The sequence below is a fragment of the Numenius arquata genome, chromosome 22 (genome assembly GCF_964106895.1).
Source record: "Numenius arquata chromosome 22, bNumArq3.hap1.1, whole genome shotgun sequence".
Lineage (NCBI taxonomy): Eukaryota > Metazoa > Chordata > Aves > Charadriiformes > Scolopacidae > Numenius > Numenius arquata.
The window spans coordinates 1489049-1560339 of NC_133597.1; the positions used below are offsets into that span (position 1 = coordinate 1489049).

The following is a 71291-nucleotide window of genomic DNA, read 5'->3' on the forward strand; positions in this document are numbered from 1 at the left end:
CGATAGGGAGGGCAGTAACCCGCTCTGTTCCCACACAGCCCTTTCTGCCTATACCGTAGGAGTCCCGGGAAACATTTTGCTCCATCAGCACTGTACCCAGGGATAATGGACAAGCGCTCTGGGAAAAAGAAAAACTTCTTCCCTTTCCTCCCTGCAATGCGATTTCAAACTCAGGCAAAAATTTGTGGCATCACAGGGAAAGAGGGATGATTAATGCACTAATACCACATATGGAGAAGTGAGAAATCAAGTGATTTCTTGAGGTCAAAAGCCTCAGAGCATCTGCATTAAAACCTAGAGTCAGCCTTGCAGTTCTTGACTTACAAGGCCATTATAAGAAGATCGTCCTGCACCAAGTCCCACAGGAAGGAAAACTCTCTCTGCGCTGCAGAGAAGGGAGCTCAGGCTGCTGTGCTGCTCCTCACCCTCTGTCCCTGTGCTGCTGTTAGGGAGGCGGTGATTCACATTACAGAATTAGTGCAGAGAGCTCTGAACAATGCAATTATTGAGAAGTAAAGCACTGTGAATAGAAAATATTGTGGCACCACGGTGGAGATACTGCGGTGACTCAAAGGCCTATGTGGCAGGAGCGTATTATATCCAAACCCCATGCTAATAGCACTTCTGAGCACTTACAGGAGGAAGTGCTTAGATTAGGTGCTTTACAACACACTCCAGGGGGACACAGGCACGCTTTCTAGTATGAAGATCCAATTAGATATTACGCAAGACCAAGTGAAATGCAGAAATGTTTCCGAATCGGAAGTGAGCAATAACTGTGGTTAAAATGCCTTGCACTTGTATTTCGAATAACAAAGGATCTGAAGAACGGGGAGCCGTGTAGAAAGGCAGGAGAGGAGGAAGCTTTAAAAGAGGCTTTTGCCAGGAGCTGAGGGGAAGAACTGCTGTACTGGATAGATACGAAGTTTGCACAGTGCTGGGGTTAGAATTCAGCCCCCCCAAAAAACCCCAGCCTTGTCCTGATCTCTAACTTCTGTACCTCTAGGTGCAGGGGTAGCTAGGCCCACTGCTTGTGTAATCTACTTATTACTAGAGACTTACCCCTAAGAAAACACAGGGAGTGTAGAAAGCTACGTTTGCCCAGTACTGCCTTCTGAAGAGATACAGTCAGTGCTCAAAACTGCTCCAAATGTAATTACTGCCAGGACCTCGTCAGTCATGACTGTCAAATCCCTGCTGCATTTGCATGTACTGCTCAGTGCCTGGGAGACTCAAGTTCATTTAAAGCCACTAAGGCTTCACTCGTTGTGTTCAGTGCCTCGGCTGATCCTGGAGTGTCAGATGCCAAGGCAGGTGGCTGGGGTTTTTCATCAGCTCTAGCAGTGGCAGTAGGTACTACGGTTCTCAGGTCAAGATGGAATTTACAATCTTTTTCAAATTCCTGGACTTTCCTCCTCCTTCTCAGTGTCTGCAGACACTGTCCCCTGAGCGGAACTGGATGGGAAGAGGTTCTTACTGCTAGCTGTTACACACCTTCCTTGCTCCCCAGCGAACCGTGACCAGGAATTCACAGCACGGATTATAAATTCTGGGTTTACAAGCAAAAACTAGTGAAACTCCTCCAGAAGCTGCTTTTCTTTGCACAGCGCTCCTGAACAGGGAAACTCCTCAAACACACTTTCCTCTTCTCTTTCTCTTCCACCCCCTCCGTATCCCCAAAGAATATGTTATTTCCCTTGATTGGAATGGCTCAGTTGCATTCTCAGTGGAGCCGGTAAACAACATCAAGCAGCATCTTCAGGACAGAAAGGATGTCAGTTTGACAGCTTTCCTGTGGCCCATTGGTTCCAACATTTCAGAGGAAAACGACAACATTCAGGGAAGCAGTGTACTGTGCAAATTTCACCTCGACATTGATTTCTGTGAAACAGAAAAGCCTTTGGAGCAAATCTGTCTCTGAACACCTCTTTCACAGCCCAGGCTAGACTTTCAGTAACCCGATGGGTACGTCTGGGTAGAAGCAATTAGAAGGAAATAGGCGATCTGGCAAGAATTGCACTCAAGAAATACCTTGGGAAAGGGAGGGAGAGACTGTTCCGAGGCTGCTGTGGAAACTGTGGATCTGCCATCCGAATATTGTCGCTGGTGGCTTCTGCTGTTGTTTTCCCGTTAGGCCTACGGAGAGTTCAGTCGCTGAGGTGTTCTGGCAATCAGCAGTCCCAAGATTAGCAGCCCAGGTTAGCTCTGAAGGCCACAGATCTCTACCAAACAGAAACCAGACGCTGCAATGACATGCATCAGAGGCTCTGCTAGACACCGACGCTAGCTCAGCATCAGGCCTGTGAATATTTTGTCCCTGAGGGTGTTTCTAAGCAGAGGAAAAACCAAAAAGAGTGTTACACCTTTGTTATTTCTGAGAGAAAAAAAGGCTTTCGCACCGAATCAGGGCATCTCTGACCTAGCACAGGACTAAGAGCAGAGGGCAGCCCCAGGATACTATTCAAATGCAGACGAGCCGTGGGTATGAGTTTCTGCCGGAGCCTTTCTCCCACTGCTTCCCGGTGAGCTGTCTGGTACATCTATCGCTGCTTAATACACACTTCATGTTTCAGATCTTGCCAGAAAGACAAACAGTTTTGCTGCTGCCAGTTGTGAACATTACACATTTGCCAAGGAGGTGTCATGCTTGTTTGCCACAAGTGTAATTAGATGATCAATCATGAGGAGCCAAGGAGAAATACCGGCGTTGCAAACAAACATATTTTTCAGTTTGCTCTCTGAAAAGAACAGGGAGTTCACTACAAAGGAGAGAAAATCTCTGGCTCTGCGTTCGCAGCCTCTATCCTGGCTCCCTTTTCCCATCGTTTCCAGCAGGGGAAAGACAACAGATTTCCTCCAGCTGCTGAAAGACATCTGGAAAGCATGGGGACCTGTTGGGAGAGGCTATTTTCCTCTGGATGCAGACTGCTTCCCGGTCAGGCCATGCTTGACCAGGGGCGCTCAAGCAAGTTAACGTAAAGGGGATGAGCAGAGACCCGGGTGTTAAGCGGATTCGAGGGAAGGGCAGAGCAGCAGAGATGCTCTGTGAGATGCAGGCATGTTGCTGCCCTGCTGGCATCAAACACGGGGCTGTGACCTTGCTGCTCTGCCCTGCCCTTCACCTTTCACTAAATCCGTATCTGGATTAACTCAGCCATACGAAAAATCTGAGTGACCTCTGTATGGGAATTAAAGTGGCTTTGCTGCAGTTAATTCACAAAGGAATTTGTTCCATTTCAGGACTCTACCCACATCTGCATCCAAAGTCTCAGCTAAAACTGAGACTGTTTCGCCTCTGGCCATCGTGTACAGGGATAGTGAAACAGCAAGATCCCACAAGGACAGGGCACGGCGAGGTGCTATGTGTACTACCTTTTCTCTGTATTTATGAACCCTTCCCTCTGCCTTCCCTATGAAAATGCAGGTGCCTGGAAAACACAGTAAAAAGCACTTTCTTTTCTAGTCAGCTTTTTAAAGTGGTTCTTTCTTCTTTACTGAGAAACTGTCAGCAGTAAAATATAAAGTGCTCCTTAAAGCAGTACTGAAAGACTCACAAGACACCCTAATGGCCACCATAATGCTTCCAAATGATGCCAGTTCTATGTCTGGAGAAATTAAGATTATTTTTAGGACTGAAACTCAAACTCTCAAAAGTTAGGAATTAACAGAGTTGTCCATGTAGTTGTAGTTTTGTACCATATGGATATGTACTAGATACAGCCTTTAATTGCATGATCACAAATTACACTGTGTTTTCATTTCCCTATTCGATGCAAAATATTTGGAACTTTTTTGTTTTTCATTTTCCCAAATTAAAACTTTTTTTTTCTTTCAACAGAAACACCAAACCTTTTCATTTGTACAATGTTCATACATAATCTTTTAACTTTCCTCATGATGATCACCTACAGAAAAAGACAAAAATTATTGCTGTAAAAGCAGGTCTACTGAAAAAAAAAAAAAATCTTGCAGAAACTGCAGAAGGAAACAGAAGACAATTTTCACTCACTTTATCCAGGGCCTTCTATATCCTGCCTAACCCCCATCAAGTAAATGCCCAATAAGTGGACAGGAGAGGTGAGCTGTGTATGCTTCCTCCAGCTCCACCAGTGAGTCACGATGGCCTGTACAATGAGCAGGGCTGGAATTCCTGTGTACGTCACTCACCCCGGTCTCTGGCCTTCTCTCCAGGAAGCACAATTCTGTTTTGTGAACTGCAGTCAGAGCTCGGAAGGAGCCAGAACAGGACCAAAGGGCTCATCCTGCACATATCAAATCATTCCACTCCTTTTATTCGTTTAAGATATTTTTCCATGTTCCTGCTTTTTTTTTTCCATCCTGCATTTTATGCATGTTTCTGCCTTCTTTAGAGAGTTTTGCATTAGCAAAGGGCAACAGAAGAAAAGAAAAAACCGGTGCTGCATTTAGCATTGATTTTTCCCCTTCACTCTGAGTCACATAAGCTAACATTTAATTAATTTCTGACACTTTGACAGTTTCTAAGAAGACATTTGTAGAGCTATCAAGTGCCGCTGATAGCTCTGTCAGACAGACACTTTTTGAATTATCAGCTATTAAGGACCCATATGCAACAAATTTCCAAGGATTATTATACAAATTGTTCTTTGAATGAGAAAAGCACACAAAAGCTCAGTGAAACATAAAGAAACCATTGTTCCCAGGTGAATTTGATATTTGCAAATGTTTTGCTATTTTGATCACTTACATGGTTTAATAAATTGAATTAGCTTTGTCTTTTATTAAGAAAATTAAATGGCCTCTTTCAGGGTGTCTGAGAACATGACCAGATTTTCAAATCACAGTGGTCTTTATAGAGATACAACTTGAGAAACACGGAATACTTGATTTTAGGAAGTGCTGAGCAGTGAATGAGGTCCTTTCAAGATCTCTCAAACCAGAAACCCCAAGGCCAAAGTAGCCAAAATATCCAGTTGCTTTTAAAGAGCCCTTGCCTTTACTCTTTCTGACACGTCACCATTTCTTGATGTAGAGTTCTTCAGGCCCAGGTACAGATCAGTGCAGATTATGCCATTTCAGAGACCCTCTGCAGCTGTGGGTGGCAGTTCGGGTATGACAGCTCTGGTTTTGCTGGCCTCACTACGCTAATTCACCAATCGACCAAGAAGCTGTGTTTCAACAAACGGGACAGAACTGCACTTCGCCTTGCTCGGTGGCACAGCTATGACTTGAAGTTAGCCCTTGTCTGCCTCTGCTGTATGCCCGAGCCGTGGTGTTATGATCAGACTGCTCCATTTGCTTCTCCTCAGAGCATCTGGCAATAACAGTTCTGGTGAGCTCAGGGAACCTATTAGCTCATACAGCGAAAATCAGCTCAGCGCTCCTCTCCCCGTGGCCTTTGTGGCTCTCTGAAAGGCAGAATCAGGTGCACGCCAGTCAGATCTGAGCACATCCAGTTCTGCCTGTACAACCGAATCAGTTATGCAGAGGACAGGGATGATTCCCAGACTGAGGCAATACTCATATTTTAGCCCCTACTGCTTCAGCAAACACACATCGTGTGGCAATCCTTTCTTTTTCTAAGTGTGTAGAAGAGCCAGCAGGACCCAGACCACCACAAGCACCCACTGCACAAAGCCTGCCCTGGGAGCTCTTCAGTGAGCCCACCTAAATGAGAGCCAAAAAAGCCTTGCCACACAGCCAGGAAAAAGTCTTCCAGCATGCCAGAGCCTGTGGCCAAATAAACTACAGTCTCATTGCAAATGTAAAATTTGTTTTTCATATGCTGGCACCAAAGACCCCAATACAGACACCTGCTGACAAGGCCTGCGTGATGTAGCTTAACTTTTAGCCAGTTTCTTACAGGGTGGACGTATGTGCAGTTGGATCCCAGTGATCTAGGGGTATGCAGAGTCCCGATATCACTGCTTTGCATCACCTGCTGGCATAAAATCCGTAGAACCTATGGACATTCACGCACCTTCACTAGCCTGCACCATACAGAAATATCACCTAAGAGATATCAGTTCTACTGAAGTCTTACCATCAGAGCAGAAACCGTGGCCTTCCCGTCACGCACCACATCCCACACTTTAGCTTTGTTTATACATCTCTCTCGGCAGAGAGTAGCTTTTTGCTGCCTCCATTTGCAGCTGATAACTCACAATCCTCTACGTCCAGACAGCAACAGTTCTTTAGAATATTGTTTCCTCGTCTTTGGTCAGTTCACTTTCATTCTCCTTCCTCCTCATCCATAAAAAATGCCTGTAAGCTTAGGACCCGATCCGTAGCCAGTGGAAACCAAGGATTTCCAAGGAGACCTGTCTTCCCAGTTCCAGGAGCTGCAGAGGCTGGGCTGTGGGACGGCACCCAGTCATGCCCCCACCATTTCCCCCTTTGCACAGCAACCTCACTCTCAATGAGGAATGGCAGAAGGCAGGCACCGTCCGGCCCTGACATCAGAACTGCTACTGTCAAGTTTCATTATCATCACATTCCGTTCATAGTTTTATTTTTTTAAAGTATTTCCCTGCTGGAGGAAAAAAAAAATAAGGAAAAGCAAAGGAAAAAAAAAACCAAACCCACAAACAAAAAAAACACAGCCAAAAGCCCCATGAAGCACGTGGAAAATAAACAAAGTGGGTCATGGCACAACTGCCCTGAACTGTGCACCCCTAACACGGAGCAGTTAGTGGTTAGGGACTGTCAGGGGAGCAGACACAAACGTCCCAGGCACTCTGCCTGAATCTGCTGTAACGCAGAGTAGCTAGTATCTGCGGCTAAAGAAATCTGGGGGATGAAATAGAAATAGAAACTAACTTCTTGAATCCTTGCCTAGGTATCTGACCATCGGCTCAGCCTCCCATCTAGGTCTTCATCGCATTTCCAGTCAGTCAACCATTTGCACACAGGAATTCAGGGTAGGGGGAACAGGCTTGAGAGAATCCCAAGAGCGAGGTAGCACACGTGTAATTGTTTTATTTTTATTTTACATGTTGGCCTTTGACTGTCTTTTCGACATCTTTGTGTCAGAGTGGAGCTGGAACCTGGCACCTCCATGGATCCCCTAAACCTCTCTTGGTACAACGGTGACATCGGTGACAGGAACTGGAGCAAGCCACTCAACGAGTCCGATGCAGACCAGAAGCCTCAGTATAACTACTATGCCATGCTGCTCACCCTCCTCATCTTTGTCATCGTTTTTGGCAATGTGCTGGTGTGTATGGCTGTGTCCAGGGAAAAGGCCCTTCAGACTACCACTAATTACCTGATCGTGAGTTTGGCAGTGGCAGACCTCTTGGTAGCAACCCTGGTCATGCCTTGGGTGGTCTATCTGGAGGTAGGTGACCCAGTTTTCTTTTTCCGTACTGAATGTTTCTGGTGAATGGGGAGAGAGGGAAAAGGTTTAGCAGCCTAGACATCAGCTATTTCAAGGCCTCCTGAATTTCCCAAAACAAAAGTGTTTTTAATTTCCTAACAGTCGGTCAGATTTCTCTGGGAAATCAACATGAAAGCAGATGAAAAGCTGACTTGAAAATGCACTGTTGTTCAGAGGACTAAACTGCAATCCAATCACACTGAAAATCTGGCCTTTAAATAGAGGGATCAAGAGCGAAAGGACCCCAATTTTGTTTTCAAAACTACACAGATGAACTGGTCATTGCCAAGCGTAAGAATGAGTCTGCAACATCACGGGTGTCACGCTAATAAACTACACCAAAGAGTAATCAAAATCCTATTTCTGAAGGACGACAGCAGTAAGAAGAGCAGGGAATTGTAGAAGTAGGATGTAAATCCAGAGCTTTTGTGTCACAATGTATGAGAGAAACAGAATAGCAGGTGAGCTACTTTTCACATCGCTGCCATTAGTGTGTCGCTTTGGTACCAAAGAGCTGCATACTTCTGCACACAGAGCCATATTTGAGTGGCACTGTGGCTTGCGAGAGCCAAATACTCCCAAGACTGCCACCTGTTTACTTGATGGCAAATGACTCTTGCAACAGTAAATAGCCTGAAATAATGAAATGCACCTCTAGAGGAAAGAAGAGGAGAAGACACACAGCCCCTCTCCCTTGGGCCCCTTCGCTGGGGTGCCCGTGTTCTTCACTCAGCTGAGAGCTGGCATGCTGGTGGCAATCACAACCAAGAGAGAATGAATGGTGGTGAGACAGCATAAGACTGAAACTATATCGAGTGTACAATTAATTTTCAGGCACTTGTTTACAAGATAAAATGATAAAACAAAGAGGAGAGCAGGGGAAGAAGCCATAATCAATTATACCGTTAAGTATTAATGCAAAGCAAAACAAACCCACTGACATGACATAGGCTGTCAAGAAACCACAATACTAATTATCGCTCTAGTTCATTATTATTTTCATGGCACTTTAAAAACGTAAGGCATTGTGCATCTGCTAAAGCTTATTAACATGACCACAGGCTGGTTGCGATGGTAGTCAATGCCTCTGGGACCAGTTATGCTCTTCTATTATATCCCCCTTTTGCGACAACCCATTTTAAGCAGAGGCTTTTGCTCTGAGAAGCTTTTGCTCTCTTAGGCCCAGGTATAAGAGTCTCTCAGACACTTCTTATTTTAATGTGAAAGACTAAAGCACAAACCATGTAAGATACTTTCACCTCTCTGGGCTCCTGTGTACATGGAGTTGGTCAGGAACCTCAGCTTCCTTAATCTGCCAAATAGGACAATCGGGCCTCTACGTCTCAGCAATACTTTTTTTTTTTTTTTTCCCTAATTTATTTTTGCCCTTTCTGCTCTTATCCACACTCTGCTAAACACACTGCTAGCTTGAAGCAACAAAAAACATGACAAACACTTGCTGACAGAGAAGGAGTCATTGGGCTGACGCGGGCTAGGCACACTCACTGTGATCCCTCTCCGCAATCTGAAATCAAAACTGCCCAGAACCCTTTGTTCTCTACGTACCTTCATATTTATTTTTTTTTTTTTTTTTAGGATTTGTGTCACAAGCTCGGACAAAACAGAATGTCAAAAAGGAAACCCTTTTAAAAATCAGCCTCCTTGCAAACAAATCTTCTACCTCCAAGCTTCTGAGGCTTCTCCTATGTAAATGAAAGCACTAAGAGAAAGAACGGCTGCAGTTTACAGCATCGTCCATAAATTCGAAACTATGAGTTCAGGAAACTGATTTTGCAGAGGCTTATATCTGGCTGGAAACCTTTGCCTTGGGGCAAATTCTCAAAGTTACTGATGTAACTGTCTCTTAAGTGCTTTTTTAATCACTGAGTATTCATCTGTCACTCAGGCTTCAATGCAGTCATTCTTTCTTCTTTATGCTGCCTATGGTTATGTATATCAGAGCAGAAATAACTGAAGAATAGATATCTTATTCATTCTATTTTCAAATGCAGTAGGACTCTATTTTTATTAGAGGGAAATATATTTTTTTCATCACATGTCAAATACAGCAGTCCTAATAATTGCTATTAAACTTAATTGGCAAAGTTCAGTTTCAATAGCAAGATAAGCGAAGAGAAAAAGGCTACCGGTAACTGGAAGTGTTATCATTAGTTCTTTGTCTTTATCACAACATGTAGCATATCAAAGAATTTTCACTCTAAATTAAATACATTTTGTTCACACACAAAAAAAAAAAAGGGAGGAATTTCTACCCTGATTTTTTAAACTAAGAAATGAAGGAAAATCCTGCGTCTCTACTGCTGGTCTTTGCTAGGTATAATTGCAAAAAAGTGTCTAATAATATGCTCTAAGTACAATTAGAGGTGCTTGGGATATAAAATTAATGTATTTCCTTCCTAATACTTCTTTGCAATGCTTCAGAGACCTGTTTAAGCTCCTACATAGTTTACTCTGAGGAGCCTTGCACTCTCTTATGTCACTGGAATACGAGCCCAGGTTTGTGCTTGCCGTTTGGGCTGCCCAGCTCAATACAGAGTAACAGGATGGAATAGGAAGGACAAAATCACACCAGCCCTTATGGGAATGCTCTAGGGAATGGTTTGGATGGAGCAGAGTACCTCCTTTGTGGCCGTGCCATCATTTGAGACCTTTAGACTAGACAGGACAAAGTCCTTGAAGGCACTCAATGGCAAACAATCCTACTTGACACAGCGTGTGACTGATTACATGTGACCCCATTCCAGCTGAAACTTCCGTAGACAAAATTTTGATCCCTCTTGAACCAGCAGAACTCCAGCTACCAGCAAGCGTCTGTGTTTTTGTGCAAAATTCTCCCTTTAGACCCTCTCAATAGCGGTGAATTCTCAGTGAATTCTTTTACTGACCTTACTTTCTTCTCTTTGCAGGTGGTCGGTGAGTGGAGGTTTAGTCGGATCCACTGTGATATCTTTGTAACCCTTGATGTTATGATGTGTACAGCCAGTATCCTCAACCTCTGTGCCATCAGCATTGACAGGTGAGGGCTCTGTGGCAGCAAGTTGTATCAAATCCACAGTAGCACGTCACGGCCATCTTTATATGGTCTAATTTTACCTGTGACTCAGAGACTAGAAAATGCTGAGAGCCAGTGGTGTTGCCATCTTTTGGAGAGCGATTTAGAGGACCTAAACGAGGTCTGAGCAGGGATTCCATCAGAAGCAGACATAGAAACGCTGGTCTTGGGAACGTAAGTGGAACTGTGTGTATATGTCCCCGTTGGTTCGGTTCCTTCTGTTTCTATACTCGCATAGTGAAGCAGACATCAGTGGGAAGGCAGCAGCTCGGAGACCACGGAAGAAAAATGCTATGCTAAGCTGACCTCAGTGTCACACCTTCCAAAACCGGGAATGCAAACATCCTGGAGATTGGTGAAACCTGACTTGCCCTATATTCTCTCGCTGGACCAGGCTTTCAGACACAGCAACTAGGTGTAATTTCCCCCAAAGTTTGTCAGCACTGGCAGAATAACAGTAACCTGGGTTTGTATCTTCACACTGCAGGTACACAGCAGTGGCAATGCCAATGCTGTACAATACCCGCTACAGCTCGAAGCGCAGGGTCACGGTTATGATCGCTGTGGTCTGGGTGCTTTCATTTGCCATCTCCTGCCCCATCCTCTTTGGCCTCAACAACACAGGTGAGTGGTGATGTCACCTGCAAGTTGGCTATTGGCATTGTCCTGGCTTTACTGGGTCCCCAGACGGTCTTCTGTTATAAGTCAGGAATAAACGGGGATCAGGTTTTAGGTGTACTGGGATGTATCTGTCCGTGTTTCAGGTGTCCTCTCCCATTGTCATCCCAGCCTGTTTCTCTCAGCTGCTTCTGGATCCATTCCATCTCTTGCTCTTCCAGACCAGTGTTTTAGACACATCAGAACTGAGGCTGTGTAGTTTCTCAACAACGCTTCTCAATGTTACATTAACATTTGTCCACTACAAAATCAAAATCCCTCTTGTATTAAAACACATGAAAAAGAAAGTCATGGGACAAATAGCTTCACTGAGACAGGCAAGAAAAGAACTGGGTGTTCAACCGTCAGTTCCATAGGAAGACTGGATTGTATACAGCATGGGACTGGCGGGCTCCTAGTTGTAAGGCAAGCAATAGACAGGGACTTTGGGTTGCATGTGACTCCCTGTGACCCAAGGGGAGTTTGCTGTTCTGGGACCACTTCCAGCTGACATGGTGGTAACTCCCTAGAACCCAAACTCCTCACTCTCTGGATATCTCTGTGCCTTTTGAAAGAGGGAGAGAAGAGGGGGAAGCCAGTCCTTGCTCCTAGCAGCAGCAACAACAAGCCTGAAACTTTTTGTCTTCCAGACGAGAATGAGTGCATCATTGCCAATCCTGCCTTTGTCGTGTATTCCTCCATCGTCTCCTTCTACGTTCCCTTCATTGTCACCCTGCTGGTGTATGTGCAGATTTACATAGTGCTGCAGAAGCGCAGGAAGCGCGTCAACACCAAGCGCAGCAGCCACGGCCTGGACTCGGACACGCAAGCCCCGCTGAAGGTAACCAGACCTCTGCCTTGCTCTCAGCAGCCTCCGTCCTTTCCCCTTCCAGCTCCGCTTCGTTCCTCAAAGCACGTCCTCCTTTCCCCAAATGGCACTGGCTGGATCAGGTGAAATACTGGATCACAAAAGCGAATGCTGTGCCCTGTGCCATTTGGAGTCCCAGTTGCACCCTGGATTATCAGGTCACTGGCTGGTGCTTTGCAGGCCTCCCTGGGTCTCAGGGGATGTTTCATCAGCAGATCTGCATTAGGAGCTGCTTCATTAACCAGACTGTGTTTCCTTTGGCTCTAAGTTTGGGTTAGTAGCCTGACTACAGGCTATACTATTTTCTGAGTCGGTCCTGCTGTTGTGACGAAGAAGTTCAATGGAAATTGTTTGCGTGGCTGGGGTGCAAACTACATCGCTGGTAATGATGCCTCTGCAGTGAAAACAGCCTCTCAGAGCATGAGATATGTACGTAAGTGGAGTCCAGCTGAGCGTGTGAAGTGTGAGACTGCTTGTCAAAACGCTACTCTCGCAGCACATGCAAAACAAGCAGTAGGAGTGTAGAGTCCCAGAGGCGCTGCCTCCAAACTGTGTCGCCTCAGAGGCCAGTGCCATGTTGAGCAAGGAGGCAGCAAGACAGGGATAGGCAGAAACATTAGCAGATCTTTGCGGCTTCCTTCCTTTGGTGAAAAGCATAAGGAGTACTTGCCTCTGTCACTGCTTCTTCAGAGTAGTTCTCCATCATTCTTAGCGCCGTAGTCACACTGATTAATTTCTGCTTCATGCCCTGTGTCTGTATTCCCACGTGCCTCCCTTACCAGCTTCCCTTCCCGAGTAATATCTGCTTGTGTAACCTCTGAGCTGGTGCTTGCCCCTTAGGACAAATGCACTCATCCAGAAGATGTCAAGCTCTGCACAGTCATTGTGAAGTCCAATGGGAGTTTCCAAGTTAATAAGCGCAAAGTGGTGAGTGTTACAGAGAAGTGGTAGCTTTTTCAGAGCATTTAGCTTTCCCCTTTTCTCCTCTCAGGGCACAAAATGAATGTATGTAGGGTGGGAGAAAAATAAACTAAGACCAAAGGTTACCATTCAATCTCAAAATTTAAATATTCTTCCCATTCCTTAGAGTGAAGCAGGGGGTTTAAGATCATAGAGCTCAAAAAGCCAGACTAAGCTCACCTAAAGATCAGCTATAAAAGCCATGACATTTTAACATTTTGTGTCTTTGATTTTCTTCTCCTCTCTGTTATTCATTTTAAGTCTTGGACTGCATTGGCTTTGTTGGGTTTTGCTTGTTGATTTTGTTTTTATTTATTTATCTTCTGAAAACTGAATGAAACCTACGGGGAGTGGAGACAGTGTCTCTCCCATTTCTTAGCCTCTTTGTGCAATAAAGGAGAGTCACTCCTTTCACTGCAGTTCTCTCGATCCCATCTACCCAAAAGCATTCTTGCCTGTAAACGCTTTCCAGGCCATTCTCCAAGCATCTACCAAAAACGTAGGGAGGGAGAAGCGGGATTGGTTGTTCTTCAACATCATCCAGCTTCACTCTGTGAGGAATGTTCATTGCTCCTCTGTGTATATTTATCTCTCTTTATGTTGTGGACATTTGATTCTTGTCCAGGAGGCGGAGAGTCACATAGAAGATATGGAAATGGAGATGGTGTCCAGTACCAGTCCCCCTGAGAAAACCACCATCAAACCAGCGGCACCGAGTAGCCATCGGTTGGTTGTGCCAGTTGCTTCTAATCAGGGCACCAACTCAACCCTGCAGGCTTTGGACAGCTCTGGGAAAGTAGAGAAGAACGGACATGCCAAAGAAACACCCTACACAGCCAAGGTCTTTGAGATCCAGTCTATGCCCAATGGCAAGACAAGGGCCCTTCTCAAGACTGTGACCAGGAGGAAACTTGCACAACAGAAGGAAAAGAAAGCCACTCAGATGCTAGCCATTGTACTTGGTGAGAGCGCGCGTTGGCTTCCTCTTGTGTTTCTGCAGAAAACCAATAGCTACCCAGGATGAGGGTAGCCAGTCTGAATGTCCAGTGTAGACTATTTTTCCGGGCCTCCACAGAAAGACTTTCATTGGATACCTTAGAGGATACGTAGGCAAGTAGGCAAGACGCTGCCAATAGGAAGGCTACCTCCTTCCCAGCTAGAACAGTTCACAGTGCTGTACAAAACGCTCAGAAAGCTGTCCATCTCTGGGGTGTCTGGACTGACAAAAGACAGCTAGGTGCAGGGGCAAGAGAGCTCATGGGCTTTCTAGAACACAAAAGGCAGCATAGCTCAGCAAGAAACTGGCATCTCTGAAGGTCAGCTTTTTTTGATGCAACTGGCCTAATTACATCAGCAAAGAAGTTCTTTAGTACCTGGATACTCAGAATATAGCCTATGAGACCTAACAAACAAACTGAAGGCTTATTTCTCAGGGAAGCATTTTTCTTTTATACCAAAACATTCTTACTGTTCTTATAGTCTCAAAATTTGTCCAGCTTTCAGCAATCAAAATCTGTCTTTTCCTTTTCCCCCAGGTGTTTTCATCATCTGCTGGCTCCCATTCTTCATCACTCACATCCTGAACATGCACTGCGATTGCAACATCCCCCCAGCATTGTACAGCGCCTTTACGTGGCTTGGATATGTCAACAGTGCTGTCAACCCAATTATTTACACCACCTTCAACATTGAATTTCGCAAGGCTTTCATGAAGATCCTCCACTGCTAAAAGTGAAAGCAGCAGCCACATTTTTAAGAATGAGAAACGAGAAACCAATGCCATTCACGCACACAAAGGGGCAGCCATGGGGAGGTCTCGAGCTCTTGTATTGGGCATGAGGCCTACAGTGTTACACCAGTGCCATGCCCACGAGCCTCTTGGTGGGGATGGAAAGAGGACCTTCATGTGGGAGGTTCTCTCATCCCTTGAGGTGACCTTTGGACTCTGGGACACCAATCCCAAAGGCACTTTTCAGAGCTACCCTCACACTGTGTTTAAAGCGGAAGCAAAATCAAGACATGCTCGCTTGATTCTTGCCTGTGGCCATCTAACCTTGAGTGCATTAAACACAGACAGTCGCAGAGCCATGCGAAGGTAGCGATAGGTCACTGCCGCTACCGGCTTGCGTGTTACGTCTTTGATACAGTTCTCACCAAAGACAAGACCATCTTTTCCGCTTTGCAATAGGAGCCAGACAGAGCTTGCGGAAACTCCATGCAATAGCTTTGCCTTCACCTCGAGCTGACTTACCCAGTATTAAACTGCTGAATCCTTGAGAAAAAACTTTAAGAGGTCCCCAAGTGGGCTAAGGAGGTTCTGCCACTTACAGATCCAATCCCTGCAGCAACGTGGGCCTACAAGCAACAGGCAGAAGGAAGAAGGGGAGCATAAGCCTCATGTGGGCCCAGTGCATCAGTGTAAATATGAATAGATAGGATGAATTGAACAGAAGCCCAAGCCAAAAAAAAGAAGGAGAGAAACTAAAGAAGTGATACCTTGTATTGCATGGTATACATTCAGATCAAACAGGACACCAACTATCATCTGTCATCAGCCAACCCAGCAGCAATTTCTGCCCACCAGCATTTCATCTCCAGTCTCCTACAAGAAGTTAAAAAACTAGGTGAGGAGTGTTAATGTGGCAAATGTAGAAACATGAAGACAGCGTGCCAGGTGAGGCATCTACAGCCACGTCCATCTCAGACGTGAACTTGAACAAGTCAGCTAAGTTAGGTCCAGTTCTTCTCACCTAACTTCAGGGTACCATGAAGCCAAGGACCACCTCAGATATGATTTGCCTATGTCTCTCAATAGAGAGAGTACAGGATAACATCGTGCCTAGTTTAAATTAACAGTAAATGAGATAAAACTCTGTGTTTTAGAAAAAGCCAGAGTCCCTAGCTGGACCTGCTCCTGTGTCCAAGTTGGATTCTGGAAAGGTCTGGAAGTTTCCAGCATCCCTTACCCTCTGATATCTCTTTCATGGATTAAAACAATTGAAAACCCATAACAGCATAATATCACCAAGGTGACTCTGGCATTGCCAGATCCACACTGTACTTACTATTTGTCCTCAGTTCAAAATATATTTTGTAATACCTCTGTAAAGAAAATATAGTAAGATGAATAAAATGACATGGAAATAGGACTGGCTAGAAATTAATGTAGGATCTGGAGGACTAGATGATTACAATAGCCATATGCAGAGGCAGGCTCTGAAGTTCTAGTTACCAGCTGTTTTCTAAAGCTGTTAAAACGCAACCCGGAAAGCAATATAATCCCTTTTCTCTCTATGCAGTGTGTGGCATATTTGCATAGTTGCTGCTTCAGAATAGATAAAGACCCTGTCAAGGGGGCTTTCTTTTATCCTCTGGTTTTCCCATGTTGCTAACAAAGCATTTTCCTGTGGGATTGACTGTGCTGGTAGAACGTGTTCTAGCTGTGTATCAAGAAGAGATTATGCCAAGCAGCTGTAACACATTCTCTCAGCTGTTTTCTGAAACAGGAGTCCCGCCTTGATCCAAAGGCTTCCATTCTAAACTTTGCATTACTCGAAAAGGCCGATAGCCAGCGTTATTAGTGTTTAACCCACGGACTTGTATAACGTTTGAACATGGCTCTTCAAGTCTGTTCATAGCTATAAATTTAAGAGTGATCCCACAGGTGCCTAAACGTGTCCCATTTTAGGGAAGAATTTTAGCGTGTACCCTCAGCAGAAATAGGTCCTATGTACTAAGTGTGTAGGAGAGTACATGCTCACCAGGGCGACATTTTGTTGACGTACATGAAGCGGGTGTTACATGATGCTGACAGAGCAAAACGTTATGAACATGTAAGATGGGGCCAGTCACTCTCCTGTCTTAGCATTGTAATGAATGGCTAGGAAACCTTTGTATTTTGTGTGATAATAGGATTATAGGAAGGGAAAAAAATCCACTTCTTACAGAAGCACAGGAAACTTTCCAATCCTTTTTAATCAGAAAATTGGAAACACTACTCAAGAGATCTCAGGCACACGTTATCTGTTCTTTTCTTCCCCCAATTTTAACCAAGCGAGTTCACTCAGTAATGGGAACCAACTCAGACTGGTATTACTTAAAACATTCAAAGAATAATGTAAACTCAGTAGGGTTTTTTGGGTGGAAAAATAGTAACAAGCTACCACTCAATTTTCTAACATATTTACAATTGCAAAGCAGAAAGGTGCCATTTGACTTAGTGAATTAACAGATGGGGAGCTGAATCAAAATAGAAAAATAATATGCATATAGACAAAACAGCTTTAAAGCATTTTGAAGTTGCCAAAGGTGATATTTGCCCTGCACTAAAACCTGGTGTGAGCCCTTAAAATAAGCGGGATGCGAATAACGTCTTAACTTTGTGCCATGATTTTATTTTGTGTTTAGTGTTAACCCAGGACAAAATCATCACCTTCAATACTGTGTACCTTGTTCAAAAATTTTTTTTCTGAATCTAGATGCAGAACCTTATAGCTCAACCCATCTGAACAACTAGATAAATGACTCTTCCAAAACGTCGTGGAGGAAAAGAGCTGCTGAAAAAGAGCTGCTGAAAACATGTGTCCTTCACACGTTTGCTAACTTGGACCAAAACCCCCAGGTGTTTCCTAAAAGTTAAGTATTTGTTGGGATAAATTACCTGCAGCCCATCATTCATCCCAATGAAATTTTAAGCCACTCATTTCTAATTCTCCAGACTCAAAAGCGTCTTGCGGGAATATCTGTATCCCCACTGCCCTTGGAAAGGTGGTAATGTCACATCTGTTCATCTCCTCTGCAGCAGGTTTTCTTTTCCCATAAAACATCTACTCTTACAGACAACAAAGTAAAGCACTTTCCACCCGTGAATCAAGCCTTCATAACTCTCTTTGAGAGGACCAAAATATACGATCACCTCTGGCTTTACGAAGAACAAACTAATGGCAAGAGCAAGGACAGTCTTTGCAATCTGTTCGTACAGCACCTGGCACAGTGACATCCAGCCCATAGTTGTGACGGAAGGTGTTTGTGGAAACTTCTGAAATTATGAGAAGTCAGCTGCATCGTATGGGACTCTGAGGCCTCTTGCCCACAGATCCGAGCCTAGCAAATACAGTCCTCACTGTTACTTCCACTCTGGAAAAAATACTTTCCCAAGGACTTCAGATGGCAGGACATGCTGCTGATGGTAAGGGTACTGATATGTTTTTTAAAACTCCTTACTGAGAAGATTTTGTTTCTTCGTTCCTGAAGAAGAACTTCAGACCCTTGCTATAGTCCCTATTTTGTGACTCATTATTTGTAATTGAAGCTTTAGTTCTGCTTATTGAGTCTTCCTGTTCCTGCTTTTCTTCCCTGTGATTCACAGCTCGCTGAAGCCGGTGTGGCTCTCTGCACCCCCTGAACAGGTTTTAATTAAGAAGCTAGTGAATTCTGCCTGCACTGTATTTGGCGCTTGCCTGCTTGCTCCCACTACAGTCATGATACTGTTTATCTTCCTGATTGAAGAGTAAACTAATTACAGTAGGTCTAACCAGCTTATTAAATCCTGCTGAAATTAAAAGGAAAACAGAAAAAAAAAAGCCACTACCTCTGTGGTGAAAATCTCCAGTGAAAACATGACTCCCTCAAGAGTTAAGAATGTATAATACCCATCGCAAGTACATGTGACACCAACAATTGTCTTCATGCAGCACTGTAATTAAATAGAGACTTGCACAAGCTACCCTGATGTTATATGCTTATTTTGTTCTTTTTCCCAGAAGCAGCGATACTGGTGTTTAGCTGTAAGGGGTCAGACTCTAGGGACCTATGATTATGCTGTACATCGTGCAAACACCTAAGAGGAAAAGATGGCCTTCAGATGAGATCTTGTATTTTTTCTGACTTGCTTTTCAGATTAGTTGCTTTTTTTTCCTCTCCCTTATCCCAGTCTACCCTTAAGAATTCTAGCTTTTGTCTAGACTGAAGCTAGGAGAATCAGACATGGGAAAGAAAGGGTGCAGAAAGACACAGACAGAAAAGAAATTGTTCTCAAATTTCTCCGTCTCTCTTCTCTTCTAGACAGAAGCAGACTGGGGAGGATTTGGAGGAGGAAGGGATGAAAAACAGATAAGTACCTAGCAAAGAGCAGTCATGCTGGTACTTCTGGCATCACAACAGCTGCCTGTATTTACTTTTTGGCACTACTCATTCACATCTGGTCCATGGCAGTGCAGGTTCAAGACAAGGATTGAAAGCCACTGCTCTCACCGGGACACCGTTTGTCTAGCTGAGCTGTAACACTTGAGGGAAACAAATATATATGAGTCAAACATAAGCACCAACCTGTATGACTCTGGTTGGCAACAACAAACAGTTGTCTGGAATCTACAAACTCGCACTCTCTCTGCATGGAGAAAATAAATAGAAGCTATTCAGACCACTATGGCACTGCAGACAATTTTTATGATAAGTACAATATTTTAACGCTGTATTTGATGCAGAAGTTAATATGCCACAGAAAAGCAATTACGGACTTCACTTGGCTAAGCACACCTAATGTAAGAATGCACATCAGTGGGAGTATTTCGGCTGTCCACCTCTATCACTTGGTTTTGCATAAAAGGTTTTGGTGATGACCCTGCATGGGGCTGGCAGTGTCGACAGAACACTGCGGCTGAGCCCTGTGTAGTAGCTTATGCCAAGGTTAAGTAACTAGCACATGGAGGTCTTTTCCCTTCTGCATTTCACTGGGCTTTTATGCTGGAGAACGTCATTATTTCATTTAGGAATATTTATATTTATGTTGCACTCACTGTTGCTCTAGTTCCTCAAGCTACCTGCTGAAATGTTTGGCATTTATGCAAGAATTAATTCAACAGATGCATGTGTGAACCTCAGCCAGGCTTAGTCAGCACAACAGTAAAACCTCAGCTTAGACTGCCACCCAAATGGGGTTTGTGGGTAGTTCTCCCCAAGATCATTTTCTTTATGCAAAAAAGAGGAAAGAGAAAAAAGAAAAAAAATAAAAAATCCTTCCTACTGTTAGGATAGAAAACTATGTATCTCCAAGAACTAACAAACTGATGTTTCAGTTTAATGGCATTTTGGATCCTTGGCATGAACAAATGGTCTTGGTTTACTAAGTTTTGAACCAACAGAGAACAGAAAGATAATCCCTGCCCTGAAGTCTTCAGGTTAGACAGTAACCGGAATATCCAAAACTACAAAGTTCAACTGATGCTTAATTCTCCTTGCTGTATGGTCCAACTCAATGCCACCATGACTGACAGAAAATTAGGTGCTCAAACGACCCTCCGCCCTAACACAGCAGAATAAATGATATTGCAAGATGAAAAAACAGGACACACACCAGTTTGTTTTTAGTGTGACTAGCCCCAGCCTGTCAGGATAAAAGGCCAGCTACTATGAGGTTCTCCCTCAGAGCAAAATTTTATTTCTGAGCCTGTGGACTACTAAATAAACCCAACAACCACTTCCAGCAAGCACTGTTCACACCATTCAAAAGAAATCAAACAGAACTGATATGTCCATCTCCTGGGGCGTTTGAGCTAGTCCTGTAGTTTCAGGTCAGGCCTGACAGATTAATGGATATGCTTTCTTCTGCATGTCTAGCAAAAAAAACCAAAACCAAACCACCACAAACCAGTCGCACTTGTTAAATTAACTCACTCTCTTTAATCAAAGCTTCTTTTAATAATTAAAACTGCTCCCCCAGCTCCCATCTTTCTGACGGTACCAGACTGTCTGCTTCATAGACAGCTTTTGACTCATATATAACAACTTTCTTCACCAAAGAAAGAGTGACGATGGTAGACTAAATATAATTAAGGTATAATGAATAATTAAGAGACCTAGAAATGTATTTAAAGGGACTTAAGAAGCAAAGCAAAACCCAGGCCCTTTAAATGAGGAAAAACATTCTGCATTCCCAAGCTGACATGCTGGGCCCATGAAAAAAAGTGGGATAATGAAAACAAGTGAGCACATTTAACCAAGCTTAGCATTGCTTCCCTGCTGCATGCAATCAACTGTATCCATAGCTTTGATGAGACTGTAAAGATTACATCACTTAAATCTCAGCTGCAGGATTTTATGCCAGAGTTACTGAAGGGAAGCGAGCAAACAGCGCAGAGGTTTAGTGCTTGCTCTACATTAGAAGCCATCACTCCTGTTTTTAACCAAACCACTACCGAGATATTAACACACTGCTAGGGGAGGGTTGTAACATTAACAGGGATGGCACATCTTGTACACTAGCAGCAAGTTTTATAAAAGTTAAGCAAAACGGAAGTCACAAATACACAGAAGGCTGATTAAAATAGGCTCTACAGGGTGATTGTGGAATTCAGCTGCTATCACTTCACTGGAGAGTCTCCTCAACAGAGGATACACGAGGTAAATCAGCCTCTCAGGCCCACTGCCCTGTCTCAAATGCAAGAGATTCATCAGCTATAACTGTGAGAAGGCCAGGCGGGCAGGGGTCTGCGTGTCTCCTGCCTAGCCCAGAAGTCGGTGGTGAGAGGTAGCTGTGAAACTGTGCCTCTTCAGCAACGTGCTGCTTTCCTGCCCCAGCTGGCCCTGTGCCCGCACCACAAACAAGCCTTCTGCCACCTCCCCTCCATCACTTCACGCACACCCATTTCAACAGCATCTTCCTCGCTTTGGCTTCTCGCTCTTCACCCGGAGCCTGTTCCGCAGAGAGAGGTGGGACAGGGAATATCTTAAAGTATGACAGATTCCTGACCGCAGCGAGTCACGCTGCATTTCAAAATAAACAGGCCCCTGGCTCTGAGCGAGCAGAGGACAGGGAACCGTATAAACCTGTACCTCAGAACAGCCAAAGGATCCAGGCACTGCCCAGAACCTTCTTCCTGTGGGCCATACTGCATGTAACACGGGCAGCAGCAGCAGAGTTAATCGAGGCACGGTCAGGGCCCGATTCCTCAGCAGCAGACAACGTCTCCATGAACCTGGCACACACAGATGTCCTGTTCAATGTGAAATGCTGCACTGTTTCTTTCTGCTCATAAACAGAGCAGATTTCAGCGTCGCTAGAACAAAGCCAGAGGCTGACACTGGAGATCTCAGCTTCCTATCTGTATTCATCTGTGGTTTAACCACTACACAAACCCCTTTCAGTTGCATGCAGACCAGATGTAAAGGGCTACAAACCTCACTTGCGAGAAGATAACGGTCATAACTTCAGGCTTTGTAACTGCATCAAACACTTCATAATAACCATTGTTAATATTTATTTAATAATACAGCCATGAAGCTGATTTTTCTTTTCAGACCATGGGGAAACGCAAGAAAACCCAAATTTAACATTAACAAGAAATCTAATCTTGTCTCCAAGTATTAACAGCAACACAGGAGCAAACAGCAACAAAGAAAATCTCTGTGCAGGTCTCGTGAGCGTGAGCTCAAAGAGCTCTGTCAAACCACAAGCTGGAAAATGTACAAGGCTACAGAGAAAAACCCAGGAGCTGGAAAATACGATGGAATGAGACAGGTTATGAGTCGAGAGCTTGTACACGCAAAGAAATGGGCAGTCAGTGCTAGGTTAAACAAATATGCCTGTACATCTCTTTTGGAATACCTCCTCCCTTTGGGACAGCTTTAGTCAAAAATAAAAGTGACTTTGATCAGGCATAATTATTCCGGCTTGCTGGGAAAAAACAGCAAGATTGCAAAGCAGCTGCTGTGGTACCTTTAAAAAGACTTGCAATGTAATGGCATGAGAATGGCTTTGCTCAGGGGACTCCCAATGCCTGGTCTGAAGCCGACATAAATACGGTGTCGTGTGCTCTGGCCAGTGGGTTAAAAACACACTTATATCCCCATGTCTGGCCTGGATTACATCCATTGCATGAGATGATTCGATGACACTTGGAGTTGATATTAAAGAGCTGAACTACTGCTTCTACCTCCCTATGAGCCATGGGCTGGGTTCACCAGCAGGGAATAGTACAGATAATGATACAGAATGAAAGGGTTTGACCCAAAACAAAACTGGTGAGTTTGGAAATGGGCTACAGAATCTAAGTCTAATGAGTAGGCTGGCTAAAAGCAGAGACATCAGGAAAAATGTTTACTCCTTTGTAGCACTGTACCCCCACTTTGCACTCTGTTTTGCTATAAATGACAGTACAAGCGCAGAAAAACAGGGAATCGGCTTCTGCAATATATATGAAGGCTGGAGTCTAGATGCAGAAGTCACACCAAATTAACCGAGGGATGTAGATTTATGACTGAATTATTCTGGCTTAGCAATTTACTGTGCTATGGTAATTGAGTTTGTGCATGCTCTCAGCTGGTGGCAGATGTGCAGCAAAAGGCTCTAGGTTACATTCCTTCATTATGTTTACATTAACATGCCTACCTTGCACTTGCTAGGAGTTAAGATTATGCAGAGAATGATTTACTGTGGCTCAGTTAATGCGTGGTAACCTGTTTAGCCACAGAGATATGCCTGTGTGTCTGAGCCCACCTATCAAAGGAAATACTCAGGTCTATGTGGCAGTTCTCAGGGCATCTTGTAAGAAACACGTCTGATTGCCTTTTTGATAAACAAGCTCAGTAAATTATTTCAAAGATGAAACCAGAATCACTCAAGAAGATTACAGAGAGTGAAATACTAGGAACCGGAATGTGATTCAGAGATACCAGTGAAAGGGAAAATGCTAGTAAACTCTACCTTCTTCTTAATTAAAAAAAGCAAAGGGAAGTTTTCCATGAAGTAGACTAATTTTGGGACGGTCTTCTTCACCCAGCCAGTCTGACAAAGAAAGGCTGCCTGAATAAAGCGAGGTGCTTGGAAACAGATATTTAAAGCCAAAAGCCTCGGAGTAAAGCTGTCACCCTGAAGTAACAATCACTGCCCTTCCACCAAAGTGGCGCCAGCAGTGGAGTAGGGCACCTCCATTCACAGGGGGTTCATCCCGGCTCGTCCTTGTGCTAGAGGTGAGAGCAGAGGCCCAGGAAGTGCATTTACTGCCTGCAAGAGGAGGAGCTGACTGTATTCACATGTGTATGCACACAAGCATGCTGGACAGGTTAATTCGTAAACAGAAGAGATATTTTTGCAATAAGACCTGTCCTCCGGCTGTCTTTTCACCCTAGCTACATGTTCCCCAAGAGCCTGAAATCCATGCTCATGTTTTAGGCATAATAAAGCGGATTTGACATTTTCACCTGTCTACAAACACAGTTAGGCCAAGCCATGGCCCAGAAGGGAGACAGCCCTGCGTTTGTACAGCACCCAGGGTAATGGAGTCAGTGCCACAGCATGGTGAGCAGTGCTACAAAGGCTTTTACTTGTTTCTTTCGGGATCTGCAATGAACATATTTTAGGTTTTCTCCTCTTTTTGTTTGGCTTTGAGAAGACTAATAGTGGAAGAAACTGACAGCCCTGATCTGAGCAAAACCAAACAAAACCCAGTCCCTCTGGTTATTTAGACATTTCAGGGAAATCCCTCCTCTTTTGATCAACTCCTCAAGGCAGAAAGCCTTTAAGTAAACTCTGACAGGAAAGTTTTCACCTTCCAAGGAGCTGCCATTCCAGCTGCCTGGAAAAGCAATGTTGCAGTGACAGAGCCCTGGTCTGTCTGCACTCCAGACCCGTCTGCAGACAGAAAGCTCTGCTCTCTGGCTGGCAGATGCAGTAAGCAAAGAGAAAAAATCACCGAGGAAAAGAAAGGGAGCTGTGAGCCCTAAATGAAGAGATGGAGAACTAATCCCCTACCAGTGGGGAAGGCACAGTCCCACCCTGAGACCTCAGCCCAGAGAATCCCATGAGGACACCCCAGAGCACAGCCTGAACGCTTACAGGAGGGGTTGGCACACACTGAGAAAAGAAAGGCAGAATGAATGCACGACTGAGCCTCACCTGAGGGACAGCTGGCCAGAACAGGGATGAATTTTAGACGTGACTGATAATTAGTGAACACAAAGCACACATGACTTCTGCTCTCTGAAATGGGAGAATGCATTCTCCTCTTCACAGTGTGCAGAAAAGTGCAGACACAGCCTCCTAGGCAAATAGTCTGAAATTGCCCATAACCTCATCTAATCCACTTGCCTGAACCCTCTGCAAGCTCCATGCTTTCTGCATGTCACCCACCACGTTCCAGATACCCCCGTTCATAGAATCATAGAATCATAGAATGGCTAGAGTTGGAAAGGACCTTAAAGATCATCTAGTTCCAACCCCCCTGCCATGGGCAGGGACACCTCTCACTAGAGCAGGTTGCTTAAAGCCCCATCCAGCCTGGCCTTGAACACTTCCAGGGATGGGGCATCCACAACTTCCCTGGGCAACCTGTTCCAGTGCCTCACCACCCTCACTGTAAAGAATTTCTTCCTTATATCTAATCTAAATCTCTTCTCTTCCAATTTAAAACCATTGCCCCTTGTCCTGTCACCACTCTTCCTGACAAAGAGTCCCTCTTCAGCTCTTCTGTAGGCTCCCTTCAGGTATTGATAGGCTGTTATAAGGTCTCCCCGGAGCCTTCTCTTCTCCAGGCTGAACAACCCCAGCTCTCTCAGTCTGTCTTCATAGGAGAGGTGCTCCATCCCTCTGATCATCCTCGTGGCCCTCCGCTGGACCCGTTCCAACAGGTCCATGTCCTTTCTGTGTTGAGGACTCCAAAGCTGGACACAGTACTCCAGGAGGGGTCTCACGAGCGCAGAGTAGAGGGGCAGAATCACCTCGCGAGACCTGCTGGCCACACTTCTCCTGATGCAGCCCAGGACACGGTTGGCTCTCTGGGCTGCCAGTGCACACTGCCTGCTCATGTTGAGCTTCTCATCCATAAGCACTCCCAAGTCCTTCTCCTCGGGGCTGCTCTCCAGCCATTCTCCACCCAACTTGTATTTGTGCCTGGGGTTGCCACGTCCCAGGTGCAGGACCCTGCACTTGGCTTGGTTGAACTTCATGCAATTTGCACGAGCCCACCTCTCCAGCCTGTCTAGGTCCCTCTGGATGGCATCCCTTCCCTCCAGCGTGTCAACTGCGCCACCGAGCTTGGTGTCATCAGCAAACTTGCTGAGGGTGCACTCTATCCCACTGTCCATGTCACCGACAAAGATGTTAAACAGTACTGGTCCCAGTACCGACCCCTGCGGAACACCACTCGTTACTGGCCGCCACCTGGACATTGAGCCATTGATTGTAACCCTTTGGATGCGGCCATCCAGCCAGTTCCCTATCCACCGAGTGGTCCATCCATCGAATCCATGAGTTTCCAATTTTGAGACCAGGATGTCGTGCGGGACAGTGTCAAATGCTTTGCATAAGTCCAGGTAAATGACGTCAGTCGCTCTGCCCTTGTCTACCAAGTCTGTGGCAGTATCGTAAAAGGCCACCAAATTTGTCAGGCACGATTTGCCCTTGGTGAAGCCATGTTGGCTGTTTCCAATCACTTCTTTATTCTCCATGTGCCTTAGCAAGGATTTCAGGAGGATCTGCTCCATGATCTTGCCAGGCACAGAGGTGAGACTGACCGGCCTGTAGTTTCCCGGGTCTTCTTTGTTTCCTTTTTTGAATATTGGAGTTATGTTCCCTTTTTTCCAGTCAGTGGGAACTTCACCAGACTGCCACGATTTCTCAAATATGATGGAGAGGGGCTTAGCAACTTCGTCCGCCAGTTCTCTCAGGACCCGTGGATGGATTTCATCAGGTCCCATGGACTTATGCACCTTCAGGTTCTTTAAGAGGTCTCGAACCTCGTCTTCTTGTACTGTGGGTGCTTCTTCATCCCCAGAGCCCCTGTTCTTGCCCTCCGTGACTTGGGCAGTGTGGTTAGGGCCCTTGCCAGTGAAGACTGAGGCAAAGAAGTCATTCAGTAGCTCAGCCTTATCCACATCCTGGGTGACCAGGTCTCCCGTTTCCTTCCGGAGGGGACCCACAGCTTCCCTCGTCTTATTTTTATCCCTGATATATCTATAGAAGTTCTTCTTGTTATTTTTCACATCCCTGGCTAGATTTAGTTCTGCCTGGGCTTTCGCTTGCCTGATCAGGTTTCTGGTGACTCGGACAGCTTCTCTGTATTCTTCCCAGTCTACCTTTCCCTGCTTCCACCCTCTATAGGCCTCCTTTTTGGTCCTGAGTTTGTCCAGCAGTTCCTTGTTCATCCACGCCGGCCTACTGGCTATTTTGCCCGATTTCTTCTTTTTTGGGATGCACCTCTCCTGAGCTTGGAGGAGGCAATCCTTAAATACCACCCAGCTTTTTTGGGCCCCTCTCCCTTCCAGTTCTTTTTCCCACGCTACCTTACCAATCAGATCTCTCAGGAGATCAAAGTCTGCTCTTTTGAAGTCCAGGGTAGCCAGCTTGCTGCGCACCCTCCTTGCTGCCTTATGAATCTTGAATTCTATCATCTCATGGTCACTGCAGCCGAGGCTACCCTTGAACTTGACATTCCCGACCAGCCCCTCCTTGTTGGTGAGGACAAGGTCCAGCACTGCTCCTTTCCTCGTTGGTTCCTCTATTATTTGCAGAAGAAAGTTGTCGTCGACACATTCTAAGAACTTCCTGGATTTCCTGTGCTCTGCTGTGTTGTCCTTCCAACAGATGTCGGGGTGGTTGAAGTCCCCCATGAGGACCAGAGCGTGTGAGCGCGATGCTGCCCCTATCTGTTTGTAGAGGGCCACATCCTCGCTGTCACTTTGATCTGGTGGCCTGTAGCAGACTCCTACTGTAACATCACCTGCCCCCGTGCTCCCTTTAATCCTGACCCATAAGCTCTCTGTTTTGTCTTCATCCATCCCCAGGTGAAGCTCCATACATTCCAGCTGGTCCTTGACATAGAGGGCAACACCCCCTCCCCTTCTGCCCAGCCTGTCCTTCCTGAAGAGCTTGTAACCTTCCATTCGAACACTCCAGTCGTAAGAGCCATCCCACCACGTCTCGGTGATGCCAATAATGTCGTAGCCCTGGAGGCGTGCGCACATCTCTAACTCCTCTTGTTTGTTCCCCATGCTGCGTGCATTTGTGTAAAGGCACTTCAGCTGGGTGCCTAAAGGGGCCGACTTATTAGCTGAGATGTTCCTGACCGCATTCACTAATTCTCTCCAGAAGTGGCCTTATCCCGCTTTGGTACCCTGCCCCACACACTGTTTTAAACCTTTTAATCCCTGTTGAAAACCAAAGATGTGGATCTTTGAGCATGGAGACTGTGAAGAGGAGACAAGCCAGAACTGTATCTCCCTGCTTTGTGGTTCACTTGAGTGTCTGGCCGTACAGGAATGGGTGATGGTGTTAGTTATTGCCTGTCCACGTCACGTTCTCACTGGGTTCCTGTCTCCAGGCTGTCGGTCTCTCCTCTGGGAGTTGAGACCAGCCTTATTCACATGCACCCAAGCTCACCACAACACACCAATCTTTTCAAAACCAACAGCTTTTGGAAAGATTTGGGTTGTGACTAAGTATATTTATCAGTGACTAATTATGATGTATGTATATCATTACTGCTCTGCTGTGAACACAGCCACTGTAGCGATAGTCCAGAAACTTGATGGTAACTTGCAAATACTTGTAGAGCTGCTGACCCATGTGAAATAAGCGCCTCTACCTTTAGCTGTGAATGGCCTTCCTCCTACCCCAAACCAGGGTTATCATAATAAGGAGCTATTCCAGAGGAAGAGGTGACTTAAATTCCTGCTCTTTGCTCTTAATGCATTGTCTTTCTGCATCAGAGCAGAAATTGTTCAGACACACAATAACACTTTATGCCACAAAGGCAGAAAGCGAGGACATGCAGCCATCACCTCAGCTTCTGCAGCCCTCAAGGGTGCCTGAAGATAAACTTGACTGTACTTCAAGATCTCCTCTGGCCAGAAAGAGTCGAAGGATGCAAAAGAGAGGATGCCTGAGAAATTTATCTGTCAGACCCTGCTTGATTTGGGCATCAGTGCTTTAAAGGTCTAACTGAAGCCTTTGGATTTGATATAGAAAATCTGGGTGACTTACTGTTAAATTAGCTGACCATGCAGCCCCTACTACTTTAAAATCCTGGAAACCAGTACAGTCGTCTTCCTCATCCCATTCCTTCTTCCCTCAAGCAATGGCATTCTCTGGATCAAACCTCACTTCAAACCGGTGCTCAGATTCATGTTTTGCATTCCCATTGCTGTTGAACAGCAAGTCTGTGGTCTTTCTGTAGAAGGGATGCTTGGTTGATCCTGTTGAACCACAGAGGATGTAATGTATTTTCCACTTGAATGCCACCATATGTCTGGTTACTGGGCAGAAGCAAAGAGCTCTGCTAACATACTGTGTCCCTTCCTTCTGCACTGTCCTGGCTGGGCCCTAACATGCAACCAAGGAGATGAAGTAGTAAGCACCATAGAGCTGTTCTCAAGGCAAATGCGGTGCGTGCCGCACTGAGCAGCTACTGTATGCAGCGGAATCTCAAGGGCAGCAAGAGGTCACATGCAACCTTCATTTGGCAAACTGATCGTGCTAGGTAAAAAGGCCAAGTAGAGCTGTACTAAGCTGGGGAGGGAATGTCAACTTCTGTTAGCATGCACAGCCATTCACTTCTAAATTAATAAAAGCTCCTCTGCTCAGATGCAAAGGCTAAAGTGGGTTTCCTCTGTTGCTGCTGTATGGATATGTTTATCCAATTAGGCTGTGAAATGCCCATTTAACCCAGTCCTTCAGCAACGTGAATGGTCCTAAACATCTTGTTAACATGAAAAAAAACCTTAAAGCACCTCTTTTACAAGAACCTCACCGGATTTTGGATGCGTTCCACCTTTTCTCTGGTTTTGCCTGTTTGTTTATTTGATGGTGGTTGTTGTTTTTCTCCCTGTTACTTTTTAAAAATGTCTCGGTGGGTTCATGTCCTGTGACATTTTCCTGCATTCACTGGAGTCTCTAGGGACGAGCCATAAACAGAACACAACTGTGTTCAGTCAAAAGGAGCAACGTACCGGCCAGCAAATAGACCTACTCAGCTCTCCTGGGAGAAATCGTGCTGAGTGTTAGACAACAAATTATTTCTTCAAAGTAACGACAGGTCGGTCTCCGCTAAACCTTTTGACATACTGGAGTCTTTTCCAAAAAGACAAATTAATTCCTTGAACTCCTTATGAGGATTTCTTTTTCCCGCTTGGAGAAACCTGTCCGAAGAATAACAATAAAATCTTTGTGGTGATAAGAACACTCCTCTGCCTTACTAAGAAATAAGATTGTGCTGATGAGCAGTAAAAGTGCCATGGAATGAGTCCAGATATGCCCCAAACTTCACATTCTGCCAAAGCTGGAGTCTATCAGTATCCATAATGTTTCTCTTTTTTTAAAGTAATGACACTGTATCACAGGATTAACAGCAGTGAAATAAGGCTCATTTTCTCCTTTATTGCAGCTAATTACTGTACCACTTTATTGTTGACCCTGGCCCAATCTTCCTCTCTATAACAGCTCCAGATGGAGGTGGACTCTTTAACGTGATGTTTTCTAACTACTAAGACTGTTTGGGGGTTTTGTGTGGTTTTATTTTGTTGGTTGGTTATTTGGGTTTTTTTTCTTAAAATCAGAAGCACGGTTACCATGTCTCTCTAGGATGGAGAGTTAAGCCACTTTCTGTGGGGGTTAGCTGAGCTCTCCGTCCACTGGATGATTTTGATCTTTTATCTTCTTGATTTTCTGTTTTTCAAATCAGATTTTTTTTAAACAAAGGAAGTACTTACTCATTAAATAAATAGTACTTCATTATAGCTGCATTTTAGTTATGTGATTCACAAATTGCCTGTTAACTGAATTATACTCATGCAACTCAGTCTATCATAAGGAGGTGTTCGTATTCTACACAGCAAAAAAGCTTGAGAATATTTATTCCAGGAGTTCACACTTGTCACCCTTAATAAGTAGCATTAGACAGAAGGGAGCTGTAATTAAATCAGAGTTAAGCTCATCACACCGATCCCTTGCAGAAATTGATTAACTTAAGCTAAGCATAAAAACAGGTTAATTCATTAAATGGTTGGACATTTGCAGGTTCCGGGCCCAAAACCCCAGTCTCGATACCCATGTCCATAAATTCCAACTCCACTGCGTAAATCTGAGACTCACTTAAAGAAAAGCTACTGCATCATGTCCTCACAAAAGCAGAGCAATTTGTTAAACGCAGCAGTACTTAGTGACTCACAAAAGCATCAGCAGTCTTTCCTGCTAACCAAACAGAACACAGCTTTTCAACACGGATACGATGAGCAACTGCCTCTTTACATCATTATGTGATTAATTCTAGTCTCATGGGATTTTATTCTATTTGTAAATCACCTATGCAAGAGAGTTTGGCCCATGATTCAGGGCTTGGTAATGTAAAAATGAGAATGTTTTGTATACTTCTAGTTGGGACTGACTTATTTTTAGGCTTAATTGTTTACATCCTTAAGTAAACCACAGCAAGGAAGGGGTAGGAACTTTATAGATATATGAACTTTAGGTCACTTTTTTTTTTTTTTTAAACTGTTAGAATTGTGCAGTGAAATGAATTGCCCTTGGAAGTGATCTCTGTAACTGATAGTTTTTAAGGACAAGTTAGAGAAATGTGTTTGGGGGATGGTTTTATGTGGAGGACAGGATACCATCCTCAGGGCTCCCTCCAGCTGTATTCAAAACACTGCTCTTGGTACCATCAACCCTTGTCAGGAAGAGAGATATTCACTTTTAATAAAGACATCATCCCTGATTTCTTCCAGGTTTGACTCGGCTAACCTGTTGGGCTAGCAGTACTTTAAAGAGGAGAGAATTATTATGGATTGAGTCCATAGGAAAAGGTTTGTATGGGATGGCTAAGTCTGCTGCTTCCATTAGTTCATACTGCTTACCCTGAAAGCAGAACAAAACACATGTCCAAGCTGAGGGACATGAAACCTCTTTCTCCAAAATTCTATTATGAATTCAGATGTGTTGTGATATTTCAGTTTGTTTGTTTAGGGATCTGTTGGTTCCCCCTCTACCTTTTCTTTTCTTCTGCTTCAGTAAGTGTGTTTTAGGCCAGAACTTGGCATAACAAACAACTAGGATTTGCTCAGCCAAGAGAGGCTGCAACCCAGACAGGAGAGAAAGCATTTGCAAGTTTTTGCTGAACGAAGGGGAAGATCTGCAGTACTCCGCATGGAAGCACTGCTGCAACTGCATCAGCCTTTTGGATTCAGGTCAAGAGAAGCAATCTCTTTCTCTCAGTTTAATACTCCCGGCTACTCCAGCCATAAACTCCAGTTCTCCCATCAGTCTTCTCTGCTCTCATCTTCGCCCACGTTTTTACCAAACCAGGTGGCAGCTGCATCCTCTTACTATGCATCCCACCGAGAGATAAGAGTAACCAGGTTAGGTGATCACCTCTCACTGCTCACTGGTTGGGTTTATTGACAAATGCAGTGGTCTTACTGTAGAAAGAGCACAGATGTTGCTCCAGCTTCATTCACATGAGGCAACTCTTGTACTAGGCAGGCTTTCCCATGGTATCTCTAAGGGGAGCATTCCTCTGGCACTTCAGCATTTCTGAGATTTTTAGCCCAGCTCCGGTCAGAGGTGCAAAAGAAGCTGTTTTCTTTCCATGAGGGAAGCTAGCCCCAGGGGCTTCTCTCACACATGGTCTTTGCCCTGCCTGTGGCAACTGTCCCAAGCACAGTTCCATCAGCTGCTGACCACCCCAAACACAAGGCAGCTTCTGCTGGGAAGCAACTTTATGGCTCTGATTCCCCGAGCTAGTCTATATTGCTCATTATAGTAGAGATATAAATCTCTCTTCCTGGGCCTTGTCTGGGTACAAAAGACTTTCCTCAAGACCAGGGAGGGTGTGAGGAGCAGAAGACTGAATTGCCAAAGCGAGAGTCTGAACTATGATCTCTCCTCACCAGACTGCCTCCACGCCATTGAGTTCAGGCTGCTCTGGGGCAATAACACCACAAAATATTGTCAAGTTTTAAAAACAATAAATGTTGGGTTGTGGTTTGGTTTTGTTTTTTTTTTTTTTTCCAAAATAAGAGAAAGAGGGGTTATAACTAGGCCAGTAGCAAATTGCAGAAGAGAAGGTTTCATGCTGAGCTCTAAGCCAGAATAAAGGAAAGTAGCAGCTGATGAAAGGATCAAAAGGTGTTAAACTTGCTGGGTATGAAACCCCTGGTAGGCGAAACCAGCAAGCGCTCCTTGATACCCAGTCGGGCACTTTTTTCCATTACTCTAATGGAAGTTAACTCACACCTGCATGCAATGATAGAACTGGGTGGAGAGCTGTGTTTTGAAATGATACATGATTTTATTTCAAAGGAAGAGGATGAAAATACTCCCTAAAGCTGGGGAGTAGCACAGGTAAGTGCTGGATAGTCTGGAAAGAGAGCAGCCAGAGCAGGATTAATTATGTCAGGCCATGAAAAGCTTGTGAGGGGAGTAAGGCACGTCTTACACTGACGTCTGATACAGTACAGTTCCTACAACCACCTCCTTGTAATAAAAGAAACACATAGAATTCACTATTTTGTCTTACATTAAAATCACCCCCTCCTACATTCACATCATTGCTGTCAGAAACATCTTGATTCTCCACACCTAAGGGGCCGTGGAAAAAAACAAGCATTTCTGCTAAAAATGGACTTTTTTCCAAGCCTTTTTTATTCAGACGTCTTTTCCTCCAAAATGTAGGATTATTTTAATTTAATCGCATATCTAAATAATTCCAGTACTGCCACACAAACAAATTGTAGTCATGGGGAAGTAGGAACTTTCCCTCCTCCAGAGTTCCCACCGCTGAGAGAGGGATGCATAGAGAAGCAAACACTGGAAACACACCCAGAAGAAAGTAGTGACTTCAAAAGGTTTCTGTTCTGAAAATCCACTGCTTTCGAAAACTTTAAGCGAAACGGTAGAACTGCCGATAGAGTTGAACACTGCTTAATCTGAAGCTGTCTGGTAGAAGCACCAAGCATCACACACACACAGAGCCTTTGAAGACCCATTTATGTGATAAAGTATGTCAAGCAATTTGGAGACAGCAGGGAATGAAAAGGTCAAGTTTCAGGCAAATTTGGATCAGCTGAAAGATCTAGTCTTACACCAGGGTGGAGACAGGATAAAAATTAGGGAGTTGGAGTTTTAGTGAAGGTAATTTTTAAAAACTAGAAGAGAGCAACAGACACAATAGAGAGGAAAAGTAGCATGCATTTACAAGCAGATGTGGAATCCCAAGCAGGGGGTGCAGTTTGAAGGACTCTGTGCTATGGTTGTATGATCTTATGACCAGATTCATACCAATAGAAGGGATCATTCTGCAAGTGAGATGTGACTGGGCACACAGGCAGTATACCAGGGATGGATTCATGCTGAGAAAGGACCAGAACTCTCTGATTCCTTCCCAGAGCATGAAATCCACCTGCCCACATTGAATTAATGCGGATATCTATTGTTGTGGGAAAGATTTTTCTTTCCCTCACCCTCTCCCACTCTGGACCATCCTCCAACCATGCTATGCTGTAAAGCTGAATGATCCGAAGGGCAAGAAATGCTGAAATCTCTTCATTCTTTTGCCTTTTGTTACAAATGACACACGAGATGACGATGGGAAGACGGTTTCCTAGGGCTGGAACTGGATTCAAAAGTTGGGAAACCTTTAAATCCTAGAGATTTCATTCTGCCTATTGGAAAGTGTGAACTATGGAGCTTGATTCTGTCTCTGAACTTCCCAGAGCTGCAGTGAATACCAAACTATGCACTTTATTTCAGAAAAAAAAAAAAAAAAAAAAAAAAAAAGAGAGAAAATGAGTAACTGACTGATACAGCTGTAAATAAAAAGGACAGCCAAAGAGAAATACCTTCTTCATAGGAGCAGCTTCTCCTCTTAGCAGAAACAATTGATCTTCCCTTCTTCCATACCTCTACTGTGTTGTCTGTTTAGACCAAAAGTTGCTTCAGGGCAAGCAGCACTGCTACTTGCTGTGCAGGCGCCCAGCGCTGTTCAGCATCCAGCACAACGGGACTTCAGCATCTGTTCTCCACTAATCCCTCACAAGTATCAATAACAAAAACAGCAGGAGAAATTCCAAAGGCCAGCAGAAGATGAACAGATGTCTGCTGTGGTGACATCTATTGGGATTTTTTTTCCCCAGAAAGACTGTGTTTCTCTGTATTCAAGACTGTCCTTTTTCTTTTAATGCTATTTCCCAAAGAGCCATTTGGATCAGTGAATTAGGAGGGATAAATTGCAGAACTGCTGGAGAACCATAAATCATGTACTTGTGAGCGATGGTAGTCCTTAGTTTGGAGAACAATCTCTTACGCAAATTTTTTCCCCAGTTTTGGAGAGGGGATGAGCAATGACTTTCAAATCCTTTGCCCTAACCCTACTCCTAGGAAGATCACGAGACTTGTCTCTTGGTGTATGCTAATCATAAATTAAAATTAACCCTCCTCAAGCCAGATACATTCTACATTTCTCCTCTGGAAGAAATTCAAATATTGCAAGCATGTAGAATCAGTGAGAGACAAGTCTGTTCTGGTGATTTCTCTTTATAAATTATATCCCACCTCCTTTTTTCCTCAGAACAAGGAGACCGGTCCTTGTGACCAGTCCTGCTGTCCCACAAGATTCATACTGCCCTATGGCACTTGTGTCAAAAAGACCTCAGAGGCCAGATCTGCCCAGCCAGAAAAAATTCCAGCTGTGATATTTGCTTTAATTTCAGATCAGAAAAACACCAGAGCACTTCAACTTACATTAAGCATTATTTTGAATCCGATAGTGTTGAAACAAAAATATTTTATGTTTGATCAATGCAAAACATAAATGCAAACTGAAAGATTTCACTTCAAAACATTTTAGTGTAAAGAGCTGCCCACGGAAGACCTAAACTTTTTACTGAAATGTCCACAAAGCATTTTGATCATGACAAAACCGTCTCTCCTGCGACCAAATTTTTCATCAGAAATTTTATTGCTCCACGCTACGCATGACAAATCCCCCCTTGCTCACTTTCTGTTAGTTAAGCTGTAAATTTCTCAAGTGAAAAATTGTTTATAGTCAGATACAGCACTAAGAAAGCAGACAGCACTTAAGAAATCAATAACAGCCCTAGCTTTCACCCCTCTGGTAAGGATGTGAGATGCAGTAAGACCATCCCTTGGTTCTGTTGATATATTCACTCTTTACTGAATTTATTTGTGTGGTGTTTATTGAGAACTGTATGTGTTAAAAGTCACATCCTGGCCATTTCCCCATAGATCTCTTGGCCAGAAGCAGTAGAAATTGAACGCAGACAGCTGGTTCGTATGCCCAAATTACATGTCAGTGAATTACCAGAGCATGGGGTGGCTTCAGGAAGAGCTCACAGGAATCAGATCAGTGGTGCCTTCAACCCAATGCAGGAGTAAAGCAATGTGAAAAACACATACTGGTTGTGTATTTTTTTAAAAAGCTAGTAAAAGTTGTTGTGATTCAGTCTCCTAACTGGATCCATATAGAAATATCTTAAAAGTGTCCCTCTTGCCATATGTCAGCAGCAAGAGTTTCATTAACTAAAGGCATCTGAAATTGCCCGAGAACCCAGTCACCTCTAGAACTGATTCTCCATCATCTTATGCCATGCATAATGCTAAGTAAATGAAAGCCACTGTGAAATCAAATTAGTGATGAATTACTATTTACACATTACACATGTGCATCTATGACTCTGTAATAGCCAGACGACAGAGATTCAGTCTGTCTAGCTTTAATTCTGTTTTCAGTTTCAAAAGTACAAATAGCAGAAAACTCAGGTTTAAAACCTTTTTATACCATGCACAGAACCAATGCAAGCTAAACGTTGCTCCTTTACACTGTAAGATGTTTCATTTCCGGAAGGATTTGAGCAACACAGAAAGAGAAGATTTTGAAGAGCAATTCATTTGAAATGATCCCTGTGGTTCACGCTGGCTGGAACTGCTACATGACACAGAGGTGTTCAGGGTAGCACTCCTGAGTCATCCCATCAGAAGGCACGGAGTACAATGGCAACACTCTGTAGAATTCCCTGACATGAAATCCCAGGTTATGAAAAATGATGACATCGTGGGGAGCCCTGCCACTTGAGGTCTTTGACAGATGTGTGCTTGTGAGAACCTGAGTGTCTTAATCGCACCCTTGGAATCATTACGAAGCCCTCCCAGACCCACAATAGACCAGGACCTAGCAGTGCTGCACAGCACTGTTCACCAATGGCACTTTTCAAATCGAGAAGAGAAACCTTTTCTGATCCAAGACCACAAGTCCGAAGAGAGCCAGGGTAAGTATGGCCTACATAGGGCTGATGCAAAATAAAACCTGGCCCTTCCTTTCTGCTGTCCACCTACAGATCTCAGTGCTTTTTACAAATATTAGTAGACCAGTGACCTTCCCAACCATATCACAGAAATCACCTTTTTTCCAGATAATAGGAAAGCCTCATCTACTTAGAAGACCTAATAGTAAGAAAACTAGACATGCAACAAGGAGATTAACATGAAACATTCTAATATTACTCTAAGGTAAACTTAGAGTGCTGAGAATCTATAGCTGAAGGTGCTGTACAAATACCCCAAACAGGGGCAAGCAAGGACACTCAGCGTGCACAGCTGCCTTTCATCCCGAGTTTGGGCACCATGGGCAACGCCGAGAGCTATCCCTGCAGTTCAAGGCTACAGGCAGTCCTTTCAGTCCACGCAAGACTCGGCAGAGAGACGTTGCCAAGACTAATGAGAAGAAACATCTTGTGCTGAAGAAGGACTTACACATGCCTTCCTGACCAAGGTCAGTGGCAAAGTGAGAAACACTACTCTGTTCACCCAAGTAACTTCAGATACCTGAAAGACATGATTTTCACAAGGCCCAAGGGTCAACAGTTTTGGTCTTTTGAGGAGTCTAAACAGTGCACTCAAGAAATGAGCCATTTAGAAGATTTATGTCCTGTTACCGCTCCCTTCAAAAGACACTGCTGACATGTGCTGCCTTGGCTGTCAGCGTTGGCAGTTCTTGGTTAAGAACACGATATAATCATCAGTGTATTTATCAGCAGGGACAAAAGACTAAAATGCATTTGAATAAGGGAAAAAGGGGGGGATGGAGAGCTATGATTAATTTTAGAAATAACAAGCTGCAAGTTGCACAGTCACAAAGCAGAGGCTGGAATGCAGTTTTCCAGAGTTTGTAAAGACTCATTTAATTTCTATAGAAACTGAGCAGCAAACAGGTAATTTTCTCTGCAAATTGCTTCTATCACTTCTGTAATGCTCTGCAAGAGTAATGTATTTCCCCTGTGTCTTCTTAATCCCCTGTTATTTTCATTATAAATTTAATTAAGCTCTTCTAGAGAACTTTCTATGACATACGAGCTGAGTTTTGTTTTTCCGTCAGAGTGATGACAGAAATGAGCTGCTGAATTATGTGGCAATTGGATTGCTTTTTTCTGTGTAAATATTTCAAATTATATTAAGCAGTGGAGACATTCACTTTCCCCAGCTGAATCAATACAGCTGAAGTTAAGAGAAAAGAGCTGTACAGAAAAGGTCTGTGTCTGAAGTGTGCCTTCCAGCCAGTCCTCTCCTCCAGTGGACAATGCCCACAGCTGCCATTTTGCGGAACATCTCAAGAGCAGACTATCTCAGTGCAAATCAGGTAAATACAAGCAGATCTCAGACCAAAGCTTCAAATGCAGCAATCTGCACAGCAGAAATGAATCCAGAAGAGTATCCTACTCTTTGTTGTGAAAGTGGCATTTAAGGCTCTCCCCTAGACTAGAGCACAGCTGGACACCGCTTCCTTGTGATAGCTTTTTCTTTCTGTGCTGGCCCTCATTGCAAGATATTATTATTCCAGGGAGGACTCTTGGGAGTGTCCTCTTTGTTTTACTTGGGACTGGTTACCAAGCAACACATGCTGTCTTATCGATGTTCCATTAGAATGTAACTTGAATGGGACACTTTTTGTCTTGGTTTTCTCTTTGCAAATTTTAAGGAGAAGATTTATTGTAGAGTAATTCCCTGTTTCTAACATCCTGCTTATTTCATACAGTTAGTTGACACTATTGGATTAAATTTATCAAATCACCAGATTACCAGTGTCCCAAGTAACACAAATTATGTCTGAAGATGGGTATTATTATAATCACCATTTATGTTACCATGCAGAGGTCCTCAAAACAGGATCTAGGCTGTCTTGTGTGAAAAACAAATTCACAGTCCCCTCCCTCCCAGTTTTCCATTTTAACAAAGTGACAGTTGAGAACATCTGCCTTTGTTCCTGTCTGATAAGCAGCTGGTGGAGTCACCGATACAGAAAGACAGAAGTTTTGCAAAAGCTTAGCATTCACAACTGAGTCCAGGTTTCTGAAGACCCATACAACCTGCTTTTTATATTTCAGCTACAGCATTTTCAGAGCTGGACGTCACATCAAAAAGAAAACCCAAACCATCCTTACTGAATAATTAAACCCTTAATGCCTGCTGCTGCTCAACATTTATAAGGGATTCTGGTATCGCAAACCTTTCAACTTTGGTTCCCAAGAGGGGGAAGCAAGAAAAGGCCATGTGATACTAGCTGACTTCATGGTCAAATATGTAAAAAATGTACTGATACTTCAAAAAAAATTAAGTTCTTCAGTTTCTATATCACATTAGCACATTCCCCAACTGCTTTTCTATTATTGCCCTTATCTTTCACAAATGCCATCATATGTATGAATACACAGAGATCAGCAAAGAAGCGCATACATATGCATAAGGCACGGGGAAGTGAACTGTGCTGCTTTTAATTCTCATGTCTCTACAACTCGGTGAAAGCTACAATTGTGATCAACGCAGACCAGCTGGGAAACATGCACTGTGCACAGCAGGCAGAAGTCAGTCCTTCAGTCCTTCAAGCCTCACTTCCTCCTGCCCCACACCCTCCCCCCCCCCATCTGCTGCCTGGAGATTAAAGGCAGTAAAATGAACACCAGAGGTTCCCGTCACAAATTTGAGCCCTTGAGAAAACACACTAAGAAAAGAAAAAGAGCAAACAAAAAAAAAGCCCCAAACCCACACAACCCTTCCCTGGACTGACTTCAGTTACCGCTGAGGTTTTGGGTTATTTTTTGGACTGCTGGATTTATTTTTTTTTTTTAAGACATTACTAGTACAGGGAGACCAGTATTCCTGCTGCCAGTCACATCCATCATCTTGCAGAATTTCAAGCATCGCCGCTATGAAAAGCATCTTCAAAGTGATACTGGAGTAAAAATGTCACACCAAGGGAGAGCTATCTGTCTATGCCTCATACTTCTTTAATGTTATGCCTTTGACAGCTTAACAACAGCTAAACAGCTTAGGTCTCAGCAAGAGATTTCCAGGCTGTTTGAGTAAGAGAAGTATGACATTTTAATTAGAGGCAAAGCTTCCGATTTGCTACAAACACCCCTCTGTTTGAGGCTAAGCATGAGGAACGCCGTTTCTGCGGCACAGCACATGGCAGCAACAGTGGCTGCACGGGTTTGAGTTTGGCTCTTCCCACTGGAGCCCCAGGCGCTGCTGTGGTCAATGCTACTGGTACTAATGGGGCCTTTCCACAGATAAACTGCCTGTCCTCTCCACCTCACACAGCAGCCACTGCCAGCGGCACGTTGAGTTTAGGATCATCTTAATCTTTAAGAAAAAGGCGAAGGAAGATAGTCCTCATGTTAACTTTTTCAGCAGTTTCTCCCTTCTCTCTCTGCCCCTGGAACCCAGATCTGTGGTTTCTCCTGTCTGCCACGTCCTGTGGCATCCCAGCAGATGCCTGATAGCTATGAGGCTGGCTGGGCCACCAATCTCCTAGGCTCCCCGTTGTTCTGAACTTAAGAGAAAGGATGCTCACTGAGATGCCCTGGGATGCCCTGAGAACTCTCTGGAGAGCTTTGGACACTGCTCACTGCTGCCCAATTGCAGTTCAGCAAAGAAAAAATGTACTCGCTCCAAAATACTCCTGCTAAATAACGAAGCTAGGGCACCTCATGAGAATGTCCTAATGTGAGGTGTGGAATGACATCCTTATGGGAGCAAAGTTTAACTATTTCCATTGCAAGTGTTACTATGAAAGAATCCCCAGAATGTGTGGTGGGGGTGTTAGCCAGACATCTATTCCCAATTCTGCCATTGTTAACGACATGTAATGAAATTTGCCTTCATAATGCCACAGAATCCAAGGAGGTAACTATAACATCAGCAAGATGTGTGCAAAGGTATTGTTTTTTTCACTCTCCTGTGACACAAAGCCATCAGAAACAGATGATATTAGCCACAGACCTGCTATCTGAATAATAAAACCATCTTGACTGTAAAGCTTGTATCAAGGCATTAAGAAAGCACAGAGAACAGACAGAACAAGAACTGTATCATTTCAGAGCTCAGCATTTGTGACTAGTGCATTAAATTGCAGGTTTTCCCCAATTAATGAGAAATAGATATCCCCACCCAGGCATCTCTCTGTGTGAAAGGGCTGTTGGAGGAGGGTGGCATTCTGAGAGTCACTTGGGACCTTGGCATTTAGTCTTCAATTAGCTGTCTTCTCTCAATTCCTTGGACACTGACTTAATGCAAAAGGTATCATTATCCTCCCTCTCTTCCACTTCAGCTGATGAGTAAGAAAAAGCACTAGCAGCAGAATAGCCTCTTTCAAAACACTGCCTGTTTCCATGCCCTGGACTGAAGACAGGGCACATTTAGCAGCCAACACTGGGAAACAGCTCTGGATTTCATAGCTAGGCTTCAAAGACAAACAGATGGCTTTAGCTCTTTGGCAGGGAAATACTGTAATGGCTAAAAAAAGATCGGGGAGCATACTGAGCAAGTGACACTCCCCCATCATCTGAAGGGCAATTCTGCAGATGCTCTCACTGTATATAGTGCCCAATTCTTACAGAAGTGAACATCATCCATGAACAAGAAGTAAACTGGGAGCCGTCTGAAATAATCCAGTTTACATGTATGCAATCTTTATATTTGTGATAATCTCTCTCCCAAGGTGTCCCCAGGGAGATACAACTGGAGAAAGAAAGGAAGAGAACTAAGGAGATATTAGCACAGATGATTGAAAGTTCTCTCCATATTGTATGGTGGGTACAAGCTTCACAGTTCCTTCGTCTCAATTATAGCAGCCTTTAATCCCACTCTGTATGTCCCCTTTCCTCCTCCATCCCTTTGAAAGCTTGCATCATAAGCTGACTCTGGAAGGTAGGCAAACAGTATTTCCATTCTTGAGTAGTTTATGAATACCTCAAGCTTGTTTTTGTTGCAGAAAAAGAGGTACATTTTTAAGCTCCCTGCAAAAGAAAACCTCGCCAGCATTTCAATTCATAGTCTGCACAGCAGAAGCTGGCAAATGCTAAAAATTAACCATTTTGATATAACCCATTTTTAAACAATATCAAAAGGTTTTGCTGATGTCAAGCACCATGAAAAACAGAGTCCAAAGATATTATGTATTAATATTTTAAGTTAATGTAAAAATGAATGTGAAATTAGTAGAGGTTGGGCTTTTTAGTCTTCTCAAGATTTGGATGTTATCTAGCAGCATCTAATGAATCATGTCAACTTTTTCCATAAGTAGCACCATCCATTTCCCCTCAGAAGAGGGTTCAAATGAAAACAACATCAACTATATCCCTTCATAATGTAATAAAGTTAGCCTCTTGTACACAGCCAGAAGAAAAGCTTTTTGGCATACAAAAAATTTGGAAGGTTTCCTTCAAGATCTGAAGGCTGATATTTGCAAGTCCATATTGCAGAGATGGTAACTGTATTCCCACTGTGCAAGGCAGGGTACTGGACAGCCCATTCAATCAGGAGGCAAGCCTGGAAGCCAAAGACCCCTATGCCCTGGAATAGGAGGGGTAAACTGGGAAACTTTCCCAGAGTGAACTGGGAAACTTCCTGCCTTTGTGGTTCATGAAAGGACTTTGCTCCCACACCTGCCGTTCTCCAGAGTTGCAGGTGATCCAGTGTCTCCCACAGCAAAGCAGCCCACAGCCTGCCCTTGGGGATGCAGGCAGCCCCCCGTCTCTACCCAGTTTATACTAGTGTACTCATGACATGTTCCACTGGTCAAATGTCAAAAGGAAAATAAACGCATGAGAAGTGACTAAGAGATTTTTAATAGCAGGCATTGTCATTACAATCATCCTGATCTTTTATTTAGCGTAGTCCAGAGAGCTTCAGTGGGTTAAAGCTAATCTAAGGAACAACATGCTGTATTACACAATGAAATATAGTTATGACTCACACATCACAAAATAGCTTAGCTCTCATAGGGCATTTTAAACCTGATGTTCTGCTCTGTCCTGGTCAAAAAACTGCCACCTTTTCCCAGACAATAAGCATTTCTCAGACACACCAAGTCTAGAGGAAGCCACCGAGCAGAACCTCCCTGCACTAGAGCAATTGTAGTTGTTGGCCAGAGCTCCCTTTCATATGCCATTCACCCTTGTTCGCACGAGGTAAAGAACCAGTACAACATTTCTGAATGGTTGAAGCACTAAAGATGATGCTGGAATACCAGCAGCGTGAACAAGATCAATTACTGATGTTCAGCTAGAGGAGACAGTCTCCAGCAAAATCATGTTTCTTTTCAGCCCAAGCACAGCCACTGGAACTTTACCAGCTCTCTGTTCAGACCTAGTAAGCCTATTTGTCTGGAGCCCACCATTTTCTCACTCTAGGAAGCAAATTATGTGTTTGCATTATTGCTTTGGCTTGCTTGCTGGGACCTGAAGTGCACTGCATGCACAAACAGACTTTTCTATTTCTCCATCTATAACGGATAAAAAGCAACACTTGCTGAAATAATGACTCCCAGCTAATAACGTCCACCAGGAAAGATGCATCTTCTCCCCTGCAGAGCTGTGGATTATTTGTTTACGTTGCAGCACCTTTCCAGCTAAAATGATGAAAGAAAGTCATCATCCCAGGCACGTTTCGGAAGTGTTTAGTAAATTGTGGTGGGATTGTCACAAGCTGCACAAAAGTACTACTTACTGTGACAAAAGAATGAAATCCATGAAGACCATATGTTCTCCAGAAAAGTAATCAGGCTCTAGAACGCCTTCCTGATAGAGATCAAGAAATATTTTCCAGCAGAGACATAACTTAAACCTTGACCTGAAGACAGCCAGTTCTCTTGTGTCTCGACTGCTAAGCGACAACAACTTCTTTGGGGCTAGAAAGCCTCCTTTGCTCTCAAGCCAGCATACTGAGTGACCTGCGCTGCTACCTAACTTACTGTTGAGCAATTTCCCCGATTCTTCACCTCTAAAAACAAACCCCACAAATAGGACCATACATAAAAATAGGATGCATTTGTCATAAAGCCTGTTCTACTCATCCACAGCAGCATATTTTCAGCAGAAAAGAATCTAGAGAATTGAATTCCATACCTTAATCACAGCTCTCCAGAAGACCCCATCTCCTCAAAGACTACATGAAGGCTCTTAGAGAGGAGCCTTTTAAGATAATCCAGCTGACTGTGATAAGCCCCACCTGTCTGTTTCCACAGAGTAAATATCTGCTAACTTTCCCATCTGCTCAGTGCTCTCCAAAAAAAAAAAAAAAAAAGGCTATGAGGCTACGAGAATTTGGGGTCACCCAAATTAGATACTGCTTTTCTAAGTAGGAAGTCTTTCAATCAGTCTATGAAACTCCCACAGCAGCATTTTGCAGTTAGGCCTGGAGATTATTGGTATCCCTCATGGCAGGGAATAGGATTCAGCATGGCACACGCTTTTTGGCTTATCCTTAGGGCCATCTTTCTAATGACAGCATCAGTGTTTAAAGACTGAAATGTGGAGGCAGTAAATAAGTAATTTGAATGCTTAGGAAAAAAGCTCTTGGCTCATTTTTTCCTGAAGAGATGGAGAGGAATTATTCTGGAATTTCTTTTATCTGTGGTGCATCCATTTACATACTTTCTACTACTGTTTTTTCTTCCTTCCTTGTTTTATTTTATTCTTGTTACAAAAATAAGATGCCAGAAAATCTGACACATTGCTGTACCATATGCTTAGTGTCTATTTCCAGCAGCAGGTGAGAATCTCATGATTCAATTCCCACCTGTGGCAAGGCCATTTTACACCAATCTGCTCTATAGGAAAACATGGAATAAAAGCAAGAAACTCTGTGGAGGACATGTATATATGGATTGCTGTGCACAGATTCAGCGTTGCGAATATGAAAAGGGAGTACACTTATCTATCAATTTCCATCCTTGCACAGTAAATATTAAAACAGGAAAGCATTGCCTAAAGCCAGCATCACCAAGCCAAAATGTTCCACAAGCTTGGTCAGACTGGAAAATAGCTTGTCGGCTTCCTTCTGCAGCTCCATTTTCTTTTACTCTTTTAGTGTTCATGCTTAGAAACTTCTGTTTAAAAAAAAAGAAAAAAAATTTCCCGTAATCACCAGGTGACAGGATATGCTGGTTTAAGGCATAGCAGCTGATATTGGAAAAGTCAAATCATAAATGCCAGGCTTGATGAATCTACAAATCTGTCCTTCCCAGAACAAATTTGGGTCTTGAAATCTTAGCGTCGTTCACCAGAGTCCGATTCCCTGATCTATTCATCAACGAGTCCTTGCCTTGAAGCAGCGTAATGATGTTTTCTCTCTGATGTCTAATTGCCAACTGGAGGGCTGTACAGCCAGTGATATCTTCCACGTCAAGCAGAGCACCAGCCTTAATCAAGGTCTTTATAATGGCCATATTGCCCTTGAGGACAGCAAGGTGCAAGGGGGTCCAACCCATTTTGTTCTTAGCATTGACATCTGCCTTGCACTCCAGAAGATTGATGACAGTCAAAAAGGAGCCCCGCTGGACTGCAAAATGGAGGGGGGCCCACTCTGACTTCTCAGCGATGTTGGGATCTGCACCACATCTCAATAGCTCACAGACCACCGGTTCATCGCTGTAGCGAGTAGCCAAGTGAAGTGGCGTCCAGTCCATGCTTCCTTTGGCATTCAGTTTGGCATGGCTATCTTTTAGCAGGTGGATGATTTCAATGTGTCCTTTGAAAGAAGCCAGGTGCAGGGGAGTCCAACCTTTGTCTGTCCTTAGCTCCACATTAGCTCCATATTTGATGAGTTTCTCACAGATGAGATACTTCCCCCTCACCACAGCCAGATGCAGGGCACTGTAATGATTTTGATCCAGGCTGTTGACAGAGGTCCCGTTCTTCAGCAAATAATGGACTACCCTGAACTTCCCCCTCTCCACAGCAACATGGAGTGGGGTTCTATGGTTCTTCTGCTTTTTCTCCAGGTCTGCTCCTTGACTGGCAAGCAGTTTCACCAAGCTGACGTGTCCAAAGCAAGCTGCCACATGGAGGGCAGTTTTCCCATCAACCTCCTGGGTGTTGGAGTCAGCCTGGCGAGACAGCAGCACTCGGGCCACATTCTCAAAGTTGTTTTGTGATGCCAAGTGCAGAGGGGTCCACCCATCGTGCTCTTGAGCATTTACCTGTGCCTGGTGGTCCAGCAAGAGGCGTACGATTCTGTCATCCCCATTCTGAGCAGCGAAGTGAAGAGGTGTCCAACCGTCATCATCAGGCATATTGATGTCTGCATCATGCTCTATCAGAACTGAGCAGATCTCTGGCGACCTCTTCTGAACAGCCATAATGAGCGGGGTGTAGCCACAGACTACCTGGCTGTTCACATCGGCTTTACAGCTCAGAAGAAACTTCACTTTTTCCACATTTCCCTGGATCACCATGAGGTGAAGCAACGTGAGGCCATTTTCATGAACTCTACAGATTTCCTCAGACAGGATGTCATCTGGACTGTAAGAAGGTGGGATACGAACCTCCTGATTATCACTTTCTAAAGGCAGGGGAAACAAGACAGAAGAAAGAGAGTAAGACTAAGTGAAATAGCTTTGTGCGCACAAGATGGGAGGGAGAACATGAATTTTCAAAGTATGAAATCAAGTAAAAGTCATTTACAGATAGGAAATCTGAAATGAGACAAGACGGCTGCATACAGCCTCTTAGAAAGCAGTGGGACATTTGGCCTCTCCCTCACATGAACTGTAGCTGCTATTTTCTGTATAGTTCATTTTCCTTAATTTAAAAAGAAAAATTACCCCACATGGAACACTTTCTTGAGCCACATCCTTATCACTGAAGAGCGAGGAAATAGGCTGTTTTTTTGTAGGTTTCCCCTTCTTTATTTTTGAATGGTAAAGAAAGTCCCCTACTTACCACCACTTCTGGTGTCTTGGGGGAAGGCGAACTCTTCTTTGTCACTCTCGTTTTCAGGAAGAGGAAAAGAAAAAGGCATAGCAAAGTTGCTTATTTGCATTCTTTAACGTTTCACAGAGTTCTTCTTTGCTATTGCTCTAGAATTTTGTATTATCACCTGAATATTTTTTTATCCAATCCTGTTACTGCATCCAAAACTCAGCAGAGCAGATCATGACACTAACAAGAATGTGGGAGCCTGAAAATTATCTCAGGATATCAATGAGATGTTTCCTCCTCTTACTCATTTACTCCTGAACATACATATATTCTCCTTCCTTATTGCAGCATGTGCCCATGGCAGCATCCCAGCTGGTAGTTTTCTTTGTTGTATAGGGAACCCAAACAACCCCACCTCCTCAATCCTGTATACTCTGGCATTTTGTTTCTTGATGACTTCACGATGAGGCAAAACCTCAAAATAGCAACAGTTCTCAACTGCTACTTCTCTCTGTATGAAGCTGACTTCTAAGCACAATTACTCTCCAGTTGCTGGGCTAGAATTGTGACTATCCTGAAACCCAATTTATTTCTTAGTCAGAGAAACACAGGAATTTAAAACTTTTTTTTTTTCTTCTAGGAGTGTTGTTTAGACTGGAACGCCCTCAGTTCCATGGAGAGGGAAAATTGTCATCTGAGCACAAATGCCAGTGCCATCAGCAGAACCCCTGTGATTCTGTGTCTACTTGAGCTTCTTTTAATGACTGAGGCCTACGTGATAAACCCATTTCATCTGAGCAGTTAGAAAAAAGGATCTTCCTCTCAGAATATCGCTTAGAACGCTGGCCAGCTTGCTAAATTTATTTACAAGTTTCCTATCCCCCTGAATGAATTACAGATGTACAACCTCCGCAAACACACTGCACAAAGGTTGCTGTGGTGTCCTTGTTGTCTGATGATAAGCAGTGATGAGAGAGGAAACGCATTCTCAAGAACTGGTAAGAACAGGGAAAGGACTCAGTGGAATTTCCCAAGTGGTCCTGGGAAGCCTTACTCACCTGCTGGTTCCCAGAGATAGCAGGCTTGTGGGACATCTTCCTAACAAGGCGCTCATTCTCTGGATCTACTACAAGGCTTTGTATCAGTGACAGCAGCATGTCTGTTTCTACAGGGATATCTACCAGAGCAAAAAGACTGTTAGCTGTGCAGACTACCCAGATGTTCAGAACCCAGTCAGTACCCAAGCTTGTGGAAGTCTTCCATGCATCCTCCACATGGGGAGGAAGGAAAGAGGATGTGCTGACAGCTAATGGGCACCAAGCATTTCCAAGGCAACAGGCAATTTAACTGGCAAGGAGTTATACACAACCTTATCCCCCACTCATTAATCCATGCAGCTGACCCTTGGTTATATCACAATCAGCTACTACACCTGTAAAGCTTGGCCTTTGCTTAGGGTCTTGGTCCCAACACCTCTTCATTAAGTCAACCATCTGCTGGCATTCCCCTGGCCAGTCATCACTGATGGGTTCCAGGCAGGGCCTCTTTCCTGCAGCAACCTTGACTATAATGGCCATCATGTTGGCTCCTGAAAAAACAGCAATACGTGTTGGGCTTTTTCTCTGTGAAAATGGCTGTAATAAATATTTACTAAGTGCAGAGCATATAAGAAGCATTCATATTTACCCGCATAAGGTTTCTTCTGCATAAGTACCTCCCAAATGACAATTCCAAAGCTGCAGGCAATGAGAGATCATGAGCAATCATTCCCATATGTACATGAACATAAAATTCACTTATTGCTTTCATCTCCTTGAGAAATGGGAAAATTAGGAAAGAAGTTCTTCAGGATGGAAGGCTTTCATCCCCCACACCAAAAGGACAAAATCTTATGAATCATCACGTACATCTCTGATGCCTCAGCAAAAGGGTTGGTGTAGTGAATGAGGGCTTTAGAGAATTTCTTGTGAAAGCCAGGCTCTCAGAGCCCTTTTTTCCACTTTATTCACATTGGGTTTTAGAGCCCTTGACTACTGCAAGTTCATGTGGCCTCATTTGCTTCTCGTCTTGGGTTACTGTGCAGTGTAGTGGCTAAGGAGCTGACTAACTTCCAGAACATATATATGCAGCTGGTTTAAGTGAGCTGCAAAGCACTTTGGCCAAATGGAAAAAAGTAAAGTTAAAATCTTTTCTCCACCTGCTACTGACCAAAATGAAGCTGAATACTGAAGTAGACAAGCAATATTACAGTTGTTTGAAAATCGAAAGAAATGTAAGCAGCAACTACTGTGAAAGAGCAGACACTGTCTGTTCTGTACTCTAATCCTTCTATAATAACTTCCAGCAAGCTAACAGGGTAGAACCTAAGGCAATACAGTCTGCAGCTCACATGGGATCGGTGCTGCACAGAGGTGCATCTGATAAGAGAGATGATTATCCACAGATAATCCCACTCCCTACCACTGAGGTTGGAGTACCACATATCACTCCCAGTGTGTTCCCCACCAAGGACGTTATGCAAGCCAGAGCACCAGAATATAAACAAAATGAGGCAATATGCCAGTCCCTCTTGCTCTGTGTAAGAGGTAGGTGGCAACCTTGTGTGACCGCTGAACAGAAAGGCAGCCCTTACCTGTATACATCATATTTGATTCCCGGGGGCTTGCTGTTCTGGAGAAACATTTCAGGGGGGATGTAGCTCAAAGTGCCTCTCAAAGCAGAGCTTTCAATATATTGCATTCGGCTAGATTGCTCCATCCATTTAGATAGCCCAAAATCTGAGATCTATAAGCAGAAAAAAAAAAAAAATCAGAGATCCCTCATAATGCTCACAATCTCACCCCGCCTTATTTTAGCTGGGAGATACCTCCATCCTTCACGATCAGGGATATGAGGAGGTGACTAGCAGTTGAAACTTCATAAAACCCTGGTAAAATGGTAGTCAGTGCTTTTCACTTAGTCCAGGAGATCAGCATTTCCTCCTAAATTGAAGCCTTAAGTTCCCAGTTCTGGCACAGATTACTTGCATGCTCTTGAGAATACCATGTAATTTGTTTACCAGATGCTTCTTATACGCCACACTGGTCAATCTTTCATTGAGTGCTCCTGAAGAACCTAACTTATTAGGAAGGATTCTGGACTTACTTGGTGACGCGCGGAAACAAACCCTACAAACAAATCCCAAGCTCTGCTCTTTGCCAAGCTGTACTAAATCTACACTAATGACCTTTAACCATTCATTCTCCAAATCATTGGTAAAAATAACCTTTCTCTTATTTGTGAAATAAACTGTCCTTACAAACATGCATTAAGGTCATACCTTGACATGCATATTCCCATCTAGGAGAATGTTCCCTGGTTTTAGATCTAAGTGCAGCAAAGGAGGTGTCATGCTATGCAGGAAATTCATAGCCAAGCCCATTTCATGGATAACACGGAACTTGAGCTGCCATGACATTTTATGAGTGGGTAGAATTTTCTCCAAGGACCCTCTCGCCATATATTCCATCACTATCCCCAAAGGACTGTTGCAGATGCCATAGATAGTGACAATGTGCTGGAATTTGATTTTCTCCATCTTGGTTGCCTCTTCCATTAGACAGTTCATACTGGTCCTGGAAAAATAAAAAAGAAAAAAGAGAATTGACTGATACTATTTCTTGGTTCTACAAGCTAAGTTACTGTATAGTAGTGATATCCAGCCTTTCCAAGCAGCCCTGCCTACCCCAAAATGATTAATTCCAATTTTCCCCTTGAATTGTTGATAATGCAATCACATCATGATCTTTTGCGACTAAAATCTAACATACAAGGTGTCATGACTTTTCAAAATGAGCTGAGGATTGCTTGGGCAAATTCAACCACTAGGTTCCTATAGAAAGTGACCAAAACTTCCAACTTAGTCCAGCTCTTAGAAGACCTTCAGTGATCACAGAAAGCCTGGTCCATGTGCTTGTTTTCACACTGTTCTGAAATTCCCAAGTGATGCTTCCCTGAAAGCATGATGTCAGGAGCAGGCACAGCATGGTGAACCATGCCTTTTTCATACACCGTATGTCCACATGTTAGCCCCAGTGATAGCCTGCACGCTGCTTGCAGGCAGCCAGGGTCCAACACCACACTAACCTGCTGAGCTTGAGTAGATGGAGGCTTGTAGGGCCAGAGGGCATGCCTTGGCCATACCTATACCTCTGCCTGAAGATTTCTGTCGGTGAGCACGGTGAATCTGGTCCCAAAGGGCGTCTAGACATGTCTGTCCATTGTTGCCAGTTTTGGCAGACCTGTTTCACTAAACCTTTACAACATTTTGCAACCTGTTGAACGAGTTGGAGTGCCCAGAGCGTGCTGACAGCAGCCAAGCAGTAAAGTGCCAAAACTGCATTTAAAAAGCACACCCTGGGAATGAATCTGAGCCTGCAACAACATTATTGCAGGCCACTAATAGCTCTAAACGTAGTTCAGATAAGCAAATCTTTCTAAAGCAAGTAGAAACAGCCACTGAACGATAACCCATATGCACAGAACTACAGGACTGATGCTGGCCCTTCTGACAACCCCCAGGGAAAGGAAGGATTTTTGGCACAGCCACAGTGCAGGATCGCATGGTCTTGCTTTGTAATCCAGAACTCACAGGGTTTACTGAAAATTATAATTGAAGTCAGAGCAGCCTCAAGGCTGTTTGGACATATGTAAGGGGTGGGAAAGTGTTTTACAACACCACATGGGAGTGAAAAGTTGTTTAAATGACAAAATAGTACAACTTCAGTCCCTGGGAGACCAGTACAGTGACTGTTAAAGGCACACGTAGTGTTAGATATTTTACCTAACCTCAGATTTTCAGATTTTGTTTTTCAAATCCCGGTGATTGCAGAAATAGTGGGTTTTTTTTAAAAAGTAAAATAAACAAAAATAATTAGTGAACATTTCTGTTCACATTCAACCATTCTTCTGGAGTACACACTAGGAGTTCAGTTAATCCATGAAAGCCCTATGATTATATTTACTAGAATTGACATATGCAGAAGTAACTTGATTAACTTGACTATTTTTTTTTCCAAAAGAGAATGGAATGCAAACATAATATCTCAAGAGCATAAGCAGCATAAACTAAAGAGGACAGTCACTGCTCAAACTGAACCATCTCAATTGTTGTCAGAAACATGACAAGAAAAGTCATACGAGCACATGATTTTTAACCAGGTGGGATCCTTCCAACTTGAACAAAATACAATTTTAGAATACGTAACTTCATTGACTCATTTTTTTTTTCATCAGGACTGCCTATATGGTATGTGGTATTGGCAGTGGCTGTGATTACCTGGCTCTGTGTTATCTCCAGACCCAAGCTAGTCAGCAGAAGACTCTCTGCAGGTGAGAGACAGAGTAAAAAGTAAACTGAAGGTGCAGGTGCACCATCAAGATAAAAGAGCATATCTGGAGGGTAAGACAAGTGTGGGAGCAGAGATCTCTGCGAGCCCAGCAACAACAGCTGGAAATTCTCTGTCCCTCAGCATTCAACCCGGTGATTTTAATGACTAATTTAGTTTAATAGGTACTCATTAGTCCAAATGTCCAGTGAAAGCTGCAAATAAGTAATCAGGCTGTTTTTATGCACATGCCCATGTTTAGTTTAAGATACCTACTTCAGCCTCCAGATTTCAACGCCAATTGTTCTGAATAATTGTTCCTTTCCCTCTTGCACATGCACATCACACAAGACAGAAAGACACTCTAAATCACTTCCCCCCCTCCCTTTGGGTACTAAAAACTTCACTTCCCAGGGAGAAGAAACCATGTGAATGTTTCCTTCAGAGTTTTAGCACCAAATCACCACAGACAGCTCTAACTGACAGTTTGAACTGTTGAGCTAGAAGAGACTGCACAGTTACCTCTCCACGCTGGAGTCCTGTAGCAGGTACGGAGAGCATTTCACAGCATAAACCGTTCTCCACCTTTTGTGCTTGACTTGGTACACATGCCCAAAGCCTCCGCTGGCCACTTTAATCCAATCTTCTTCAAAATCCTCCTTATTGAAGACAGTTAAGCTGCCCAGTTGCTGGTCTTTCTCCGAAGTCATGACCAAAAAGGCAGCCTGGCTGTCTGCCTCCTGCTCAGATGGTATCAGAGAAGAATAAAGGAGCTCTTCCTTCTTCTGACTTACAAAGTAAGTGAGGGAGGGAGGGAGGGAGTTACCCGAGATGAGCCATGTTACTTACTGCCAAGAGGTGGATCCCAAGTGTCACTCTCATTTGGTATGCAGAGGAGCTGCCTTACTTAATTATAGGCACTCATGCCAGGCTGGGTACATGTCTGCACTTCATAAGGCTGCCCTTCTCTCTCGTATCAAGCACTGGGTGGGCAAATGCTGAAAGAATACAAGACGAAAAATGGTACAATGCATCAATCCTTTAGCAATTGCACTGTGCTGAAGAGGGGATTCCTCACCTGAGGGTGAGACAGGCTGATACTTAAAGGGAAGAAAGGCCTTACACAGAGAGAAATCCACAAGGCTCCTGTGCAGCACCGCATGTGAGCCAGACAAAGAAGAAAAGTAGAAAACACTCCAAAAAGGTGAAGAACAGAGAAGACCCCAGAACTAGCATGTGGCAAATGTGAGAACACAAACCTGACAAAATACAGGAGAAGGAAAAAATGTAACAAACATGGTGAGCCAGAGTGGTTACTTGAGGGGTAAAGTATGCCACTGAATGCCTGCAAGGGGCATTCGAAGAAACAAGAGAATACTGAAGAGCTAGTCTGAGCGGTTAAACCATTGCCATGTGAGCACTAGTAACAGCATACATGCTTTTAGTTGTTTTATGTAAAACATAAAACTGCAAAAATGGTTTAATGACATTCACCTGGGTCTTGTGCATATATGTCCTTAACGACAGCACCGTGACTATCTCTGTGACAAGTCAAATACAATACGATACTGGTTTCCTCAGCACTACTGCAATACAAATGAAAATTATTATTTCTGAAAAGTAATTGTCATTGAGTCTTGACCTGGAATTTGTGGCGAGATATCAGATCTAAAGAAATTCCTGGAGGAAGACTCATCTGGGCGGAAGTGCAAGCTCTTTTGCAGTTGACACAAGGTGGTCTGGCAATGGCTCATTACTCACAACTGCGAGGCTTTAGGGAAAAAAGGAAAAGGAAAAAAGCCAGCCAGGCTCTGCAGCCTTTTAGGGGGAAAAAAAGCACTAGAGTCTGACACATGATTATAACTGATTTCCTGCCCACTCCTTAATTACTGCCCACCAAGTGTGATACTTCTGCCCCAGGTACTGCCCCTAGCCACCTCCACTCCCACGTGCCAGCACTCACCTGCCAACACAACTTCAGAGCCGAGGACAAGCACGATGAGGCTCCATTTCCCTATGGTCAGGCACAGGCAGGACAAAACCATCCTGAAATTCTCAAGTTTTATTGTAGAAAGTTCAGGAGAAGGTAAGGGACTGGGGGAAAACCCTCTGTGGTTACAGAATGGCAGCAGCTTCACTTCCTCCACAGAGCTTACAGCTGTGCTGTATTTCTTGGCAATTAGCTCAGGCACATTCTAGGGTCTGTCTCAACTTTAATGGCATTGAAATCAAAGGTTAAGAAATGAGGCAGTCATGCTGATCATTTACACTTTTGTTGACAATAGCTTACATTTCTTTAAACAAACCTTTCCTGCTTTTGCCCCAAACTGGGGAGCAATTTTACCCCAATCCACTCTGAAAAACACCTTAACTGTGGAACTGGTGCACAAACTCACTAGTTGGCAATTGTGAAGTTTTCTTTTGAATTTCCTAAGGCACAAACTTGCGGTGCTGCTCTGAAGCGAATCAGAATACTGCAGTTATCGACAGCCCTCCTCAGCCTCGAGGCAGACGGATGGAGGCTGTGATGGTCAGGGGTGAGGCCTTGCCCGCTCTCAAAAAGACAACCCCAATTCGCTCTGCACCCCAGTCCTGTTGCACAACACATGCAACTGCAGCTCTGCCCCTAACAATTCACACGGCCATGCCCTGGCCCTGAACCAGTGCCCTGCCAGCTACAGGCCAGATCAAAGATGAACCAACAGAAATCACTCCTACAGCAACATCGCCCTGCCACCAAACTCGTCTCTGGAAACCACCACCTGATCTCCCTGAGAGTCCCCTTCCAACCAGCCAGGACCAAGACACACAGCAAAAATTCCAATGGCTGCTGAAGGTTAAAGGCACATGTGTGGTGCAATTTTGCTGGCATCAGTTAAATCACAGTTGGGCAGGAAAGTAGGTAACACACTAACACATAGTTGGTGAAAGCATTTTATTGGGTGCTCTCAGCACTGAATAGCTGGGAAAAGGGCAGGGACAGAAGCTGTTTCGGGACAGAGAGGAGGAACATCTTCTTCCAGAGGCTGAGGTCCAGCGGCTTCCTCCCCCGTGCAGATGCTGAAAGAGAAACATTCAGAACAGGGGAAACCACCTCAAAATCCTGCTCCTGAAAACTCGTTCCTCGGTGTGCACACTTTGGGTGTCTGCAGGGCCCTTCCACCCCCCACAGCTGGTGCAGCAATATCAAGGTACAAAAAGTAGTTTTCAGAGAACTTTGGGAAGTCGTGTCATCTTAATGCAGAATTGGAGCACTTCTAAAAATCTTGGGAACTGCAATGAGCCAAGTACCTGCTCCAAAGGCACAGAACATCCCCAAACGGACAGGGATGCCTTAGGCGACCACAGCACTGAAGACAAGGACATGCCTTCCCAGGAGTGCCTTTCTTGTGCCCCTTCTTCAGTCCGCTGCCACTCCTCTTCTCCCTCGCTCTTGTCTGGTGGTTCCTTCCACACACGATGGATGCCTCTTCTTTCTTCATCAGAAGCTGCTGCAAAGGCAGGAGGACGTGGTCAGGACCGAGAAGCCCCCGCTGCTCCCCTTGGAAGACAGAGGGACACCGGCCTGGCCCCTGGAGGGAGCTCCCCAGCGCACCGCCCAACCCCGGCCACCCTCCCACACCTACCCCCTACCCCCCCCCCCCCAAAAAAAACCTCACAGATCGCCTTTTCTCACCAACTTGGTGCTCTGCTGCTGCCTGTGGAGTTCCAGCCGGTGCCGGAGCTGGGCTCGGAGGCGGGCACCCTGGGCAAATGGAGCTGGGCGTGTAAAGTGGCGGGCAAAGAGCCTGCACCCCTGCTTACAGGGGGCTCGAGCCGCTCCCTGGACCGCAAAACGCCCGGGATTCCAGGGCACTGGCCAGGCCCTGGCTTACAGGGCGGCCCTGGTCCCAAAAGCCCTCAGAGGCTCCTTCTCTCTGATGCAGGGGCACCCTGACCTGCACCCCACTAACGGGGCAGTCGCCCCACACAGGCTGCCAGCAGAGCACTATTAAGAGTGCTCGGCACTTTCTGCCCTGAAGGCATGTGAATCGGCAGCAGTGGCTAGTGACTGGCAAGGGCTTTCCCTGGGAGGTTGTGGGGGCTTGGGCAGAAGAACTTTCTGAGGTGGGTTCCCCATCACTCGGGAGAAGCTGCCACTTCAATGAGCAGCTGTTTGGAAAGTGGCTGGTGTTTGGGGCCTGCAAATGGTGCTTGCCACCCTAAACCTGCTGCCCTGTCCTGTTGTGCCCTGCCGTGCCCGAGTCCCCTTTCCCTCTGCTGTCAGCCGGGGAGAAAGAGAACCCCCGGGGAAGGCAAAAGAGGTGGGGGGGAAAGGGTCCTCTCCGGAGCCTGCAAGCGGGGCCCGGGTCCTGCCCAGGAAGCCCTGGCACTGGGCTTTAGGGCGTTGAACTGTGTCACCCTCCCAGAAGCAGGGCTGGGGCCTCTGCTCTTTAAACCCCCAGGATGCTGGGCACCACGCGGTGCCCAAGATGACTAAGAACAGGGGGGTAGGGGGCGAGGAGGGGAAGGACGGCCAAAGAGCAGGGACCAGGGACCGCCGCGGGGAGGTCCCTCCGGGGGAAGGCTTTCCGCCGTTCTCCGGGCGGAGGAGCTCGCACTCCTGTGAAAGAACTGCACCGTCCCCCCCCAGCAACAGCTCCTAAAGAAGAAAGAAAAAAAGAAAAGCAAGGCATCTAATCGTGTGTGTGGAACGACGAGGCAAAAGCAAACAAGAGGAAGTGCGGCAGGCTGGAGAAAGAGAAAGGCAAAGAGGAAGGCACTCTAAGCAAAGGGACCTCAGGGATGCGGCCAAACAAGAGCATTTGTGGTGCTTTTGGAAAGGTTTTTATGACTTTGGGGGAGGTACTTGGCTCAGTGCCGTTCCCTGAGTTTTTAGAAGCCATTCCAATCCTGTATTACAAAGACACAACTTCCAAATTTTGGCCCTTGGAGGGCCGGGGCCAGGGACACTGCCTGCTTACAGGTGGTCCCTCCCAGCACCTCCCGCCCAGTGCAGGGGACATGCACAGCCCTACTTACAGGGCAGTCCCCCTCGGCTTGGCACTCCCAGGGTTGACTTAAAGGGCAGCCCTGGTCCCAAAGGCTCTCGGAGGCTCCTTCTCTCCGATTCGGGGGCACCCTGACCCGCACCCCGCTAACGGGGCGGTCGCCCCACACAGGCTGCCAGCGGAGCACAAAGGCTCCCAAGACCCAGACCCTGATTACAGGCAGGTCGACACCCAGGGAGCCAGAGAGCTTGGCCTTCCCCCACAGCAGCAGGAGCGAGACTCAACAGCCAGGCAGTGGAGCTTCACGGCCAAAGGCCGGGGGGCCGGCGGCCCAGTCCCAAGGACAGGGAGGGCACACGCCGGGCCCCACACATCCTGGCCCCACGCCTCTGAAAGGCCGGGGCCAGGGGCACCCGCCTGATTACAGGGGGTCCCGCCAAGCGCAGGGGACGGGCACGGCCCTACTTACAGGGCGGTCCCCCTCGGCTCGGCACTCCCAACCAGCCCCACGGAGCCCGAGGCTCCCACCTGCGCCCGAGTGACGGGCCGGCCAGCCTGGCTGCAGCACAACCACAACCACCACCACCTCCTCCTCCTCCTCTTCGGGAGCCCAGGGGGCGACCTCGACCCCAACCGCGGGGAGGTCACCCCAGCCAAAAGCAGCCCCAAAGGCGGGCCTGTGCCCTCCGGCACAGCACTTCCTCAACCTGCACCCTTCCAAAGGGCGAGGGAGGGCTCGCTCCTGCTGGCTGGCTAAAGCAGCCGCCCCAGCCCTGCTTACAGGGAGGCCGGGCTGCTCCTGGGGACACAGGGCTCCACGGGCTCGTGACACGCGCCCCGAGTACGGGGCCGTCACGCTGGCAGGTCGCCAGCAGGACAGGCAGCCGCGCAGGCAGAGAGAGACCCAGGCTCTGACTACAGGCCGGGCGCCTTGCCCGCACTCTACGGCTAAAGCGGCTTCGCTCCGTCCTTAGAAAGGAGAGGCAAGCCCAGACCCTCCCTCCACTCGCGGCCTCAGAGGGGACTCCCCCGTTGCCGCACAGAGCCCTCTCTCCCTCCTGGGAAGTTTAAGCTAAGTACGCTGCAGTAATTTTAACAGGGGCCTAAACAAGAAGCTCATTTGCTCTCTCACTCACATGGACACAGACGCAGACACAGACACACACACAGATACACACACAGATACATACAGGGATAAATAGAAGTTCCGAGAAGGGAGGGCGAGCCCTGCGCAGCCGCTCTCTGGGGAGCCATCCCTACCACCAAGCGGGTGAGGAGAGCCTCAGACCTGCCCCCCTGGGGCTGCATGGAGGCCTGAGGGGCCTCACATGCCAAGGGCCTTCACGGGTGGCCAAAGGGCAAATGGCGCAACATGCCCCGACTCCCGGGGGTCACACAGGCCAGGCCACCAGCAGGCACAAAGCCACTGGGGCAGGGGGAAGTGGGCGAGGAAACGGCCCTCCCCTGCTTACAGGGTGGGCTTGGGGTCCAGCGAGCTCCATTTCCCCCTCGGGTGTGGAGACAGTGGCCCTTGCCCTCCCTACAGGGTTGCCACTCTCTCCAGGCAGCCAAACCATAGGGCAACATGGCCAAAGGCCGAAGACCTGAGCCCTGGTTACAGGGAGGTCGCCCAGTACAAAGCCAGCCAGGGCACAAAGGTGCTGGCAATGGTCTCGTGTGACTACAGCCCTGGTAACAGGGAGGTCCCTTTGCCCAGAGCACCATTTTCCTTCCCTCTCTCCAACCGATCACTCCTCCTCTCACCTGCTCCTACCCCGCAATTCCTCACCATGCCTCGTGTGTGTTTCTTCTCCAGGAGCCGCTTCCAAGGAAGGAGGGCACAGTCAAGCACCAACTCCTCCGTCCAGAGGAGAGAAGAAAGCCAGCCCCCGGAGGGAGGTTCCCACAGCGCTCCCCGGCCCCCAGCCATCCTCCCCCGCCCCTACCCATTACCCCCCCAGGCTCAGTCACCTCAGACCCACTTTTCTTACCGCCATAGTACCCAGTGGCCCAGAGGGAGGCAAAAACCAAAGGCCTCAGCCCCGCTTCCGGGTCGATGGCCCAGCTCAAGGCAATAAAATGGCCTCCCAATGCCAGGGCTTCCCAGGCAGGACCCAGGCCCCGCTTGCAAGCACAACCCAATGCCTGGAGAAGGCCCCTTCCTCCCGCGTTCCCCGGTGGTTCTCTTTCTCCCAAGCTGCTCCTGAGGCCAAGAGCAAAGAGAAGGAGGCCTAGGGCAGGGCATGCCCAGCCCCACACATCCTGGCCCCATACCTCTGAAAGGCCAGGGCCAGATACCCACCTGATTACAGGGGGTGCCTCCCAGCACCTGCCGTTGGGTGCAGGGGACAGGCACAGCCCTACTTACAGGACGGTCCCCCTTGGCTCAGCACTCCCAACAAGTCTCATGGAGCCTGAGGCTCTGACCTCTGCCCGAGTTACGGGCCAGCTGTCCTGGCTCTTCACCTCTTCAGGAGCTCCACTTCCCCCCCCAGGTACAGAGATGGTGGCTCTCACCCTCCTTACAGGGTTGCCCCTCTCTCCGGGCAGCCTAACTACGGGGCAACATGGCAAAAGGCCAACAAAAGCAAAGACCTGAGCCCTGGTTACAGGGAGGTCACCCAGCGCAAAGCCAGCCGGGGCACAAAAGTGCTGGCAACACCCTTGACTGACCATAGCCCCGATTACAGGGAGGCCCCTTTGCCCAAAGCGCCCTTCTCTTTCCTCCACGTCAGTCTCCCGGGCTTCCTCCCTCTTCTTCTCGCTCGCTTTTGCCTCGCAGTGCCACACGATGGATGCCTCCTCTGTCTGCTCCACCAGCTGTTGCCGAGGCAGGGGGACGCGGTCAGGACCGAGAGGGACGCCGGCCCCCGGAGGGAGCTCTCCACAGCACCGGCCGGCCCTCGGCCCGCCCCCCCCAAGCCCCTACCCCTACCCCGGGAGGAATTTCCTTCCCAAAGAGGCTGCAGGGCTCCATTGTTAGAATTAAAGAGAAGATTTTCCAGATGTAGAATTAACGAATTACTTACTGGTGGAAGAGTCTCACAGAACTGTCTGGTCGTACTTCTTCAGGACCAAGAGGAACGCCGGCCTTCGGAGGGAGCTCTCCTCAGCACCGCCCGACCCTCGGAGGGGGATCCCCTCAGCACCCCCCGACCCCCGGAGGGGGATCCCCTCAGCACCGCCCGACCCTCGGAGGGGGATCCCCTCAGCACCCCCCGACCCCCGGAGGGGGATCCCCTCAGCACCGCCCGACCCTCGGAGGGGGATCCCCTCAGCACCCCCCGACCCCCGGAGGGAGCTCCCCTCAGCACCGCCCGACCCCCGGAGGGGGATCCCCTCAGCACCGCCCGACCCCCGGCTGTCTTCCCGCCCCTACCCCCTGCCCCGGAAAAAACTCGGAGATCGGCTTTTCTCACCGAATTGCTGCTCCGGTGCTCCCTCCAGTGAAGAGTTCGAAGTGTTCTCCGCTGCTCCGGGCTCCTGGCCGCTCCGGGCGGGGTCTTCACCCTCCGGACCCGCTGTGGCGATAGCCGACCGCGCCTCCCCGGGACGGCGCCTGAGCCCCAGCCCTCCCCACGGCGCTCGCAGACCCCCCGAAGGCGATGGTCGACCCCCGCTCGCCCGCCCCGAGACGATCGCGGACCCTTCCCCGACGACGCCCGCCCGCCCCGAGGCGATCGCGGACCCTCCCCACGAAGGCGATGGTCGACCCCCGCTCGCTCGCCCGCCCCGAGGCCACCGCGAACCCTCCCCAGGCGGCGCCGACCCCCGCCCGCCCGCCCGCCCCGTCCCCCGGCGGGTCCCTCTCCCCTTCCCCTCAGGCTGCCGCGCGCCCTCTCACACAGGCGCGCGACCCCTCCCGCTCCCCTTCCCCTCAGGCGGCCGCGCGACCCCCACACAGGCGCGCGCCCCCTCCCCTTCCAATCAGCGGCCGCGCGCGCCCCCTCACCCCCCCCCCCCCAGGCGCGAGACCGTTGGCGCCCCCCGCGCGTGCCCCCGGCCCACGAGCCGCCCGCGTGAGGGGGCACGTGCCCGGCGCCTGCCGCGGCCTCGCGCCCCCTGTGGGACCGTCCGGGCGGCTCCGGCCCGCGGGGGTCGGGGGGGCTCCGAGCACCGGCGCAGAGAGTTCCCAGCGCTCAGACAGCCCTTGGGAAGGGGAACGGCCCTCCCTCCTCCAGCGGACTTGGTGCAATCGCCACCAATACAAGGCACCGGGCAAACACAAGCCAGAGTAGAAGTGCATTGGAACCAGCAAGAAGATCAAGTCCAGTCTCACAGGACCCTAGCAAAGAAAGGCTCCGCTTTAAAAAGTGAGTTTTCATGACACACACGGAGAACAGGAAGGTGCTTGGTCTTCATTAACAGGAATTTCCACATTTAGACCGTGCGCAGGTACTTAAAGTCCCCACCGCCTTCGTAGGAGGCACTGCAATAACCCACGGCGTTAGGCCCAACAAGATGTAGGCTACATTTTCCACATTGGCAACAAGCGCAGACTCTGCTCGAGCACCTGAGAACAACCTATAATGCTCTACCGTAGAGTTACCAGCAAGCGTTGGTTTATTTCCTTCCGAAAGAGCAGCTGCATCCGTGCCACCTCCTGGCGGCTCAGTGCCTTGTCACAGGACTGAAAGGTCAGCCTGTAGCAGAGACTTTTCCGTCCCGTCTCTGACTGCTGGAAACTGTTGATTAACTGGATGGATACGACCATTTCACCTGACACCTGCCTAGCAATAGTGGGAAAAGCAACTTCATCACATTGCTCACCATTAGGAACCAAAAAGCTGACATCGTGCACGTAGGAAGGTGGGCAAAAAGAAAACTCTTGAAAAGCCACCTGTAACCTGTACATTGACACCCCTGGACAGTCTCGGCATTGAGGACACTCGAGGCAAACCTGGCTCTTGGTGCCACAGCTAAGCACGTGCCAGCGGTTGTGCTGCTCTCTCCTCAGCTGATGAGGTGTTCCACCCCACTAAAGAGCTAGGAGGAAGGCCAGACAGTAAAGAAAATTCTGCTGAGACTCTCAAAAGCTTTACAGTGCCAACAAAACATCTGCAAAGTGGTAGAAGGCTGTATCACAGCAGTTGGCATAGTACTCTACCTGGTTCATTTAGCAAAAAAAAGTGGGCAAAATGCTGCTGCTGACCAACCTCAGGGTGGTTGCTGACCACCTCTTCCCCGTTGACTCTGAACCCCCTCACCCTGAGATGCTTCTGTCACTCCTCACAGTAAGATGAATGCTGAACACCCCTTCCCTGAGATGCTTGATTACTTTACTCAAAAAGGCTATTGCCAATCCCCTTGAAGACAATTCCTGACCTGCCTGCAAAGATAAATCGACAAGGCGATTGCTGACACCTCGCTGCAAGGCAGCTGCTGATCCCCCCTCTCCTCCCAGCCATGGCCCCCATTGTGTCCAGGATGCGGTACCCCGCTCTGCCCGCAGCTGTACCCGGGCACCATGTCAGACTCCTTCCGAACCACAAAGTGCTGCTATTTGTGTTAGAAGAAGCTGCTGTACTTCAAATATGACTGCATTTCAGGTACATTTTAGTGCAAAAAGGTAGTACGGCTTTTTACGTTGCTATTACTTTAGTTGCTATTTTGTACAGAACCTGCTTTGTCAGTCTCAGAGACACTGTTTACAAACTTATTTCAGGAAAGAGAACAGTCCTTTGGTTAAAGAGCAGGGTTGGGGCACAAGAGAGATTAATTCCTTCTGGGCTCTATCAAGGTATTGATGTACGTGTGCTTTTAGTTGATTTATGCCTTGACTCCCCAGCTGTAAAAAGGGTTTAATGACACTTGTCTGGGTCTTATGTACATACGTGTTTAACAACTTAGCACAACGTCTATCTCTGTAGGTAAGTCAATGTTAAACACAATGTGGTGCTGGTTTCCTCAGGGCTACTGCAGTACAAATAATAATTAGTATTTCTGAAAAGTAATTGTAATTGAGTCTTGGCATGGAATTTTTAGCTAGATATCAGATCTGAAGAAATTCTTCAGAGGAGGAAGACTGATCCAGGTGGGAGTGTAAGCCCCTTCTCTGTTGCATTTGACATGAGGTCCTCTGGCTGTTGCCCCTTTCCTGGCTGCATTCTGGCAAAAACAGTAAAGAGACTGGACCTAGTAGTTGAATGCGGCGAGTTCTTTTCACGTGCTCTCAAATTCAGCCTTACAGACAACATTTTTGCATTCTGAACTTTCTCCCACTGTGTGGGTTTTATAAACAGGCAGTTAATGGAAACTTGATTCCACCAAACACAAGAAAACAGTGACATGAGTAAAGCAAAAGGATAAAGGGACTCGGCTCCTTAGATGTGAGAAAAGCTGGGTCTCTGGAGCTCGAGTCCTGTCCCAATTCCCAGTCAATAAATTTGGTTTCGTCATTTTTCCTAACAATCTCTTCTCCCTGATGACCTGGCTCTAGTCTACAGTGCTTTATTTTATGTGGCTATTCTGCACCCTGATTTCCTGTCTGCTCTCCTGTTTCTGGGAACCGACTGCACGCTGGTGCTTGCACATCCTGCATTAAGCTCTGCTCTCCCTCATAGCTGGACCACTACTACAGTTCTTTCTCTACTCTGCAGTTTGTGGACTCGCTCATGCAGAAGGAAAGAAAGGACGGAGAGGCGTGCTCAAAGTAGAGATTGAATATCTTGCTCCCTGGGTCAGCAGAAGCTCTACAAAAGCAATACAATGTGCAAAGCAAAATCAATTGCTTTTCTGATCATTGTAGCAGTCGGGTGGGATCTGCAGGACCACTCAGCTGCTCGTATTTCACAGGCCATGGATTTCTCCAAGTTGTGGATAGCATGTGTTTTTGGTTTTCTGTCTATGATGCAGCCAGAGGCTTGTGAACACAGTGCCCAAGACAGCAAAGCCAGTAAGGGATCCCAGCAGAATGGGTACCAGCATGGCAGAATCAGGACCTAGAAATAAAGAAATAAGTAATCAAGCTGTGAACAGCGTTAAGAGAGGGAGGGAGAAGAGAGAGAAGGTTAAAATCCCATTCGTCTTTATAGCATGCCAAGCAGGTATGGGTAGGTTTTTTCCATTGCGTAGTCTGCATGGGTAGTGTGTTTTCACTACCTTTTTAGTAGAAGAATTTTACACACTACCTTTGCCGTAAGGTCCCAGCAGTAAATATTCTTTGCATAAAAAAGTAAAGACACAAGAAGTTGGGTGACTCTCAGGGATGGTGCCAGTGGGTTTAAGAAGCCTCTCGTTTATGATGTATAAGGTTCAACATCACTCCTTTCTAATAGCTGGACAACATCTAATTAACATTAAGCAGCTGCTGTATTTCACCTCAATACAGTAGGTATTGAGCTGTATTTTCTTTCACCTCAATGAAAGAAAAAAGAAAGTGCTCATGACCAACCTCATTCTGCACCAATGTTCTTAATTGAGATTTTTGTCCAGTTACCTGTGGGTATTGTTTCCTTGCTGTACCAGATAACTACCTCTAAATATGGGGACTCTTCCCTAAGCTCAGTACAAAAATTATTGCATTACTCTTTCATTCTAAAAGCTGCAAAGCTAACAAAAAAAGTATTTAAAAGGAGGTCCCTATACCTTGACTTCTCCCATCTCATCGCATTTAAAACCCAGCCACTTGAAGGAACAAGTTAGTGAACATCTCTCAAAGTCATTTTAATGACATTCCTAATCCTCAGTCAACATGTTTCACCAAAATACTGCAACATGCAGGAAAAGTCTTTTCAGCTAGAGGACACACTGCCATAGTTTTCTCCCCTCTCCTCCTCCTAAAGCTTCAGTTTCCACAGAGGATGCATTTGTCTGTCTCTCTTAGCTGAAAGTCTATTGGATCTGATAGTGATTAACCATCATGATTGAGATTTAGGAAGGCCAAAATAAATGTGGGGAGTTGTTGGGATATAATCTAGTCATATCAGCTGGCTGTAAAGAATGTTTTTAAAAGCTTACTGTTTTTCTTACAGCAGGAAAAGTCAAACAGAAACTTCTGCAAAAGAGGGTCAGAGAGAAAGAATTAAAAACAGGAGACCCACTTTCCACAGGTTTATATAGAAACTTGTTCTTCATTCTCAAAACTGGACCAAGTGAGATCAGGTTGTGCAGGTTTCCATAACTGTTCCTGTCACTTGGCTGGAGAAGTGGCTCCACACTTTCAAAGCAGTCCTAGGAAAGATGTATGAAAAACATTAGAAAGTGTAGTGGTGGTGCCTGAACAGAATCTCCTGCACCACTGACTGTGTGCGGTCGATAGCATCACAGTGCTGATTGGAGCAGGTCGCCTCAGATTTAGTCTTTGTCCAGCTCTGCTTTCATTCTAAAAAGTGAGATGCCTAATGCTTGGACCAGCCCATATGTTCCTCTTCCCTAATAGGACCAGCCCCTCTTCCCTCATTCCTTTTCCCTAGGAATTAGCAACTACTGCTTCCATTTCATATCATTAACTCATCTTCCAGACTTTTAATGAAGAGATTGACCAGATATGGGATGATCCTGATGTGGTGACTGTTACAGAAGGTGGCTGAGTTCTTTCCCAGAGAGTCCAGTTCTCTTTTTAGGCCCAGTGGTTGTGTCTGCACGCCAGGAAATACTGTTAGAGCAAACAGGGCATAAGCAAGATGCAGGCATTCATCTTTCACATACCCATACAACGTTTTTCTAATTCCTGCCAAAGCTTCCTAAAAGCAGGCTAAGCCTGACTGGCTGAATTTTCAGAGCTTTTCTAGCTTTACCATGCAGCTTAACCACTCAAACTTTCATGAATCTCTTCTATGTCCCTCTCAAACACTTATTTACACTACTTCTGTAGTGCTGTGCCTTTTAAATCCACAGCACAGCCTATGGTTAAGTGTGAGACACTGGGCCAAGTGTTTCACAGTAGCCTTATCCCTAAGCGCTCCAAACTTGTGGAAGCCTGAAAACTTCCATATCCCAGACCCAGGACAATCCAGAGACAGATTTGACCCCTTTAATGTAATTCTGCAATGCAAAATTATGTAACTGCTAAGCTTTTTCCTTGCGATTCTCCTATATGATTGCTACTTGCTTATTTGTTGATATGCTTCTTACACTGATTACATGTAAAGTGAAAACAAAGCACTGTGAGCTCAGTTAGCTAAATCAAGAGTAGAAATTCAGCTGGGACTTTAGGAGACACAGAATATGCAGGAGATTAAGAAAGAACCGTATGAGCTGGGAGAAGGTGGAACTCTATACCTGTTCACATCCTGTTTTGCCATGCAGGCAGACATTCAGCTCACAGTGCAAATAGGCCACTGAGTGATTCAGCATCTGGAACAGCTGGATGGTGAAGCTAGCAGCTCTGGACTTACTGCTGTGCAGTAACTGGATGTGTCTGCATTCAAATGGCAACCTGGCAAGGACAAATAGCAAACGGTTTCAAATTCCAGCTCTCCCTGACTGAAGGCAGGGAAAAGGGGGATCTGCTTACACCGGTCTGCGCAAGTTCCAAGACAGGTACCTCTACAGAGTCAGAGTTAAACAAAAATCCACAGTATGTCAATATCTCAGGCTGTACCTATCCGTGCTGTGGAGACCGCAGTCCTAGAGCAACAGAATTGTTTCTGGGAGGTTGATTTTGCTAGAACTGTCAAAATGGCTGCTGTAGTGTGATAATCGTTTCCTGACATAGACAAATTCAGAAGTGCTGCAGAGGTGATCTCCAGCTATAGCCAATATGGGCAAATCAGAAAGTTCTTTTACTGATGACAATAAAGTGTAGCACTTCTAACGCACAATGAAATGTGCCCCAGTGGTTTTACAAACATCAACTAATGAATCCTCCAATTTCCCTTTGTTCAACCCAGACAGGTTAGGCAAGAATAGCTGTGAAATGCTGATGGGGGAATGGAGACCTGTGGAGAAGCCTGGCTCCCATCCTTTCACTGCTCTGCTCCGCTCCCACACTGTGCTGTCCCCTCGCAGAAAGTGCAGGAGGGTGATGTAAACCTGACACCTGTGACAGCACGGCATGGAGAAGCGGGATGGATTCTTTACATAAATCAAAGGGTGAAGGGAGATTTTATTCCCTGAGGGTTACGTATCTTATCAAGCCCTTGGTATTAATTACAAGACAGCTACAGGAGCAGGACACTCTTGGACTTGTTCTCACTGCTTTGAGCTTACTCCAAACTCCAAAGGGACACAGGATACAAGAGAGAGGCTCCTCTAAGGACCAACCCATTCCCAGCCCAGGCCCCTCGAGCAGTGCAATGCTGTGCCTACCCTTGTGGTCCCGTGTCTGACCTGCGGAACAGGCAGCACATGGCGCCTGGGCCCCCTGGGCTGGCGGAGGGTGTCACACAGCACGACCGGACCTGCAGCATGGGCTGGCTGCTGTTGCTCTGCACAGCGATTAAAGCCAGGAATGTCTCCTGGGAAGGCGTCGATCCTTCGGCCACTGGGCCCACTTCTGCAGCAGGGCGTAGGCTCATCTGCACAGTGTAGTTACCGGAGCCACAGACATCATCACTCACAACTGCAAGGCTTTAGGGAAAGAAGGAAAAAAAGGTGAGGCCCAGCCAGGCGCCACAGCCTGTTAACAAAACAGCATCAAGGGTGAGTTTCCTCAGTAAGCTGAAACAAACGAGCAACACATAGACCCTGACGTGACACAGCCTCCCACCTCCTGCCTCTCTGCATGGTCAAATCATTTGAACTGAGGAGAACTTGGAAGTGTTTTACTGTGTGGGAATATCTACCTTCTTTGCTAGAGCGTTTGAGCAGTTGAGCTGTATCAAATGCTCCCACTTGCAAAATTGTATGTCGATTGGTTTTGCGAGGAGAGGCAGAGACTCATAGGCTATTGCAAAAAAGAAAACTAGGTCTAAAGGACAATATTAATATCCGAAATGTGAAAAGACCCTTTTTATTTTAGTGCGATATCGTTGTTCCACGAACTAAATGTTTTTAAAACCACACTACAGCATACCCATGTTACTGAGCCCATGGGGCAGTTTGGATATTACCTTCCCCCTCCTTAAATCACACAGTATAAATACATAACAGCAACTACACTGAGATAATTACCCATTCAGAATGGTGGCATCTGACTGCAAAACCCTCCTCTGATGTGATTCACTCAGTAGTGCGCTGGGCTCTGAATCCAGCAGTGTTAGAACAGTGACTAAGCTTTCAGCTGCTTCTTCTGTTACTTCATCTGTTCTAACCATCTCTTCTGCCTCTGTGTTCAAGAACAGCCTCTCTGATTGTCCAGTGTTGGCAACATCCCGCAAGGAATTCCCATGTGGCGTAAGTGCTATCAGACTCTGAGAGAAATATGAGGAGCTCTCTGGGCTTGAAAGGGACTGGATTAGATCTCTGGCTAGAAGCATCTCAGCATCATTAACTGCTACTTCATTTAAAACAGCAGACTGATTAGTGACCTTATTTACAAGCCTATTAGCAAAGACAGAAAATGCCTCTGATGTAGATGGCCCAGCAGCATGTGTAACAGTACTAGGGCTGGAATGGCCAGTCTCATGTTCAGTGTTATCTTCCAGTGATACCTTCTCCAAAGGGTGTCGTGCTGGTGGTTGATATGATGCATACATGGGTGCCTGAGTGGGCAGCTGGCTAGCGGTGCCTGCATCTCCTTTCACTAACATGTCCTCACTCTTCGCAGTTGATGTAGAGACCACAGCTGATTTGTTCACTCTGGCAATTGTAGGCAGCGCTGTGCTTGGGTCAGATTGGATAGTTGATGTTGGCAGGAGAAATGCTTTTTTGCTTGTAAGTGAAGTAGTGATATAATCATTCTTAGCTGCAGAGAGAGAAGTCATTGCTAATGAAGACTGTGATGTGGTCTGTATCAATTTATGCTGTCTCTCAAGAGCAATAGTAGTTTCTGCAGACACAGATGGTTGTATTGGAGTTAAAACAACCTTATTCCCAAGGGGTTGCTGTGTCCTTGTGTTAAACATGGCTGACAGAGACATGCTTGTTCCTAAGATTTTACCAGTTCCTATTTTTCTTGAACTTGTGCTGATTTCAGTTGGCTTTGTGTGTTCTCCCATGTTGGCCTGTGAAAACAATTTAGTAGGGGTTCGATGGATTTGGTCATGTTTCATGGCTGATAGCAGGAGAACGTGTGTAGACACAGGTGAAGGTGGGCTTGCAGGAGAGCTGGTACACACCCTTGGATGGGTAATTGCAGCCAGAAGTTCCCCAGAAACTGCTTTTTTCATTTGAACCTTCGTTGAAAATGGAGTATGTGTGCGTGCTGTTGTTGGTTTCTCTGTCATTGTAAAGGGTTTAGGAACAATGGGTGTAAATTCCAAATGTTTAGTAAGATCAGGTTTTACAGAAGTGGTGAGGGTTTGTGCTGCTTTAGCACTCACCGTAACAACTCCTGAACAGGTTGTGCTGCCCGCTGCTGAATCTTTGTGGTCATTTCCAGCCGGAAGTGTGGAGAAAGCTGATGATGTGCTGGGTACAAATTGAACTTGTGATGGCAGCCTTCGAAGTGACTCAGTACTTAGGAGGCTTTGTGATGTGGACTGCAAAGGCATGATGCTTGTGAACAACTTTAACGGGTATTTTATGGTTCCAGCTGAGTGCAAGGTCGAACACTCTGTGCATTGTGCGTGGACAGAGGAAGGTGTGGAAGCTAAGCCCTGGTGATGGCCAGTAGTTTGCAGCATTAGTTCCTTACTGTGCTGAACCTGATCTACAGACCCTGTGACAGTAAATGGAGGTCGGGCAGGCATTTGAAAATCCGGGAGCCCCTTTGCTGACAGTAAAGGAATTACAGAAGACTGTGGCTTATCAGCAGTGAAAAGTACTTTGGGGGAAATAAGGGGGCTATGCTGTGCAGACATTACTAATGGCACAGGGGAGGTGAAAGGCATTAACGTACCGTTAAGTAAAAGGAAATCAGACCCCTTGGCCTCTCGGGAATTGGGAGCAGGTACTTGCATCTCTTCAGGCAGCGTGTGCAGATGCATGGCCTGCGCTGTAGTGCTAATCCTCACCCCTGGGTCCAGCAAATGATTTGATGCTGAGGTAACAGCTTGAAACAAGCTAGTCATGGCTGTATAATTGGAATTAGTTAGCACTGGCTGAGGAGTTACTTTTGTTATCTCCGCTTGTTGGTTAGATGCCGTGGAGAGAGTAGTTTCAGGCCTCAACGACTTACTAGTAGGATAAGAGAAGCTAGTTTTCATTGGGATATCATGGCTGCTTTCAGGAGTACCCAAATTCAGATCTTGCTTGTTTGTGAAGAAAAGGGCAGCTTTGTGATCATCTTCACCCTCAGGAGAGGGCACCATCTGTAAATCTGATCTGTCAGTGGGCAAAAGGATAAATACAGGCTTAACCAGAATTAAGCTAGAAGGACTCAGATTTTTTAAGTTTGCAAGGTCCAGCACTGAAGAATTTGATGCTGCCAGGATTTGCTGAATGGAAATCAGACCCCCAACACTGGCATTTGGGAATTTTATAGGTAGAGGGGAATCTTGCATGGGCTGCAGGCATATCATACCATTAGCATTTTTAAGCAGAAAGGACAAGTGTGGGTATGATGGTAGCATTGTAAGTTGACCAGCTCTAAAAACACTGAGGTTTTTGGTAGCTACATCATGTGAGATACCAAACTGCTGCACTAGTGCTTGTGCCAGATATGCTGGGATCTCATCAGAAACACCGGGCACCACCGGATCAGGATGTGCTGTTGTTGAGCTGGATTGGATTTCCTGTGCACGGAGTGAGGGCAGTTCTGAAGCAAAAGCTACCAGGCTGCCAGCTTGCTGGATCTGTGAGGCTGAAGGGGCAAAGCTGTGAAGAGGAACTTTCT

The 71291-nt window shown here is 46.0% G+C and overlaps 2 protein-coding genes across 3 annotated transcripts; one reads left to right on the forward strand and one right to left on the reverse strand.

Annotated features, from left to right (window-relative positions):
• The first annotated feature begins 7018 nt into the window (after positions 1–7018).
• DRD2 (dopamine receptor D2) lies at positions 7019–14644 on the forward strand. Of its 2 annotated transcripts, XM_074162372.1 has the most exons (7): positions 7019–7318; positions 10285–10394; positions 10918–11054; positions 11738–11928; positions 12796–12882; positions 13541–13877; positions 14451–14644. In XM_074162372.1, the coding sequence occupies exons 1-7, from the start codon at positions 7037–7039 to the stop codon at positions 14642–14644; spliced, it is 1338 nt and encodes a 445-aa protein (XP_074018473.1). In that variant the 5' UTR covers positions 7019–7036. The 2 variants fall into 2 exon arrangements, with proteins under 2 accessions (XP_074018473.1, XP_074018472.1); XM_074162371.1 differs by lacking the exon at positions 12796–12882 and having other exon boundaries at positions 7037–7318.
• Positions 14645–45419: 30775 nt separating this feature from the next.
• On the reverse strand, positions 45420–53191 carry ANKK1 (ankyrin repeat and kinase domain containing 1). Its single transcript, XM_074162504.1, has 8 exons — positions 53004–53191; positions 50435–50729; positions 49748–49899; positions 48802–48851; positions 48548–48703; positions 48174–48292; positions 47137–47182; positions 45420–46756 (listed from the first exon to the last, which is right to left on the reverse strand). Exons 1-8 carry the CDS (start codon positions 53189–53191, stop codon positions 45420–45422), a joined length of 2343 nt encoding a protein of 780 aa, XP_074018605.1.
• Positions 53192–71291: the final 18100 nt, after the last annotated feature.

Coding starts and splice junctions, on each gene's coding strand:
- DRD2 (XM_074162372.1), top strand. CDS start 7,037: ATGGATCCCCTAAACCTCTCTTGGTACAACGGTGACATCGGTGACAGG. Junction 7,319..10,284: donor CTTGGGTGGTCTATCTGGAG/GTAGGTGACCCA, acceptor TTCTCTTTGCAG/GTGGTCGGTGAGTGGAGGTT. Junction 10,395..10,917: donor TGTGCCATCAGCATTGACAG/GTGAGGGCTCTG, acceptor TTCACACTGCAG/GTACACAGCAGTGGCAATGC.
- ANKK1 (XM_074162504.1), bottom strand. CDS start 53,191: ATGACTTCGGAGAAAGACCAGCAACTGGGCAGCTTAACTGTCTTCAAT. Junction 48,852..49,747: donor ATCAAATATGATGTATACAG/GTAAGGGCTGCC, acceptor CATTGCCTGCAG/CTTTGGAATTGTCATTTGGG. Junction 47,183..48,173: donor CTATCTCTGGGAACCAGCAG/GTGAGTAAGGCT, acceptor CCTGAAAACGAG/AGTGACAAAGAAGAGTTCGC.